General features: G+C 32.1%; 2 protein-coding genes, 1 long non-coding RNA gene and 2 other non-coding genes across 5 annotated transcripts; 1 reads left to right on the forward strand and 4 right to left on the reverse strand.

Annotated features, from left to right (window-relative positions):
• Window positions 1-15,367: 15,367 nt before the first annotated feature.
• TRNAA-UGC lies at window positions 15,368-15,440 on the forward strand. The gene has a single exon. It is a non-coding gene; the product is annotated as a tRNA-Ala (tRNA).
• A 2,553-nt stretch (window positions 15,441-17,993) lies between these two features.
• TRNAA-UGC lies at window positions 17,994-18,066 on the reverse strand. The gene has a single exon. It is a non-coding gene; the product is annotated as a tRNA-Ala (tRNA).
• Window positions 18,067-23,190: 5,124 nt separating this feature from the next.
• Window positions 23,191-23,761, reverse strand: LOC123898956. Its single transcript, XR_006805464.1, has 2 exons — window positions 23,342-23,761; window positions 23,191-23,240 (listed from the first exon to the last, which is right to left on the reverse strand). It is a non-coding gene; the product is annotated as an uncharacterized LOC123898956 (long non-coding RNA).
• A 26,712-nt stretch (window positions 23,762-50,473) lies between these two features.
• On the reverse strand, window positions 50,474-53,108 carry LOC123896070. The gene is made up of 2 exons (XM_045946514.1): window positions 52,892-53,108; window positions 50,474-51,718 (listed from the first exon to the last, which is right to left on the reverse strand). The coding sequence occupies exons 1-2, from the start codon at window positions 52,982-52,984 to the stop codon at window positions 50,474-50,476; spliced, it is 1,338 nt and encodes a 445-aa protein (XP_045802470.1). The 5' UTR covers window positions 52,985-53,108.
• On the reverse strand, window positions 52,984-53,696 carry LOC123896071. Its single transcript, XM_045946515.1, has 2 exons — window positions 53,276-53,696; window positions 52,984-52,988 (listed from the first exon to the last, which is right to left on the reverse strand). The coding sequence occupies exons 1-2, from the start codon at window positions 53,694-53,696 to the stop codon at window positions 52,984-52,986; spliced, it is 426 nt and encodes a 141-aa protein (XP_045802471.1).
• Window positions 53,697-72,089: the final 18,393 nt, after the last annotated feature.

The raw sequence follows: 72,089 nt of genomic DNA on the forward strand, positions 1-72,089 counted from the left end.
TACAAACTGCTTATTATCTTAAAAGATTTTATGACTATATTAGAAATAAAAGAATTAATGTCTATTTCTTCACTTGGTTTGAAGAATATTGTATAGAACAAAAAATAATTAATCCTTTCATACAAACAAATTATTTGAATGTTACTACAAAAACTGCTAAAAAATGGACAACATTAACCAATAAAACTGTTGAATCTGTTCATCCTCCATTAGAAGCCATTAAGATAGAAAGTCATAATGTACCCTTAGAAGCTTATCCCTTTAAATCACCAGAAAATGCTGATATAGGAAAAGTTCAGTCTCAGCTGAATTTTTCAAATACCATATTAAGCACCATAGCAGATCAGTTAGATAGAGTAGAGACTCAGATGTCTCATACTCCTCTTACAAATAATAAAATAGAGTCTTACAAGGATTTTCCTTTAGATCCGCAAAGACCTATATACAAATTGATTAATGTCCCTGAGAAGGATTTAAGCGAAGTCAAATTAGGGCCTAGAAAAGATGAATTAGTAGATAATCTTATGAAGAAATTATCTGATTTAACTATTAATGGGAAAGCAAAAGCACAAGTAAACATATTAGAGAAGAATGAGGATAATTCTGAAATTAATAGAATTAGAAAACACATGGGTTACCAAGGAAAAACGAGAAACTATTATCCTAGACCTAGTTTTCCGGATCTTCAATTTGAAGAAGCTAGAGACATGGTTGCCAGCTCTTACAGCGGTAATTCAATTATAGAATGGAACATAGATGGGCATAGTGAACAAAATATATTAAATACCATTCAAGAGATGACCATGGCAGCTACAGCTTTTAAATCAATAGGTGAAAATTCAGATAAAAAAGCTGCTATATTAATAATTACTGGTTTTACTGGACAATTAAAAGGATGGTGGGATAATATAATTAGTCCTAAAGAAAAACATGCTATCTTAGAAGCTAAAAAATTAAATCCAACAACAGACGTCTTAGGAGATGAAGATGCTGTAAATACTTTATTATATACAATTACCAAACACTTTGTAGGAGATCCAACTCAAATACAGGATAGAGTTGCAGATCAATTAGCAAACCTTTATTGTCCTACAATGAGTGATTATCGTTGGTATAAAGATATGTTTTTATCAAAATTATGTAATAGACCTGATGGTGGTGCTGATTATTGGAAAGAACGATTTATAGCAGGATTACCTAGATTACTAGCAGAAAAGGTTAGAATGGCCATTAAAGCTAAGAGTAATGGAGTTATTCCTTACTCTATATTAACTTTTGGACAAATATTTAGCCAAATTATAGAAACTGGAATAGGAATTTGTACAGATTTTAAAATTCAGAATAAAATTAAATCTGAGGTAACTCAAAGTAAAAAAGAATTAGGGTCATTTTGTGAACAATTTGGAATAGAGCCCATTAGAGCCCCTAGTAAAAAGGCTAGAAAAAATTACACAAAAACCTCTAGCAATTATAAACCTTATAAAAAACGGAAAAATCATTACAGAAAAAATAAAGAACCCTCTGGGGACAAATCTTATAAATCTAAAGGAAAGAAGAAAACATTTCAGAATGATAAATCTGATATTAAATGTTTTAAGTGTGGGCGTTTTGGTCATTATGCAAACACTTGCCGTGTTAAACAAAAAATTAACGAAATACATAAATTAGACATCAGTGATCAGTTAAAAGAAAATCTTATTAATGTATTAAGGGATATTATGTTAAATGATACTTCATCTATTAGCTCTGAAGAATCTTCTTATGAAGAAGATGACCTTAACCAAATATTAACTAGTTCCGAGTCAGAAATTAGTTCTGAAGAAGATTGTTGTTTAGGAGCTGAATTATGTACTTGCGATAAATGTATTAAAGGTATAAATGTAATTACTAGTGATCAAGCTACTACCTTAATAAGTATATTAAGAGATATGCCTAAATCTTCACAAAAGGAAGAATTTATGTTACAAATTAAAAACATGATAGATCAGGAAGAAAAGAACAAAAATACCGTTCAAAAAATAGAATTTAAAGAAATCATGAATAGATTTAAACCTATTATTACTCCCCCAATAACTATTAAAGATTTACAAAATGAAATCTCTCTCATGAAACAAGAAATAGATTTATTAAAGGTAAAAGATTTAGAGCTAGAAGTTAAATACTTAGAATTAAAGGGAAAACAAATTATAAATAACGAAGTTGGAACTTCAAATATGAAACAAGATATGGATAATCCCCCCTATATTGCCACTCTAAATAGAATGATTACACATAAATGGCTTTGTCCAATTACTTTGCTTGTTAAAGATTAACGATTCGATCTAGTAGCATTAATAGATTCTGGTGCAGACATGAACTGTATCCAAGAAGGATTAATACCTACAAAATTTTATGAAAAAACTTTGCAAGGATTAAGTGGTGCAGGAGGCCATAAATTACAAGTTCAGTATAAATTAACAGATGCTAAGATCTGTATAGATCATGTTTGTTATAAAACTCATTTTTTATTAGTAAAAAATATACATCAACATATTATTTTAGGAACACCGTTTCTTTCATTATTATACCCTTTTACAGTTTCTCATGAAGCTATCACTTCAAACGCCCTGGGAAGGGAAGTTATATTTAGATTTTTTGAAGCACCCAGAATTAAAGATTTAAATACTGTTCAAAACCTTTCTACATCCACAATTAATTTAATTTCTCAAAAGAAAAAACATATTAATATGCTAAATAAAGAAATTCAATATAAAAGGATAGAAAGCCAATTAGAATCTAAAAATATAAAAGACAAAATTATTCTATTACAGCAACGTTTTGAAAAAGAAATATGTTCCGAACATCCCAATGCCTTTTCGGATAGGAAGAAGCATATTGTATCATTACCTTATGAACCAAGCTTTAATGAAAGGTCTATACCCACAAAGGCAAGACCAATTCAAATGAATCAGCAATATTTAGAATATTGTAAAAAGGAAATTAAAGATTATTTAGATAAAAAATTAATTCGACCCAGTAAATCTCCTTGGAGTTGTACAAGATTTTATGTCAATAATCCGGGAGAATTAGAGAGAGGTGCTCCCAGATTAGTTATTAATTATAAACCCTTAAATAAAGTGCTTCAATGGATTAGATATCCCATTCCTAATAAAAAGGATTTAATAGGAGAAAAGAATTCATTACCAGATTTTCTTACCAGAGAATTTTTACAGGGAAAATGAGTAAAAATGACAGTTATGGCCCTCCTCTTGAGGAGTCTAAAAAGGTTATTACCGCAAAGCAAGTATTACAGAATTCATCTGCTTCTGCTTCATTATCAACTCAAAATAAATTCACCCCATTAACCCCTTTGGCCTTACCAGCCTTCTATCCCTCTTCATCGCCTAGAGGTATTAGGCCATCATTAAATACAAAATTAGTTTCGCCATTAACTTTTGCTTTAAACACTCCATCCTCATTAAATACCCCTTCAAGAATCCCAGATAAATTACCTTTCTACACCCCCCAGATTCATTATCTTGTCCTTTCATGGAAAAAGACTACAAGAAGATTCTTTTTCTATTAGAACCAGAATTTAATTTCGATGGATCGTTACTACAAATTACTTCTAAATTTTTCCCTCAAGGTTTTCATTACTTACCCTCTCACCCAGAAAAGTCCAGATTATTTTATGAGTTTATTTTAGTGGATACTGAGTCCATTGATATAACTCATACTTTTGATAAGAATGATAAAAATAAAATTATTTTCTCAAAATTTAAAATTTTAAAAATATTATCACCTTCTGATTGGAAGGCTCATCCTTCTCATACCAGAAGTTTCACTAGGCGCTTTACTCCCCAGCATTACTCATATTATGACTACATAGAAGCCTGGTCCAATATGTTATATTATCAACCATTTGATCATTCTTGGTTCATCTGGTTTAAGAAAGACTTCCCCCTTGAGTTCCCATTATGGTTTATTAAATGGTTCCATGAATGGGGCCCAGAAATCAATATTTATCCAGATTATGCAGCTATAGCTTTTGAATTGTTTAGCTCAAGAATTAATGTGTCAGATTATTTAAAAGTATTAGCTTTTCATGCTACTTTCGGAATTTCGTGGATTACTTCATGGACTTTCAAAAAAGAATTATCAGTTCCAAATGCTAACATCTTCTGGATCGTTCGGAGCATAAGGATTAAATGGTGGAACAAATTTAACCCAGACTTAATTAAATCTCAAGTATTACAAGATTGGTTCAATAAAAACCCCAAGTGTTTCGTTACCAAAGAAGCCACAGAGAAGGAAGGAGAATTCTTAGCCGAAAAATCAAAATTTTTGGCCAATTTATCTTCTTCGACCAGCAAAAAAGAATTACTAAAGAAATTACAAGCAGCAATTTCAGAGTCAGACATCAACAACGATGAGGACTCGGGAGATTCGTCTCAAAGCTTAACCCGGGATAATGGAGACGATTGTTATGGGATTATAGATCTACAAGATTAAAAGTATTATTGGTTCAAACGGCATTATTGTCATTATGGCCGACATAATTATGGGGAATCTTTGCTTTTCAAAAAGATAGATTCCTGGCAGACATCATTATTATTACTTTTGACTATTTTGTAAAAGTTATTTGTTTGTATTAGAAATAATTGTCATGTAATTATTGTGTTTTAACTGACAGTTGTCAGTATAGGTTCTTCCTTCCCCTCTATAAAAGGAAGTTTAGTTTTCATTATGAAGCATCGAAAAATTCTCTGAGTACAACAATCTGAAGAATTCTCGAGATCTTTTGTAAGTGTTATCCAGTATAAATAAAATGTTTTCTCAATATAATCTCTTCTTTCATATACTAACTTTTCAAGTTATATTTTTATCAAATTCTGAATTAGATTTATTTCATGATACCTTTCTATTATTCTCTCATCATATTTTATGTTTTGTTTTTATCATCAATTACAACGATCCAGCTTATTTTGGTAGGCTCTGATACCATAATAAGCTGGATCGTTGTAATTGATGATAAAAACAAAACATAAAATATGATGAGAGGATAATAGAAAGGTATCAAGAAATAAATCTAATTCAGAATTTGATAAAAATATAACTTGAAAAGTTAGTATATGAAAGAAGAGATTATATTGAGAAAACATTTTATTCATACTGGATAACACTTACAAAAGATCTCGAGAATTCTTCAGATTGTTGTACTCAGAGAATTTTTCGATGCTTCATAATGAAAACTAAACTTCCTTTTATAGAGGGGAAGGAAGAACCTATACTGACAACTGTCAGTTAAAACACAATAATTACATGACAATTATTTCTAATACAAACAAATAAAAATAGTCAAAAGTAATAATAATGATGTCTGCCAGGAATTATGTCGGCCATAATGACAATAATGCTGTTTGAACCAATAATACTTTTAATCTTGTAGATCTATAATCCCATAACAATCGTCTCCATTATCCCGGGTTAAGCTTTGAGACGAATCTCCCGAGTCCTCATCGTTGTTGATGTCTGACTCTGAAATTGCTGCTTGTAATTTCTTTAGTAATTCTTTTTTGCTGGTCGAAGAAGATAAATCGGCCAAAAATTTTGATTTTTCGGCTAAGAATTCTCCTTCTTTCTCTGTGGCTTCTTTGGTAACGAAACACTTGGGGTTTTTATTGAACCAATCTTGTAATACTTGAGATTTAATTAAGTCTGGGTTAAATTTGTTCCACCATTTAATCCTTTTGCTCCGAACGATCCAGAAGATGTTAGCATTTGGAACTGATAATTCTTTTTTGAAAGTCCATGAAGTAATCCACGAAATTCCGAAAGTAGCATGAAAAGCTAATACTTTTAAATAATCTGACACATTAATTCTTGAGCTAAACCATTCAAAAGCTATAGCTGCATAATCTGGATAAATATTGATTTATGGGCCCCATTCATGGAACCATTTAATAAACCATAATGGGAACTCAAGGGGGAGTCTTTCTTAAACCAGATGAACCAAGAATGATCAAATGGTTGATAATATAACATATTGGACCAGGCTTCCATGTAGTCATAATATGAGTAATGCTGGGGAGTAAAGCGCCTAGTGAAACTTCTGGTATGAGAAGGATGAGCCTTCCAATCAGAAGGTGATAATATTTTTAAAATTTTAAATTTTGAGAAAATAATTTTATTTTTATCATTCTTATCAAAAGTATGAGTTATATCAATGGACTCAGTATCCACTAAAATAAACTCATAAAATAATCTGGACTTTTCTGGGTGAGAGGGTAAGTAATGAAAACCTTGAGGGAAAAATTTAGAAGTAATTTGTAGTAACGATCCATCGAAATTAAATTCTGGTTCTAATAGAAAAAGAATCTTCTTGTAGTCTTTTTTCATGAAAGGACAAGATAATGAATCTGGGGGGTGTAGAAAGGTAATTTATCTGGGATTCTTGAAGGGGTATTTAATGAGGATGGAGTGTTTAAAGCAAAAGTTAATGGCGAAACTAATTTTGTATTTAATGATGGCCTAATACCTCTAGGCGATGAAGAGGGATAGAAGGCTGGTAAGGCCAAAGGGGTTAATGGGGTGAATTTATTTTGAGTTGATAATGAAGTAGAAGCAGATGAATTCTGTAATACTTGCTTTGCGGTAATAACCTTTTTAGACTCCTCAAGAGGAGGGCCATAACTGTCATTTTTACTCATTTTCCCTGTAAAAATTCTCTGGTAAGAAAATCTGGTAATGAATTCTTTTCTCCTTTAATATGTTCTATATCAAAATCAAAACACGATAATAAGGCTTGCCATCTGGCAAAAATATGTTTGGAAACTAAATTCTTAACATCTTTTTGTAAAACTTCTTTTGCAGCCTTACAATCAGATCTTAATAAAAATTTCTTTGAAAATAGATCATCTTGAAATTTAGTAATACATAAAACAATGGCTAAAACTTCTTTTTTAATAGTACTGTAATTTAGTTGTGCCGGATTCCAGGTTCCAGAATAATATCTAACCACTTGTTCTAGGGACGACTCGGGTAATCTTTGTTTTAATATTCCTCCAAATCCTAAATCAGAGGAATCAGTTTCTACAATAAGAAAAGCTTGGGGATCTGGGATTCCTAAGCAGGGTAGTCTTTTAATTAGTTGCTTAATTTGTCTAATACTTTGACTCATGGTATCATCCCATGGGGGAGGATTCTTCTTAAGTCTTTTGTACAAAGGTAAACAAATGATCCTAATGTTGGGAATAAAGTCAGCCACATAATTTACACATCCTAAAAATCTTTGTAATTGAGTTTTATCTTTTAATTCATCTGGGAATTTATCTCCAAATTCTATAGCTCTACTAATGGGAGTAATAGTTCCTTGATATATGTTGAATCCTAAAAATCTCACATTAACTTGGAATAATTTCATTTTTCTGGCTGATAAAACTAATCCATTGTTTTTAATGATTTCAAAGAATTTCTCTAAGTGGTCAAAATGTTCATTTAGAGATTTGGAAAATACTAATATGTCATCTAAATAGACAATAGAAAACTCTTGATAATCATTTAATATATCATTCATAATGTGCTGGAATTCACTAGGAGCATTTTTTAGTCCTAGGGGCATTACATTCCATTCATAATGACCGAAGGGGACTACAAAAGCAGTTTTATATTTATCCTTTTCTTCTAATTGAATTTGATAATATCCTGACTTTAAATCAAATTTAGAAAATATGATTGAATTAGATAATCGTCCTATTAAATCCTTTTTATTAGGAATGGGATATCTAATCCATTGAAGCACTTTATTTAAGGGTTTATAATTAATAACTAATCTGGGAGCACCTCTCTCTAATTCTCCCGGATTATTGACATAAAATCTTGTACAACTCCAAGGAGATTTACTGGGTCGAATTAATTTTTTATCTAAATAATCTTTAATTTCCTTTTTACAATATTCTAAATATTGCTGATTCATTTGAATTGGTCTTGCCTTTGTGGGTATAGACCTTTCATTAAAGCTTGGTTCATAAGGTAATGATACAATATGCTTCTTCCTATCCGAAAAGGCATTGGGATGTTCGGAACATATTTCTTTTTCAAAACGTTGCTGTAATAGAATAATTTTGTCTTTTATATTTGGCTTAACTACACATTTGGTCCCTTACGTTTATTTTAGGTTTCAATTTGGTCCCTTACGTTTAAAAAGTATCAATTTGGTCCCTTACGTTTATTTTAAGTTTCAAGTTAGTCCTTTCCGTTAGTTTTGCCACTAACACCGTTTGAACAGTACACGTGTCAGCGTGTCCAAGTGCCACGTGTCAGTCCACGTATGCAAATTGACTGCCACATGTGACAAAATTGACGGAAAGGACGAACTTGAAACCTAAAATAAACGTAAGGGACCAAATTGATACTTTTTAAACGTAAGGGACCAAATTGAAACCTAAAATAAACGTAAGGGACCAAATGTATAGTTAAGCCTTTATATTTTTAGATTCTAATTGGCTTTCTATCCTTTTATATTGAATTTCTTTATTTAGCATATTAATATGTTTTTTCTTTTGAGAAATTAAATTAATTGTGGATGTAGAAAGGTTTTGAACAGTATTTAAATCTTTAATTCTGGGTGCTTCAAAAAATCTAAATATAACTTCCCTTCCCAGGGCGTTTGAAGTGATAGCTTCATGAGAAACTGTAAAAGGGTATAATAATGAAAGAAACGGTGTTCCTAAAATAATATGTTGATGTATATTTTTTACTAATAAAAAATGAGTTTTATAACAAACATGATCTATACAGATCTTAGCATCTGTTAATTTATACTGAACTTGTAATTTATGGCCTCCTGCACCACTTAATCCTTGCAAAGTTTTTTCATAAAATTTTGTAGGTATTAATCCTTCTTGGATACAGTTCATGTCTGCACCAGAATCTATTAATGCTACTAGATCGAATCGTTGATCTTTAACAAGCAAAGTAATTGGACAAAGCCATTTATGTGTATCATTCTATTTAGAGTGGCAATATAGGGGGGATTATCCATATCTTGTTTCATATTTGAAGTTCCAACTTCGTTATTTATAATTTGTTTTCCCTTTAATTCTAAGTATTTAACTTCTAGCTCTAAATCTTTTACCTTTAATAAATCTATTTCTTGTTTCATGAGAGAGATTTCATTTTGTAAATCTTTAATAGTTATTGGGGGAGTAATAATAGGTTTAAATCTATTCATGATTTCTTTAAATTCTATTTTTTGAACGGTATTTTTGTTCTTTTCTTCCTGATCTATCATGTTTTTAATTTGTAACATAAATTCTTCCTTTTGTGAAGATTCAGGCATATCTCTTAATATACTTATTAAGGTAGTAGCTTGATCACTAGTAATTACATTTATACCTTTAATACATTTATCGCAAGTACATAATTCAGCTCCTAAACAACAATCTTCTTCAGAACTAATTTCTGACTCGGAACTAGTTAATATTTGGTTAAGGTCATCTTCTTCATAAGAAGATTCTTCAGAGCTAATAGATGAAGTATCATTTAACATAATATCCCTTAATACATTAATAAGATTTTCTTTTAACTGATCACTGATGTCTAATTTATGTATTTCGTTAATTTTTTGTTTAACACGGCAAGTGTTTGCATAATGACCAAAACGCCCACACTTAAAACATTTAATATCAGATTTATCATTCTGAAATGTTTTCTTCTTTCCTTTAGATTTATAAGATTTGTCCCCAGAGGGTTCTTTATTTTTTCTGTAATGATTTTTCCGTTTTTTATAAGGTTTATAATTGCTAGAGGTTTTTGTGTAATTTTTTCTAGCCTTTTTACTAGGGGCTCTAATGGGCTCTATTCCAAATTGTTCACAAAATGACCCTAATTCTTTTTTACTTTGAGTTACCTCAGATTTAATTTTATTCTGAATTTTAAAATCTGTACAAATTCCTATTCCAGTTTCTATAATTTGGCTAGATATTTGTCCAAAAGTTAATATAGAGTAAGGAATAACTCCATTACTCTTAGCTTTAATGGCCATTCTAACCTTTTCTGCTAGTAATCTAGGTAATCCTGCTATAAATCGTTCTTTCCAATAATCAGCACCACCATCAGGTCTATTACATAATTTTGATAAAAACATATCTTTATACCAACGATAATCACTCATTGTAGGACAATAAAGGTTTGCTAATTGATCTGCAGCTCTATCCTGTATTTGAGCTGGATCTCCTACAAAGTGTTTGGTAATTGTATATAATAAAGTATTTACAGCATCTTCATCTCCTAAGACGCCTGTTGTTGGATTTAATTTTTTAGCTTCTAAGATAGCATGTTTTTCTTCAGGACTAATTATATTATCCCACCATCCTTTTAATTGTCCAGTAAAACCAGTAATTATTAATATAGCAGCTTTTTTATCTGAATTTTCACCTATTGATTTAAAAGCTGTAGCTGCCATGGTCATCTCTTGAATGGTATTTAATATATTTTGTTCACTATGTCCATCTATGTTCCATTCTATAATTGAATTACCGCTGTAAGAGCTGGCAACCATGTCTCTAGCTTCTTCAAATTGAAGATCCGGAAAACTAGGTCTAGGATAATAGTTTCTCGTTTTTCCTTGGTAACCCATGTGTTTTCTAATTCTATTAATTTCAGAATTATCCTCATTCTTCTAATATGTTTACTTGTGCTTTTGCTTTCCCATTAATAGATAAATCAGATAATTTCTTCATAAGATTATCTACTAATTCATCTTTTCTAGGCCCTAATTTGACTTCGCTTAAATCCTTCTCAGGGACATTAATCAATTTGTATATAGGTCTTTGCGGATCTAAAGGAAAATCCTTGTAAGACTCTATTTTATTATTTGTAAGAGGAGTATGAGACATCTGAGTCTCTACTCTATCTAACTGATCTGCTATGGTGCTTAATATGGTATTTGAAAAATTCAGCTGAGACTGAACTTTTCCTATATCAGCATTTTCTGGTGATTTATAGGGATAAGCTTCTAAGGGTACATTATGACTTTCTATCTTAATGGCTTCTAATGGAGGATGAACAGATTCAACAGTTTTATTGGTTAATGTTGTCCATTTTTTAGCAGTTTTTGTAGTAACATTCAAATAATTTGTTTGTATGAAAGGATTAATTATTTTTTGTTCTATACAATATTCTTCAAACCAAGTGAAGAAATAGACATTAATTCTTTTATTTCTAATATAGTCATAAAATCTTTTAAGATAATAAGCAGTTTGTATTTTCTCAAAAGTACCAAAGTACCAATCTCTTTTTTCTTTATTATAATCCGCTTCAAAGTCTTCTCTAATCCAAGCTTTATTTATTTCAAACTCTTCTTCTAATTCTATAACATTAAGAATTTGTGAGGCAGTAGGAGACATAGGAGGAGAATCATTTCTTCCCTCAGTCTCATATATAGGTTGGGGAATATTAGGAGTAAAATCAACTCCTGCTAAATTAATATTAATGGTAGAATCTATAGATCTTCTAGAGCTTGTACTAGCTCTACTACTAATAGGTTCTTCAATCCTCATGGATTGACTTCTATTCATTCTGATCCTAATGCTACCATCATTTTCTAATATATATTGTCTAGGTTGTCTTGATTCTAATTTTGGGGGAGGCATTATATCCTGTAATATCCATTCTTCTGGTAATTTTTGTCTTAAGTCAGAAGCCTTTAATCTTTTTGGTGTAGTAATATCTGATCGTCTTAAATTAACTTCAACAATAATGGTTTCGTTCTTCGGCGAACTTCTAATTGCTTTGAAATTGTAATTAATATTTGAAACTTTATATTTAATTCTATGACATACATCTATATTGGCAACTCCTTCATTAAATAAGCCATCCATACATTGAATATTAATTACTAATGATGTAGGTGTGAAACTATCTGTTAAGTTCATAGAGTAATTAGGATAACAGTTAAAATAAACTGGTCCATCATTTAAATTTGATTCAAGAATAGCTATTATAGATTCAGGAAACGTTTTAATTCTGCTGTCCCTTAATACCAGTAATATTGGAGTATTTAATCCTAATTTATGTAGAGGTTTTACCGCAACTTGAATTAATCCTAAATGAATATACCGAAAGCCTTGTTTTATATGTTCTTCTAGTAATTTTTCATTTAATAGATTAATAGTTTCCCGTTGATGAGTTATAGATTTTGATGATTCTATAGTTTGAGTAATACTATGTGCTCTAAAGTTGTCAAACATACTTGATTTATAAATCTTTTTATAACTGATTTCAGGTAGTTTCCAATTCTGTAATTTGTTTTCAATTTCAGCTATTTCTAATTCATGGTTTTGATATCTATCTTGGTCACTTCTAGCTTCTAATTCTTGGGGTGATAATCCAGAAGTAACTATGGCACGATCTCTCCTAGAAGATCCTAGTTCACTTAAAGTTCTAAGTATTCTAGACATACTTCTTGTTTTCTTTATTTTTATTTTCCTTTCTTAACGGGAACACCAACGGACTCAAAAGGTTGCAGGAACACCACTTAACTCCTCTCCTGGGATTTTAACGGGCTTACCAACACAACTATCCGGGCTTACCAACGCTAGAAAATAGAAAAAACAAATAAGAAAATAAGGAGCAAATCTTAGTTTACGAAAAACCTTGAAATAAACTTAAATTTCTAAGAGACCTCGAAGTGACCAAGATAGATAGTCCTTTAATTATTAGAGCTTTATAATTCTTGGTGTGATAATAGTCCTTTAATTTTAAAGATCGCTTCAGATAATTTAATTACAGGACAATGTCCAGCTTTATTCTTAATAAAATTCCAAATTCCATGGATTTGGAGGTGGTCTTTGAAGATTTCAAAAGATCGGTTTAATATTCCGATCCTAGAAATAAACTTTTTCTTTAAATGGTGGAATAAAATGTCCCCAGAAGATGTTCAAAATATTGTTAGCAGTATTAATAGTTCAATTCAGGAAGATAAATCCTAGAAAGGTCAAGATGCTACTCAATTCTCTCTAGATCAAATGAAGAGCTATTTCCAAAAGAAATATCCCAATGAATCTGAAGACGAGATTATGACCAGGACTCTTGATCATATGAAATCCCAGTTTTTGAAAACATTTCCTTCATGCAAAGAAGATACAATGTCGACATCTTCTCAGGGCTCAATGGACATCCTAGCAGGAGAATCTCAATCTCCCACTCCAGAAGATTTCTGGGACAGTCTCATAGAAGCAGTGGCTCAAGGGAAGAGGACACGTGGTTAATTTTCTCCCGTTAAGAAAAATTTATTTCAAAGAAGCAAATGATGCTGCCGACAAATTACACTACTTTATAAAAAGTTGTTTGTTTTATGTTATAATTTTCTTTTTCTGTTTCAAAGTTAATAATTGTGTCGATGGGGCCCTCAGTGTACCCGGCATTATTAACTTTTGTCGTTTGTTTGTATTATTAATTTTGTCGTTTTTATTTACTGGTTGCTTTAGGTAAGAAGCACCTTTTACCGGAACAAATAGTGTTCCATATTTCCCTATAAAAAGGGAATTTGTTTAGAGAAGGAGGCACCACTTTGTAAAATAACTCTTTCGTTATATTAGAGAAATAAAACCATTTCCTACTGTATACACCGCTGCGACGCACTGTAGCACTTTTGTCTTATTCTAAATATATACTTGCTACATACATTGAATATATATATATATATATATATATATATATATATATATATATATATATATATATATATATATATATATATATATATATATATATATTTTCGTTAATCAATTTAATTCATAAAAATTATTAACAAAATAGACATTAAAGACATGTTTACAAATTATGAAAAGGTTGAAAGCATCTCACTAAAATATTTGTTTGCTCTAATAATAATAGGAAGAAAAAAAAAAAGCAACACTCACATTCTCAATTGTTTGCAAGTGCTAATTGTATATCTGATACTCCTTGTACTCCTTAGTCAGACGTCTAGGATCCTTCGTCCACAATAACCTCGACCATCCTCCTCCTCCTTGTTGTTCTTCCTCTTTCTTTTTCTGGTTTTGCTCAACTGAGCTATCTAAATGAAAGAATTGAAAAAGAATGGTAACGGTATACTACAATTGTAGTAAGCTAATTAAGCTATATTGACTATATATGTTGTAGTTAATATGTCTAGTGTATGTTTTTGTGATTTTCTTGGGTCTATGTCTATTTGCTATATATATTGATATGGAAATTGGACCGTTGCCAATGAGGTGACAAAATGATTATATGATTTATGAGTAACGGGAAGGAATAGTTTTTTCTTGACTAAAAGGCTAGGGAAGGAATAGTTGTATAGCCGTTGGGATGTAAAAGGGCATAATCATTTTACAATATATAGCCCCATTTGGATTTTAATTTTATAATACTGTTATGGATTTTATATAAGACTACTGTATAACGTTACCGTTTGGATATAATTATAATTATTTTAGAATTTATGGCTCCGTTTGAATTTCTATTTTCTCAATTGAAAAGTATATATATGACGACACAACATTACTATTCATGACTCTTTGAACTATTTTCAAAAGGTCTATCGCTTTTGGTGCTAGAAAGCCAAAAGTGTTAAATGCCAACGGTATAAAAAACGTGTCGATTGTCAGAACACATTTTATCATATTTGACCATTTTGCTTGAAGCTGCTTTGAGAGCTGCCCGTGCCATAGTAAAATCCCCAACTCTCAGTCCCACAATTGGGGAAACTTCAATCAAATCTACACAAACATGTTTTCCTCCCACCATCCATACAGCAGAACATCTGCAGGGCGAAGTGCATATATAATTTAACCCCTAAATTTCACAATTCCTAATTTATATTCCACCAAATCTAAAATTCCTATTGATTCAAGCCGAAAAATAGAGATAATGGGCGGTGATTCTATGTGTACAACAATGGCAGAGAGTGTCTGACAACATGCGTGAGAGCGTGACAGTGGCGTGGCGAAGGCAACGACGACGATAGTGATGGCGATTTTTTGTGGGAACAGAGAAGGTAAAATGGAAAGAATATGAAAGTGAAACAAGTTAATAGGAAAATGAAAGTTTTTTAATTTTCTTTTTCAAATATATCGAATTGGTTCTTGCCTACTTGGACATGAGTTGTTGTCACACCCACATCATACATTTTCAATACACGTACTTTTTTTTTTTACCAAAAAAAAAAATTATGAGTGAAAATTTAGAAACAATTTTGCTCATTTCCTCAAAAATAAGCACAAAACCACAAGGTGAATATAAATATAACACTTCAGTGGAGTGGTCGAATGTAAGAAAGACATTACCAGAAAATGCCATTGATGGACATGTATTATATACTTTTAAATATATTTTGATTTCGTAAGGGGATGTAGCTCACATGGTAGAGCGCTCGCTTTGCATGCGAGAGGTACGGGGTTCGATACCCCGCATCTCCATTTTTGATAATTGTTTTGGACTAATTTTTTTAAGTGCTTAATTGTATGAGATTTTATACATACATTTCTAACTTGAGCCTCTAATGTGATGCGATAGGTTGCTTCAGAAGCTCTATATGCACAACAAGTTAGTTGCTCACACGAATTTAAAGCAGATTCTGAGATTGAAACTTGAAAGAACATTAAAAATCCTAAGAAGATTTCCAAAGGGAACATCCATCCCCTAATAAAGGACACTATTGAAGATATGCTTGAAGAAGAGGAGATAGAAAAGAGCTTGTTAAAGAAGCATAGCAGAATCAAGCAGAGCAGGAAGGAGTCATGTGATGTGGCCATTGCCAATGATAGGGAAGAAGATACTATGTTGTTTTTGAACCAAATACTGCACAACTTAAATTTAAGCATATATATGATGTTTTAAATTAGGTAAACTCATTGGAACCTAATTCCATTGCTACATGAAATGAGTTAAACTCATTGGAACCTAATTCCATTGCTACATGAAATGAGTTAATAGAGAATTTTTGGCTAAGTATTTCCATCCCGTCAAAGAATGCAAAGATGATTAACGAAATCACATCATTTAGGCAAAGAGAGGACGAATCATCGTTTGATCCTTGTAAAAGATTTATGAAATTGACAAGTCATACACGTAGGGTTTTGCACTAATTGAGAGCATCACTGCATCCAACATATTTCTTGATGAGGGTGTTAAAGTTAACCCTCATGGATATGATCTCTTTCTTATCACTTGTTACTTACGACTGTGTGTACTTGCACTGTGGCTAATACCCAAGGCATAGAAGAAGCATTTTCTACGGGCTCCCGAAACCACCAGCCACCCTGAACTAATTCATAATGAGCCCACCAACTTCCTGGCATGATGCCCACGGTTAAAAACCACCGATATGTCAAGTACTAGGAATCAAATTCAGGTTCTTCTAAACGATTCGTCTTAAGAGAATTTCATCAACCGTTAAGTCGAATTTTAAATAGATACTGATAGCTTGTCCAAGAATTTATTTATTTTTTATTTGGAACAAATTTCTTTATTTCTATGGATTAGACAAGTTCAAGACTTGACCACTAAACAATCCTCGCATCAAAGACCAACTCACAACAAGTTTTAGACTCATTTACATACATTTATACTAAAAAAAAAAAACATTTTTTTTTTTTACAATTAAGCTTATTCGTCTTTGAAAGCATAATTTATTGTCATATTAATCTTTGAATATATTGAAATTACAAACACATTCCTAATTTTTTTTTCTAATTTTAGACTACATTGACTAAGGAAAAAACCAATCGTTAGTTGGTTCAGTGGTGATTGGCGTTAAACTTGGTAGGGAGGACCTCGGTTTGATCCCCGCAACTGCGATCGGGAGAGGGCTGAAACCACTTGATGCCAGAACTTAGCCCCGAACCAGATTCAACTAGTGGTGAAAAACAAAAAAAAATTGACTAAGGAAAAATACATTTGAAGAGGATTAAATTGACTAATTTGAGGAACAAAGTGACCGATAAAAGATACATTTATATAAATATGGCTAATACTACGATGACCACCTTCACAACGAGTTATACTTTAGGGATAAAAATAATGTTTGTCCTAAAAGATATTTAGAAGTTAGGACGCATGACATGAAGGTTGGCTTGGTGTAGGTTGTGTTATAAGTTGGGATTAGGACAAGTCTAGTGAAACTGAAAATAGTGAATAGTACACAAAATCAAAAACAGCCACACTTGTGAGGTGAGCAACAAAACAAACACACTTTCCTTCCACCATTTCATTTACAAAGTAACTAACTCATCACAAACAAATTCAACTAACTTCAATTCCATTTCTTCATCCAATCAATCAATGGTTTCTTCTGTTTCTGCTTCTCACCTCTGTATTTCAACAATCATACTACAAAGAATCACCTTTGTATTCCAAAAATCTTATTGTTGACTAAAATAAAAACCACAAGCTATGTTCAAATCATACTACAAAGAATCAAACTTAAAGCACAATACAGACCCTCAAAAAGAAAGATAGAGGCACTACTACCAAGAGCTACTAGAGAAAACAAAACCATTTCACAACACAGTAGATTACATACAACAAATAGAACCTCCTACACCCAAACAATCCATATACTCTATATAAATAAAAAAATTTAAGTTGTTTAGTATTTGGTTCAAAAACAATATAGTATCTTCTTCCATATCATTGGCAATGGCCACATGAGTCCTTCCTGCTCTGCTTGATTCTTGCTATATATGCTTCTTTAACAAGTTCTTTTCTATCTCCTCTTCTTCAAGCATATCTTCAATAGTGTCCTTTAGGAATGGATGTTCCCTTGGAAAGCTTCTTAGGATTTTTAATGTTCTTTCAAGTTTCAATCTCAGAATCTGCTTTAAATTCGTGTGAGCAACTAACTTGTTGTGCATATAGAGCTTCTGAAGCAACCTATCGCATCACCACTATAGATTAGAGGCTCAAGTTAGAAATGTAAAATCTCATACAATTAAACACTTAAAAAAATTAATCCAAAAATATATCAAAAATGGAGATGCGGGGTATCGAACCCCATACCTCTCGCATGCAAAGCGAGCGCTCTACCATGTGAGCTACATCCCCTTACAAAATTAAAATATATTTAAACGTATATGATACATGGTAATGTCTTTCTTACATTCGACCACTCTACTGAAGTGTTTAATTTTCTTTAAAGAGAGTGCACGACTTGCAGCGATATATACAAACTAGCAGGACACCCGTGCGTCCGCACGGGAGTCGCGGCGTTGCCGCTCCTCACTTGGTAAGATGAAAGGATATAATATTTGTGTTCTGGACTGGGCCAATGGCTAACCCAATCCCTTCTGCCCGACATTTTGGGCAGAACCCAATAAGGGGAGACTTCCCCGACACGTCAGCCAATGACGAGTCCTGCTCGACTTAACAGATTAGCACCACGTTAACCACGTGCCCATACATCCGCGCATATTGATCCGTTTCACCGTAGCTTAACAGCTAAGCAGCACGTTTAGCACGTGCTCCTTTATCCAACCACATCCGTCACGGAGCCTATCCTTTACCCGCGAATAGCGGAACGGCTCCAACCAAGATAGAGGCAAATAACGGCCTTCCCCTACGATACAGGGACTATCTTGGCAGTTGAGTCTATTGGGCCGGTTATCCCGGCCCAACAGACCAACCTTTGGCCCAGCGCTGGGGGCACTATATAAGCTCTCATAGACAGGAGAGCCAGGTATTCTGAATCATTCTATACCTTACTTTCTCTCTCTTCTCTTGTATCTCCCTTGTTCTCTTTGCTGACTTAAGCATCGGAGCACCTGCAGGTACAAACCCCCCCTTCGGTGTGGAAGCTTGCTCAACGGACCGGCCTCAACCTTTCTGATCAACAGGTTAGATCAATTTGGTAAAAAAAAATAGAAAAAGAACAATGGTAAAACCATCACAAAAAAACTTCAGGTCTCCGTATTAATTTAGGAATATAAATATAGATAATGTAGAAATTATGAAGAAAAAAATAGGCTACCTTATTAATATATTAGTAAAAACATAGGTGTTGAAAAATCACAAAAAAAAACTTATGTCCATGTATTAATATATGAGTATAAATATAGTCCCGTAAAAATTATTAAAAAATAGGCAATCATATTAAAATGTTAGTGAAAATATAGGATAGGTCTCGCAACAGTCATCAAAATAATTAGGTCATCGTATTAAATATGAGTATAACCAGAAAAATTGTAAAAAAAAATAGACAACTTAATTTTTATTTTATTTTTGTTTCAAACAACTTAATTAATATATAATTAAAAGTATAAGTCCCGTAGAAACCACACAAACAAAAAAGTTTCCATATTAATATATGAGTTTAAATATAGGTCCCGCAGATGTTATAAAAGAATGAGCAAACTTATTAATATGAGTAAAACACATAGGTTCCCATGTACCAAAAAAAAAACACATAGGTCCCCAGAAATCACACAAAAGATTAGGATCTCGTATTAATATATAATTACAAATATAGGTCTAAAAAAATAGTAAAAAATTGAAAACTTCACTTAATAACATAAAATAGTAATTTATTGGGAAGTAGATTAAAAGATTAAAAAAATAGAAAGATATAATATTTGGTAAAAAAAATAGAAAAAGAACAATGGTAAAACTATCACAAAAAAACCTTATGTCTCCGTATTAATATTTGAATATAAATGATAATGTAGAAATTATGGAAAAATAGGTTACCTTATTAATATATTAGTAAAAACATAGGCCTTGTAAAAACCACCAAAAAATTAGGTCCCTGTATTAAATATATGAGTATAAATATATCCTTTTAAAATTATTAAAAAATAGGTAACCTTGTTAATATGTTAGTGAAAATATAGGTCTCACAAAAATCATCAAAATAATTAGGTCACCGTATTAAATATGAGTATAACCCGTAAAATTGTAAAACAAAATAGGCAACTTAATTAATATATAAATAAAAGTATAAGCTCCGTAGAAATCACAAAAAAAAAGTTTCCATATTAATATATGAGTATTTTATAGGTTTCGTATATGTTATAAAAGAACGGACAAACGTATTAATCATATTAATATGAGTAAAAAACATAGGTCCCGCATAAATCACACAGAAGATCAGGTTATCGTATATTAATATATGAGTATAAATATAAGTTCACAAAAAATAGTTAAAAACTGTAAATTTTATTAATAAGAGTAAAAGCATAGGCCCTGCGTACGTGTATGATATAAACTGTTGTTGTTTTGTTTGGCACACCTTGTGCCAATCAGGACTCATTATTAATAATAAAATTCATTTTAGTTTGTTAAAAAAAAAACACAGGCACCGCAGAAATCACACAAAGGATTATATCCTTCTGTTAATGCATGAGTATAAATATATGTCAAGAATGAGCAACCTTATTAATATATTAATAAAAAAAATATATGGCTCGTAAAAATGAACAAAATAATTAGGTTCTTGTATTAATATTTGATCTAGTATAACCCGTAAAATTATAAAAAAATAAACAACTTTATTAATATATGATTAAAATTATAAGTCTCGTACAAATAAAAAAAAAAAAGTTATCTTATTAATTGATGAGTATAAATATATATAATCCTACATAAATTATTAAAGAACATGAAATCTTATTAATAAGAGGAAAAACATATGCCACTTTTTGCTTTTTCATAGCCGCCCCACAACAACAACATAGTAAACCCTACTTTTTGCTTTTTATTCTTGTTCATCTTTCAAAGAGGGGTGATTTTGGATCAATTTTGATCTAAAATCACCCCTTTTTGATTGTTTTATATATTTTTTTATTTAAAGGCTTTAATGCAGTTTTGGTCCCCCTATTTTCAATTTCTTGAAGTTTTGATCCCCTATTTTAAAAACCAACTTTTTGGTCCCCCTATTTTAATTTTTCTTGAGTTTTGATCCCCGCTCCATTTTAGGGTCAATTTTGATGACATGTCAAGGTCATTAATGACATGACATTGCACATTTGGCAAAAACATTATCCATGTCATCAATTTGGTATTTATCTTGTTTTATGGATTAATGTTTGTTCTTCATTTATTTTCTGCAACTCAATATTAAAAATATGATCTTCCACTCTTTGGGTTTTAGGGTTTGTTGTTGTGGATGAAACTTATTTTGAAGGAAGGGTTAATAGTAATGGAGTGAATGATGGTGGTGATAGAAACATATGACGAAGGATGGCGATGGCGTTGAAGATATGATTAAAGAGAGGGATAAAAAATATCAATCACTAATTAATATATTTAACTTTTTTTTATAGATTCTTTTAATTTTCTTAATATTTAAAATATATTTATTGAAATGGAAGAAAAAGTTTAATGACATGAATATTGTTTTGGCCAAGTATGTCATGTCATTAATAATCTTGACATGTCATCAAAATTGACCATAAAATGGAGTGGGGGACCAAAACTCAAGAAAAATTAAAATAGGGGGACAAAAAAGTTGGTTTTTAAAATGGAAAATGCTAAACAATGCCAAATATAGTAATATCACATTGAAGTTTGTGCAGTCAACGCCTCGAAAGTGTAAACATTGTTATTTTAAATTTTAAAATTTCCTTTTTTGGTTTCCTTAACCAGTGCCCCGGGGGCACCGGTTAGCATCACCCTTTTAAAATAGGGGGATCAAAACTTCAAAAAATTGAAAATAGGGGGACCAAAACTCCATTTAAGCCTTATTTAAATAAATGATTTTTCACACATTCTTATGTTTCATTTGAGTTTTCTTTTGTTGTTCTTGTATGATGTTGTTTTAATCCCGTCTTAGTGCAGAGTTTTTTTGTCTTGAGTTCGCGTCTTGGTACGGTGTCCGGTTTAATTCCGTTGTAGTACAATGTTTGTTTTGTTCAGATTTGCTCCGATTCAGATTCAGTGCAGATTCACACGTACTCTACTTACTTGAATAAATGAATATTGTTTGTTGTTAGTCTAAAAAAAAAGAAAAACATAGGTCCCGTAGAATTCACACGAAAGATTATGTCCCCATATTAATATATGACTATAACTCGTAAAATTATAAAAAAAAAATAAACAACTTTACTAATATATGAGTAAAAATATAAGACCCGTAGATATATCCATAAAAATTAGGTTCCCGTATTAATTTGAATATAACCCGCAAAATTATTTTAAAAAAATAGGCAACATAATATTTTAGTCCTTTTTTTTCTCCATTAATTTTCTTCCGCATAGAAAAATCTCATAAGAACGAAAGTCATATCTTTCTTATTATATCTTTCTTGTGTGATTTGTTTATGGTTTTGTTTCTCTGACTCTTTGTAAACTTTTGTAGTCTACCTCGGTACGTCTTGTGTTGGGGAGGTTTTCTATGTTACTATATCTCATTTTGGTTTGTTAAAAAAAATATTAGTCCTTATATCAAAAACAAAAAATCTTAAAAAAAAAAAAAACTTCTAAAAAATGTCATTTATTTTTCAACTATTTTCAACTTTGTATTTAATTTTTACTGTTTTTTTTAAACTAAATGTATCATTCACGCGCAACTGTAGAGAATAATCCTCTTGAGGTAACTGACAATTTTTATTGTTTTTGTCTCACCTTTTTTTTACGGGAGTTTTTCAGTTTTTCTCCCACCATATTCTTGTATTAAATTAATTAAATTTATTTAGTTGAACTACAAATTGAAAATTAACTTAATTAAATATTGGATTGAAGTCCATAAATCAAGTTGAGTGAATCTAAAATAACGAAACATAAACAATAAATGATAAAATTACACTAAAGAAAGGGTTGGACTCAAATAAAATATCATAAATAAATGGAAACAACACCATGTACCTCTATATCTACTATATAAGAAAAGAAGGTACATATGAAATCCCTAATTTGCCCCTTTTTTATTTTTTGACACATAATCAATTCAGGGTTATTTTGTGTCTTTATTAAAAAAAGTTAGTAGAAAAATGCTAAAAAATTTCTTAGTAGGAATCGAACCCTTAACCTTTTAGTTACACTTCTTATTAGATTTACCACTAAGCCATATGCTAAAAAATATAACAAATTAATTCATATGTACCTTCTTTTCTTATATAGTAGATTAGAGACCATATATATTCACCTTGTGGTTTTGTGCTTATTTTTGAGGAAATGAGCAAAATTGTTTGTAATTTTTTTTTTTTGGTAAAAAAAAAAAAAGTATGTGTATTGAAAATGAGAGCGGCTTTGCTCCTTTTCTATTAGCTCCTTTTAGTCCTTTTCTTCTTATGGATGTGTGACATGTGGCAAACTTTAATCTAAAGGCTGGTATTAAAAACTTAAAATTAAATAGAAGAAACAAAATTGAAACGGCGTTTCCATCTACCTCCCTCGGTTTTTCTCATCGCCGTCAATGTTGCACCGTCGCCGCCTCTCACCGTTTGTCACAGTGGCAACGCACTTCAAGGGGAATTTGATTTTCTGTGATTCAGAATATTGCAACAAAGGGGAATTTGATTTCTTCTTTCAATGTTAGTAACAATAATTCTTCTATAAGATTCTTAAATTATTCTTCCAGTGACGTTGACATGAGATTTGCTCCGGCGGCGAGGCGATGGAGATGTAGAAGTATGTTTCGAACGGGGCTAGAATGGTGAGCGTCGCTGCTGGGACAGATGGAGCAAAGCAGCGGCGAGAGCTATAGAAGTTAGGAGAAGAAGAGGCAGCGCGATGCTAGGAGAAGGTGAAAAACATTTCAAATCTTTTTTTTACTGAACAATAATATAATACACAAATAATATAGTATAGCCTTATAATCTCAACCGTTCCTTTCCTTTTTCCCACATGTCATCCATCTGATCAATAAAAGGAATAAATGGAGCTAATAGAAAAGGAGCAAAGTTGCTCTCATTGAAAATGGAGTTAGGATCCTCTCCATTTCCAATTCTTTCCATTTCCTCCATTATTATATAGTTTTGAGAATATAAATGCAAAAATGCAAAAAAGTACGTGTATTGAAAATGGAGTTAGGATCCTCTCCATTTCCAATTCTTTTCTTATATAGTAGATTAGAGACCATATATATTCACCTTGTGGTTTTGTGCTTATTTTTGAGGAAATGAGCAAAATTGTTTCTAATTTTTTTTTTTTTTGGTAAAAAAAAAAAGTACGTGTATTGAAAATGGAGTTAGGATTCTCTCTATTTCCAATTCTTTCCATTTCCTCCATTATTATATACTTTTTTTAATGTATGATGTGGGTGTGACAACAACTCATGTCCAAGTAGGCAAGAACCAATTCGATATATTTGAAAAAGAAAAATAAAAAACTTTCGTTTTCCTATTAACTTGTTTCACTTTCATATTCTTTCCATTTTACCTTCTCTATTCCTGCCAAAAATCTCCATCACTATCGTGGTCGCTGCCTTCGCCACGCCACTGTCACCAGGGACGGAACCAGAAAAAATCATTGGGGGTGGCGGAAATATTTTTAATATATACGAGTAGGTTAGGATGAATCGAATCATCGGCTTCCCTCTTCTTATTTTTTTTGGTCAAGTAAGCTTCTCTCCTTAAAGAACGATGAAAAATATTTTCGAGTTACCATACTTCAACGGCAATTATTTTTAAAACACAATTCTAGTTCATGGCGAGAATACATTATAAAATATTATTTTTTGTTTATTGCATAAAGTAATGTAGTCAACTGAATTTTTTTAAAATAATGTAGACTAATTTGAGGACTAACAATATCACTTTTTGTTTGTCAAAAAAAACACAATATCACTTTTTGTTAAAAAAAAAAAAATCAAAATTGAGTCTATTCTTATAAACTACAGTACAATATTATATAGAGAACCAAAATTATCATTAAAATTTAATATGGATTAAATTTGAAAGAACATAATTTTTGAAAGGCTAAAAACATATTTAGCCTTTTTTTTCTTTTACTAAAATAAATTAGCCTTTCTCTATTATTACTTCCAAATATGGACAGGTACTCCGTATTTAATTAAGTTAAATGCTTGATATTTTACTAAAAGAAACTAGACTCTAAGTGAATATGACAAGACTTGATGAACAAGTGGGTTTTTTTTTTTTTTTTGACAGTAAAAAGTTTATAGCATTTCATTATTTAGAATGTTAACAATACAAGTGGGTATATCAATGAAAAGGTGGAAACTAGCTATAGAAGTGGCCACCCTTGCTAGAGCATGAGCAACCTCATTGGCTTGTCTCCTAATAAACTCAACACTAGAGTTTCTAAAATAAGTTTTGTGCAAACGAACACAATCTCTAATAACATCACCAAGCTCAGACACATTATTGTGCTTAGTATGAAAGCTTGTAACAACATTCTTGGAGTCTAGTTCAAAGTCCACATTTTCTAGCTGCAAATCATGAACCCATTTCAGAGCGCTAAGCAAACCAAGAGCTTCACCAATATCAGTATCTGTGATGGGTGACATCCATTCAGTTTTGGCTAGAACAAATTGTCATTGATCATCTCGTATACACATTCCTATTCCAACTTTATTCTGCCGAACAGAGAACGAAGCATCTATGTTACACTTGTACCGCCCTGTATGCGGCTTTTGCCAACGAGTTTCAGTTACTTGTTGTTGCTGCATACAGTTCCGTTGCTTGTATTGTTGCGCATTACTCCAGTCCAATAATAAGTTGGTGGTTCTGTCACAAACTACATGAGTTGGTTCAATTTTATTCCTCCACACCCTATTGTTTCTTTGTTGCCAAATGCTCCATAACAACGTTGAATGCTCTGAGTTAAAGACCTGCAAAAGAGAAAAGATGATATCTGCTATATGATTGTTAGCCTGCAAGTGTTGTTGAATAACATCTCTCCATCCAAGCTTTTGCCATATATTCTTTGCATTATTGCATAAGAAAAATAGATGAATATTATCTTCAAGCTCATCATCACAATGAACACAATTACCAGGACAATTAACACCCTTTTGGTTCAGTCGAAATTTAGTCGGAATGCAATTACTTGTTGATGAACAAGTGGGTTAGTGAGTGGATAGTACGACTAATATACCCCTCCTTTAAAAATCCAAAAGTATACACTAATATAAGTGGACCGAATGGTGCAAGGAGCAGGGTGGCAGACTATGATTTTCATTTTCAATGCAGGGGTGGCAGACTATATGTGTATATAGGGATAGTATAGGATACATATATTTGATGGGGTGGCGGCCGCCCCTTTTCAAGTGCACCTGGTTCCGTCCCTGACTGTCACGCTCTCACGCATGTTGTCACGCACTCTCTGCCATTGTTGTACACATAGAATCGCTGCCCATTATCTCTATTTTTGGGCTTGAATCAATAGGGATTTTAGATTTGGTGGAATATAAATTAAGAATTGTGAAAATTAGGGTTTAAATTAGGCACTTCGGCCTGCAGATGTTCTGCTGTATGGATGGTGGGAGAAAAACATGTTTGTGTAAATTTGACTGTTGTTTCTCCACTTGTGAGACTAAGAGTTGGGAATTTTACTATGGGACGGGCAGCTTCAAGCAAAATAGTTAAATATGATAAAATGTGCTCTGACAATCAACACGTTTTTTATACTGTTGGCATTTAACATTTTTGGCTTTCTGACACCAGAGGCAGGGGCGGACCTAGACACAAATAACTTATGGGGATACAAAAATTTAGGCACTACTTGAAAAAAAATTCATTGATAATTCAGTTGAACAACAAACAATATATGAGATTTACTAATACAACAAGTATATCCAAAAAAAGAACAACAAATCAACGAACTATAAAATTTCTTTTTTTAAAAAAAAAAACAAACATAAAAAAAACCACAAAATTTCTATTCGAATAAGAAAAAGACTATAATTGTTAAGTCATGCATATCACTATTGTTAGAGTCTTCACAAGATTCTACCTTAGACCAAAATATATAGAACACAAAATTATACTAGCATATAATTTATTTTGATAAACTAATTCAATTAGTTTATAACTTATTAATTTTTATATCAATTTTACTCGTATTATCTTACTTCAAAAAATAAAATATTATAATTATGTGATTTCATATTTATATTCCACTTGAATTGGTAATTTTACCCAATACTACAAACTCAATTACTTATTTACATTTTTTTGCCAAACAAAGTTAAAGTTAATTGTTATAAAATTAAACTATATATAGCTTAAAATAATACTTTACCTATAATGAAAGACTTGAAATCATCAATAATAGACTAGAAACTAATATTTGCACTAATACTTAAACTAATATATGTACAAGGGACTTACAGTTATCAATAATAAACTCTAAACTAATATTTACATTAATATTTGTACGAATATATATACAAAATGACTTAAAATTATTTATAAAATATTTATTTATTTATTTTAGGAAAAAATCGGGCTGGGCTGGTGTGGCTATACCTTGAAGAGGTCCGCCCCTGACCAAAGGCGGTAGACCTTTTGAAAATAGTTCAAAGGAGTCATGCATAGTAATGTTGTGTCGCTATATATATATATATATATACTTTTCAATTGAGAAAATAGAAATTCAAACGGAGCCATAAATTCTAAAATAATTATAATTATATCCAAACGGTAACGTTATACAGTAGTCTTATATAAAATCCATAACAGTATTATAAAATTAAAATCCAAATGGGGCTATATATTGTAAAATGATTATGCCCTTTTACATCCCAACGGCTATACAACTATTCCTTCCCTAGCCTTTTAGTCAAGAAAAAACTATTCCTTCCCGTTACTCATAAATCATATAATCATTTTGTCACCTCATTGGCAACGGTCCAATTTCCATATCAATATATATAGCAAATAGACATAGACCCAAGAAAATCACAAAAACATACACTAGACATATTAACTACAACATATATAGTCAATATAGCTTAATTAGCTTACTACAATTGTAGTATACCGTTACCATTCTTTTTCAATTCTTTCATTTAGATAGCTCAGTTGAGCAATACCAGAAAAAGAAAGAGGAAGAACAACAAGGAGGAGGAGGATGGTCGAGGTTATTGTGGACGAAGGATCCTAGACGTCTGACTAAGGAGTACAAGGAGTATCAGATATACAATTAGCACTTGCAAACAATTGAGAATGTGAGTGTTGCTTTTTTTTTCTTCCTATTATTATTAGAGCAAACAAATATTTTAGTGAGATGCTTTCAACCTTTTCATAATTTGTAAACATGTCTTTAATGTCTATTTTGTTAATAATTTTTATGAATTAAATTGATTAACGAAAATATATATATATATATATATATATATATATATATATATATATATATATATATAAACTTAATTCAGAGATGTCTCGGTTACTGAATAGGGCTTGGAGCAGTGTTAGTGGTAGAAGTAGTAGGTCTAACAGAACTTTAGTCCCGCCTACTTCCTCAGGTACTGAAACAACATTAAACCAAGATACTTTTCAAAATCAAGAATTAGAAGTACAAGAAATGGAAAATAAACTAATTAATTGGAATATGCCAGAGATTAAGTTAAATGAAGTTTATAAGATTAGTACCTTCGATTTTAAAAGTCAAAAAATTATACATACTCTAGAACAAGCTAGAAATGTAAAGAATAAACAAGAAACTTTTACGTTATTAGATAAAAAACTATTAGACCAACATTATAAAGATGGATTCAGATACATCCACTTGGGACTAGTTCAAGTGGCAGTAAAACCCTTACATAAACTAGGATTAAATTCACCCATATTACTAATTTTACGAGATTCTAGAATTAGAGACTTTCATGACTCTGTTATAGCCATGTTAGAATCTAATCTTAATGATGGTCCTGTTTATTTTAATTGTTACCCAAATTACTCGATGAGTTTAAATGATGAGATTACAAGTTCATCTTTAGTCATCTGCGTCCAACATCAAAATGATAACTTTACAGAAGGAATATCTAATGTAGATATTATTACTAGAATAACCTATAAGGTTACCAATGTTAACTACAATTATAAATCTTTAAGATCTACACCTAGAAATGAAACCTGTATTATAGAAGCTAATCTAAAGAAATCCTGTATAATTACCCCGAAAATATTAACCATTTCAGAATTAAAGGAGAAAATTCCAGAAGAGTGGATAATAGAAAATACTACGCAACCGGAAAAACTAGAATCAAGATCTATTAGAGATATTATTACTGATCAAGATGGAAACATTAGAATTAGAATGAATAGAAGTCAATCGTTTAGATACAATCAGTCGCCAAGCATAGGATCTTCCTCTGCTAGACGTTCTGTAGACTCCACAATTAGATTAAACTTAGCAGGAGTAAATTTTGCTCCAACAATACCACAACCCATTTATCAGGAGAGAATCAGTAGATCTCCTTCACCTACTGAATCTCAAATATTAGGGATGATTAAAGCAGAAGAACCTTTTGAAATTGATAAAGCTTGGATTAGAGAAGAATTTTTAGCTGATTATAATAAAGAAAAACGTAAATGGTATTTTGATACCTTTCCGGAAGAAGAAAGAAGTTTATATTTAAAATTATTTTATCAATTCTTAGAACATCATGAAGTGAATATTTACTTCTTTACATGGTTTGAATTATACTGTTTAGATAATAACATACTAAATCCTTATGCTAAAAAATTATTTTTAAATACTAAAACTAGACTAAGTATTAAATGGAAAACGTCAAGGAAAGAGATAGTTGAAGCTATTCATCCTCCTCTTGAAGCCATTAAAATTACGCCACCTAAAGAAAACATCGAAATAGAAGCCTCGCCTTTTAAAGTTATAATTAACTCTACAGAACAAAAGAAAGATATAAATAATATTCATAGTCAGCTAAATTACACTAATCAAATACTACACACCATGACGCAACAATTAGATAGAGTAGAACAATTTTTACCAGAAACTTTAGAAACTAAAGTATCTGACCCTACTAGGCCAATCTATCATTATAATATACCTACAGATAAAGAAATTAAAGATTTGACTCTAGGCTTTAATCCAGAACAGAAATTAGATGAATTAGTAGATAGATTAAAAGTCTTAAATATAGGATCGACATCAGAAGTTAAAATTAACACTCTATCGTTTGGAAATGAAGAAGAGAATATTATTTCTCGTTTAGACAAAGCCCCTCGGCCTAAAACTCGAAATTATTATCCTAGGCCTTCCTTTGCTGATGTTCAGTTTGAGGAAAGAAATAGTTTCATCGGAGATAGTTACTCCGGAGACTGTATTATAGAGTGGAACATAGATGGTGCATCTGAACAACACATATTAAATATTATTCAAAACATGACCATGGCAGCTACTGCCTTCAAGATTAAAAAGAATTCAGATAGAAAAACAAAAGATATGCTAGTAATGAGATTTACAGGTCAATTAAAAGGTTGGTGGGATAATATCCTCAGTGAGGAAGATAAGTTAAAAATTGATTCAGCTGTTAAATTAGAAACAAATGAAGAAATTTGTGTTACAACCCTATTATATGCGATAACTAAGTTTTTTATAGGAGAACCTTTAAAATTACAACAAAGAGCATCTGATCAATTATTAAATCTTTATTGCCCAACCATGTCAGATTACCGTTGGTATAAAGATATGTTTCTTTCTAAGTTATGTCTGCGTCCTGATGGAGCGGCCATTTATTGGAAAGAGAGATTTATTAGTGGATTACCTAGATTATTTGCAGAAAAAGTTAAAAGTAATATTAGACAAAACTACAACAGAGAGATACCTTTTAACTCATTAACTATGGGAGAAATATCAAATTATATTGTTGAAACTGGATTACAAATCTGTACTGATTATAAGATACAAAATAAGATTAAAAATGAGAAAGCAAATAATAAAAGAGAAATGGGATCGTTCTGCGAACAATACGGTGCTACCCCCATAAGAGCTCCTAGTAATCCTAAGAGTAAAAAGAAAGCTTTTAATAAAAATAAGAAAAATCTTAAAAAATATTATAAGAAAGATAATTACCAAAAAGAAAATTATCAAGAAAAAAGAAAGTTTTATAAGAATTTAAGAAAAAAGAAAGGTAGAAACTCTTACCAGAAAAATAGTAACAAAAATAAAGACATTAAGTGTTATAAATGTGGTCGATTTGGTCATTACGCCAATGACTGCAAAGTTAAAGAAAAAATTCAACAAATTAGTGATTTAAATATATCAGAAGAATTAAAAAACAATTTAATTCGTACTTTAGAAAATATAATGCTATTATCAGATGACGATTTCTCTTTGTCTAGTGAATCTGAAGTTGAAGAGATTAACAATTTAATTGAAAGTAGTGAATCTAGCGAAGAAGAAACAGAAGATTGCTTAGGTATAGATTTTTGTAACTGTAATAATTGCATTAAAAGCATTAATGTTTTAACTAATCACCAAGCTAATACCTTAATAGGAATTTTAGACAAAATGGAAGAATCTGAAAGTAAACAAGCTTTTATGAGGCAGATTAAAGACATAATCGACGATAATGAGATAGAAAAGAAAGAATTACATAAATTAGAATTTAAAGATGTTATGGAACTCTTTAAGAAACCCTCTCAGAATCCCATAACCTTAAAAGATTTACAAGAGGAAATTAAAATCCTTAAAAAAGAAATTCAATCATTAAAAAATAGAGATGATGAATTGGAAGTTAAAATTCTAGAGTTACAAGGAACTTTAATTATTCAAGAACAGAATAGGCTACGAACTATTATTCCTCTTCCTTCTTCTAGTAAGAACGAAGAAGAAGAAATCTATATTAATAAAATAGAGAAAATGATTTCTCACAAATGGTATACAAAGATTAATTTAATAATCAAAGATACGGCTTATGGATTTACTGCATTAGTAGATTCTGGAGCAGATTTAAACTGCATACAAGAAGGATTAATACCTACCCAATTCTACGAAAAAACTAAAGAATCATTACGAGGAGCCAATGGTAATAGATTACAAGTTTCGTATAAGTTATCTAACGCTAAAGTTTGTAAAGATAAAATATGTTACATAACCTCCTTTCTATTAGTTAGAAATATTACAGAAGAAATTATATTAGGAACACCTTTCTTAACTTTACTTTACCCTTTTAAAGTAAATGAGAATGGTATAACTACTTCAATATTAGGTAGAGAAATTAATTTTGAATTTTTAGATAAACCAAAAATTAGAGATTTAAACTCTGTCAAAGGAAAAGCTATATCTCGAATTAATTTAATAAATAAAAAGAAAAAGCAAATTAATTTTATTAATAAAGAAATACATTTTAAGCGAATAGAAGAACAGTTAGAAACCCCAGTTATTAAAGAAAAGATTGGTCATGTATTAGAAAAATTTAAAAAGGATCTTTGTTCAGAACAACCCAATGCGTTCTGGAAAAGAAAAGTACACACTGTTTCTTTACCTTATGAACAAGATTTTAAAGAAGTTAATATACCAACTAAGGCTCGCCCAATACAAATGAATCAAGAACACCTTAACTACTGTAAAAAGGAAATACAAGAATATTTAGATAAATGTTTAATCAGGCCAAGTAAATCTCCTTGGAGTTGCTCGGCATTTTATGTGTTTAATGCTTCAGAATTAGAACGAGGAAGTCCTCGGTTAGTAATAAATTATAAACCTTTAAACAAAGCATTAAAATGGATTAGGTATCCTATACCTAATAAAAAAGATTTAATTAATAGATTACATAATAAAAGTATTTACTCAAAATTTGATTTAAAATCAGGATATTATCAAATCCAATTAGAGGAAAAGGATAAATATAAAACGGCATTTGTAGTACCGTTTGGTCATTATGAATGGAACGTCATGCCTTTAGGACTAAAGAATGCTCCCTCAGAATTTCAAAACATAATGAACACTATATTTAATAAATACTCAGACTTTACTATAGTATACTTAGACGATATATTGGTCTTTTCAGAATCTATTAATCAACATTTTCACCATATAGAATTATTTTATCAAATCATTAAAAATAATGGATTAGTATTATCTGAGAAAAAATTAAAAATATATCAGTCAAAAATTAGATTTTTAGGTTTCGACATAACAAAAGGGATGTACACCTCGATTAGTAGGTCATTAGAATTTGTTAGTAAATTTCCTAATGAATTAAAAGATAAAACTCAATTACAGAGATTTCTAGGATGTGTTAATTATGTGTCAGATTTTATCCCTAACCTTAGAACTATATGTATCCCCTTGTTTAAAAGACTTAGGAAAAATCCACCTCCTTGGGATGATACCATGACTCGGAGTATATTACAATTAAAGGAAATAGTGAAAAAATTACCCTGTTTAGGAATACCAGATCCTATAGCTAAACTAATAGTAGAAACTGATGCCTCTGATCTTGGATTCGGAGGAATTTTAAAACAAATACTACCGGGCATGGATAAGGAACAAGTAGTCAGATATTATTCTGGGACTTGGAACCCAGCCCAATTAAACTATAGTACAATTAAAAAAGAAATTCTATCAATTGTTTTATGCATTACAAAATTTCAAGATGATTTGTTTTCTAAGAAATTTTTATTAAAAACTGATTGTAAGGCTGCAACCAGTGTTTTACAAAAAGATGTAAAAAATTTAGTTTCAAAACATATTTTTGCTAGATGGCAATCATTACTCTCCTGTTTTGATTTCGAAATTGAGCATATACAGGGAATTAAGAATTCCTTGCCAGACTTTTTAACAAGAGAATTTCTGCAGGGAAAACATGAGTAAAGAAAAATCAGATCCTCGAGATAATTATGGACCCCCGAAGGTAACTAATAAAGAATTAGTTTTAGGATCTTCATCACCCTCTTACTTGAATAAAATTATGTCTAGTCCCCAATCCATTACATCAAAAATTAGTCCTCAACCAGGAATTAGACCTTGTCTAATATCCCCATTACACTTTTCTGCCCAACTTGCTAGTCCTTCTCCTCAAAAACTTCGACCATCTAAATTAGCTTATTATTCGCCCCCTGAAACTACTCCAAAATCCTCTTTCATTACCAAAAAACAGATTACACCAATTCTACCACTAGAACCTTCTTATTGCCCAGCAAGTTCTTCATTACTTCAAATAGTGTCAAAAATATTACCTCCTGGATTCTTCTATTTACCAGAAGATTCAAATCTTTTCAAAACAAGAAAATATTTCGAATTTATTCTAGTAGATACAGACTCTATAACTCTAACCCATCATTACGACCCAAAAGACTCAAATAAAATTACCTTCTCTAAATTCAAGATTAATAAAGTTTTGTCTCCAGCCGACTGGAGTCAGCCTCCTCACAAAGAGAAAGCATTAAGCAGGACTTTTGTCCCACAATGTTACAATTATTTTGATTATATGAAAGCTTGGTATCATTTTTTGGATATTGAACCCTTTAATCATACTTGGTTTATATGGTTCAACAAAAATATATCAATTAGTTTCCCAAACTGGTTCGTAGAATGGTTTTACACCATTGGACCGATTGTGGAAAATTTACCAGATTTTGCTCAGGAAGCCTTTAATGTTTTTAAGGAAGTTACTACCTGCCCACAATACAAAGCTCTGCTTTGTTTTTGTGCAGTTTTTGGAATTACATGGATCACTTCATGGACCTTGTCCACAGCACCATTATGGGAAGAACCCATGCCACAACAATTAATTAAAAAGTACTCAGTTAAATGGTGGAGTAAGTTCAATCCGGAATTAATCTCTCCAGCTAGATTAAACGCTTGGTTTTCAGCTAATCCTAGTCTTTGCAAAGAATCTCAAGCATCATTACCTGGTCCCGTTGAGTTTTCAGCATTACAACCACCGTTATTGGATTCATTAAAAAACATTACCAATCCTCAGGAGTTTATGGAAAAATTAAAGGAAGCAATGTCAGTCTTGTCAGATAACGATAGCACTAGCATTACGAGCATCACAGATAATCAAAATGAAGACGACTGCTACGGAGTAATGGATCTCTAAAGATTTTTGGAATTATTGCTTGAATTATTAAAAAATCTGCTTTTAGGAAATTATTGAAGGAATCTACTTTCGGTGGATAGGCCCCCTCTGGGAATAGTAGTCTGCCACCTTTTTCTTTGTCATTTTCGAATTATTGTTGTTAAAATTATTAGTTTACTTTACAGCTGTTATAGAATTATTGTATGTAATTTATTAAATGTTGAAGTCCGAACTCATCCTTCTCCTATAAAAGGATGTTTAGTTCGCTTAAGAAGGCATGCAAACATTTTCGGAAGTCAGAAACTTAAGAAGTTTGCTTGCCTCTAGAATTGTAAGAATACTTTATGAATAAAATGTTTTTAAATAATTTCTTCTTTTATCTTTACGTTATTAAATTTATTGTATTAATTATTGATGACTTTACTATATTTATTAATCTTTTGCCTATATTTTCATCATGCAATACTTTTGGTTGGATTTTCTTTTCATTCACGCAATTATTTATGGCTCTGATACCATAAATAATTGCGTGAATGAAAAGAAAATCCAACCAAAAGTATTGCATGATGAAAATATAGGCAAAAGATTAATAAATATAGTAAAGTCATCAATAATTAATACAATAAATTTAATAACGTAAAGATAAAAGAAGAAATTATTTAAAAACATTTTATTCATAAAGTATTCTTACAATTCTAGAGGCAAGCAAACTTCTTAAGTTTCTGACTTCCGAAAATGTTTGCATGCCTTCTTAAGCGAACTAAACATCCTTTTATAGGAGAAGGATGAGTTCGGACTTCAACATTTAATAAATTACATACAATAATTCTATAACAGCTATAAAGTAAACTAATAATTTTAACAACAATAATTCGAAAATGACAAAGAAAAAGGTGGCAGACTACTATTCCCAGAGGGGGCCTATCCACCGAAAGTAGATTCCTTCAATAATTTCCTAAAAGCAGATTTTTTAATAATTCAAGCAATAATTCCAAAAATCTTTAGAGATCCATTACTCCGTAGCAGTCGTCTTCATTTTGATTATCTGTGATGCTCGTAATGCTAGTGCTATCGTTATCTGACAAGACTGACATTGCTTCCTTTAATTTTTCCATAAACTCCTGAGGATTGGTAATGTTTTTTAATGAATCCAATAACTGTGGTTGTAATGCTGAAAACTCAACGGGACCAGGTAATGATGCTTGAGATTCTTTGCAAAGACTAGGATTAGCTGAAAACCAAGCGTTTAATCTAGCTGGAGAGATTAATTCCGGATTGAACTTACTCCACCATTTAACTGAGTACTTTTTAATTAATTGTTGTGGCATGGGTTCTTCCCATAATGGTGCTGTGGACAAGGTCCATGAAGTGATCCATGTAATTCCAAAAACTGCACAAAAACAAAGCAGAGCTTTGTATTGTGGGCAGGTAGTAACTTCCTTAAAAACATTAAAGGCTTCCTGAGCAAAATCTGGTAAAATTTCCACAATCGGTCCAATGGTGTAAAACCATTCTACGAACCAGTTTGGGAAACTAATTGATATATTTTTGTTGAACCATATAAACCAAGTATGATTAAAGGGTTCAATATCCAAAAAATGATACCAAGCTTTCATATAATCAAAATAATTGTAACATTGTGGGACAAAAGTCCTGCTTAATGCTTTCTCTTTGTGAGGAGGCTGACTCCAGTCGGCTGGAGACAAAACTTTATTAATCTTGAATTTAGAGAAGGTAATTTTATTTGAGTCTTTTGGGTCGTAATGATGGGTTAGAGTTATAGAGTCTGTATCTACTAGAATAAATTCGAAATATTTTCTTGTTTTGAAAAGATTTGAATCTTCTGGTAAATAGAAGAATCCAGGAGGTAATATTTTTGACACTATTTGAAGTAATGAAGAACTTGCTGGGCAATAAGAAGGTTCTAGTGGTAGAATTGGTGTAATCTGTTTTTTGGTAATGAAAGAGGATTTTGGAGTAGTTTCAGGGGGCGAATAATAAGCTAATTTAGATGGTCGAAGTTTTTGAGGAGAAGGACTAGCAAGTTGGGCAGAAAAGTGTAATGGGGATATTAGACAAGGTCTAATTCCTGGTTGAGGACTAATTTTTGATGTAATGGATTGGGGACTAGACATAATTTTATTCAAGTAAGAGGGTGATCCTAAGGTTAAAGTTTTATTAGACGAGGATGATGAAGATCCTAAAACTAATTCTTTATTAGTTACCTTCGGGGGTCCATAATTATCTCGAGGATCTGATTTTTCTTTACTCATGTTTTCCCTGCAGAAATTCTCTTGTTAAAAAGTCTGGCAAGGAATTCTTAATTCCCTGTATATGCTCAATTTCGAAATCAAAACAGGAGAGTAATGATTGCCATCTAGCAAAAATATGTTTTGAAACTAAATTTTTTACATCTTTTTGTAAAACACTGGTTGCAGCCTTACAATCAGTTTTTAATAAAAATTTCTTAGAAAACAAATCATCTTGAAATTTTGTAATGCATAAAACAATTGATAGAATTTCTTTTTTAATTGTACTATAGTTTAATTGGGCTGGGTTCCAAGTCCCAGAATAATATCTGACTACTTGTTCCTTATCCATGCCCGGTAGTATTTGTTTTAAAATTCCTCCGAATCCAAGATCAGAGGCATCAGTTTCTACTATTAGTTTAGCTGTAGGATCTGGTATTCCTAAACAGGGTAATTTTTTCACTATTTCCTTTAATTGTAATATACTCCGAGTCATGGTATCATCCCAAGGAGGTGGATTTTTCCTAAGTCTTTTAAACAAGGGGATACATATAGTTCTAAGGTTAGGGATAAAATCTGACACATAATTAACACATCCTAGAAATCTCTGTAATTGAGTTTTATCTTTTAATTCATTAGGAAATTTACTAACAAATTCTAATGACCTACTAATCGGGGTGTACATCCCTTTTGTTATGTCGAAACCTAAAAATCTAATTTTTGACTGATATATTTTTAATTTTTTCTCAGATAATACTAATCCATTATTTTTAATGATTTGATAAAATAATTCTATATGGTGAAAATGTTGATTAATAGATTCTGAAAAGACCAATATATCGTCTAAGTATACTATAGTAAAGTCTGAGTATTTATTAAATATAGTGTTCATTATGTTTTGAAATTCTGAGGGAGCATTCTTTAGTCCTAAAGGCATGACGTTCCATTCATAATGACCAAACGGTACTACAAATGCCGTTTTATATTTATCCTTTTCCTCTAATTGGATTTGATAATATCCTGATTTTAAATCAAATTTTGAGTAAATACTTTTATTATGTAATCTATTAATTAAATCTTTTTTATTAGGTATAGGATACCTAATCCATTTTAATGCTTTGTTTAAAGGTTTATAATTTATTACTAACCGAGGACTTCCTCGTTCTAATTCTGAAGCATTAAACACATAAAATGCCGAGCAACTCCAAGGAGATTTACTTGGCCTGATTAAACCTTTATCTAAATATTCTTGTATTTCCTTTTTACAGTAGTTAAGGTGTTCTTGATTCATTTGTATTGGGCGAGCCTTAGTTGGTATATTAACTTCTTTAAAATCTTGTTCATAAGGTAAAGAAACAGTGTGTACTTTTCTTTTCCAGAACGCATTGGGTTGTTCTGAACAAAGATCCTTTTTAAATTTTTCTAATACATGACCAATCTTTTCTTTAATAACTGGGGTTTCTAACTGTTCTTCTATTCGCTTAAAATGTATTTCTTTATTAATAAAATTAATTTGCTTTTTCTTTTTATTTATTAAATTAATTCGAGATATAGCTTTTCCTTTGACAGAGTTTAAATCTCTAATTTTTGGTTTATCTAAAAATTCAAAATTAATTTCTCTACCTAATATTGAAGTAGTTATACCATTCTCATTTACTTTAAAAGGGTAAAGTAAAGTTAAGAAAGGTGTTCCTAATATAATTTCTTCTGTAATATTTCTAACTAATAGAAAGGAGGTTATGTAACATATTTTATCTTTACAAACTTTAGCGTTAGATAACTTATACGAAACTTGTAATCTATTACCATTGGCTCCTCGTAATGATTCTTTAGTTTTTTCGTAGAATTGGGTAGGTATTAATCCTTCTTGTATGCAGTTTAAATCTGCTCCAGAATCTACTAATGCAGTAAATTCATAAGCCGTATCTTTGATTATTAAATTAATCTTTGTATACCATTTGTGAGAAATCATTTTCTCTATTTTATTAATATAGATTTCTTCTTCTTCGTTCTTACTAGAAGAAGGAAGAGGAATAATAGTTCGTAGCCTATTCTGTTCTTGAATAATTAAAGTTCCTTGTAACTCTAGAATTTTAACTTCCAATTCATCATCTCTATTTTTTAATGATTGAATTTCTTTTTTAAGGATTTTAATTTCCTCTTGTAAATCTTTTAAGGTTATGGGATTCTGAGAGGGTTTCTTAAAGAGTTCCATAACATCTTTAAATTCTACTTTATGTAATTCTTTCTTTTCTATCTCATTATCGTCGATTATGTCTTTAATCTGCCTCATAAAAGCTTGTTTACTTTCAGATTCTTCCATTTTTTCTAAAATTCCTATTAAGGTATTAGCTTGGTGATTAGTTAAAACATTAATGCTTTTAATGCAATTATTACAGTTACAAAAATCTATACCTAAGCAATCTTCTGTTTCTTCTTCGCTAGATTCACTACTTTCAATTAAATTGTTAATCTCTTCAACTTCAGATTCACTAGACGAAGAGAAATCGTCATCTGATAATAGCATTATATTTTCTAAAGTACGAATTAAATTGTTTTTTAATTCTTCTGATATATTTAAATCACTAATTTGTTGAATTTTTTCTTTAACTTTGCAGTCATTGGCGTAATGACCAAATCGACCACATTTATAACACTTAATGTCTTTATTTTTGTTACTATTTTTCTGGTAAGAGTTTCTACCTTTCTTTTTTCTTAAATTCTTATAAAACTTTCTTTTTTCTTGATAATTTTCTTTTTGGTAATTATCTTTCTTATAATATTTTTTAAGATTTTTCTTATTTTTATTAAAAGCTTTCTTTTTACTCTTAGGATTACTAGGAGCTCTTATGGGGGTAGCACCGTATTGTTCGCAGAACGATCCCATTTCTCTTTTATTATTTGCTTTCTCATTTTTAATCTTATTTTGTATCTTATAATCAGTACAGATTTGTAATCCAGTTTCAACAATATAATTTGATATTTCTCCCATAGTTAATGAGTTAAAAGGTATCTCTCCGTTGTAGTTTTGTCTAATATTACTTTTAACTTTTTCTGCAAATAATCTAGGTAATCCACTAATAAATCTCTCTTTCCAATAAATGGCCGCTCCATCAGGACGCAGACATAACTTAGAAAGAAACATATCTTTATACCAACGGTAATCTGACATGGTTGGGCAATAAAGATTTAATAATTGATCAGATGCTCTTTGTTGTAATTTTAAAGGTTCTCCTATAAAAAACTTAGTTATCGCATATAATAGGGTTGTAACACAAATTTCTTCATTTGTTTCTAATTTAACAGCTGAATCAATTTTTAACTTATCTTCCTCACTGAGGATATTATCCCACCAACCTTTTAATTGACCTGTAAATCCCATTACTAGCATATCTTTTGTTTTTCTATCTGAATTCTTTTTAATCTTGAAGGCAGTAGCTGCCATGGTCATGTTTTGAATAATATTTAATATGTGTTGTTCAGATGCACCATCTATGTTCCACTCTATAATACAGTCTCCGGAGTAACTATCTCCGATGAAACTATTTCTTTCCTCAAACTGAACATCAGCAAAGGAAGGCCTAGGATAATAATTTCGAGTTTTAGGCCGAGGGGCTTTGTCTAAACGAGAAATAATATTCTCTTCTTCATTTCCAAACGATAGAGTGTTAATTTTAACTTCTGATGTCGATCCTATATTTAAGACTTTTAATCTATCTACTAATTCATCTAATTTCTGTTCTGGATTAAAGCCTAGAGTCAAATCTTTAATTTCTTTATCTGTAGGTATATTATAATGATAGATTGGCCTAGTAGGGTCAGATACTTTAGTTTCTAAAGTTTCTGGTAAAAATTGTTCTACTCTATCTAATTGTTGCGCCATGGTGTGTAGTATTTGATTAGTGTAATTTAGCTGACTATGAATATTATTTATATCTTTCTTTTGTTCTGTAGAGTTAATTATAACTTTAAAAGGCGAGACTTCTATTTCGATGTTTTCTTTAGGTGGCGTAATTTTAATGGCTTCAAGAGGAGGATGAATAGCTTCAACTATCTCTTTCCTTGACGTTTTCCATTTAATACTTAGTCTAGTTTTAGTATTTAAAAATAATTTTTTAGCATAAGGATTTAGTATGTTATTATCTAAACAGTATAATTCAAACCATGTAAAGAAGTAAATATTCACTTCATGATGTTCTAAGAATTGATAAAATAATTTTAAATATAAACTTCTTTCTTCTTCCGGAAAGGTATCAAAATACCATTTACGTTTTTCTTTATTATAATCAGCTAAAAATTCTTCTCTAATCCAAGCTTTATCAATTTCAAAAGGTTCTTCTGCTTTAATCATCCCTAATATTTGAGATTCAGTAGGTGAAGGAGATCTACTGATTCTCTCCTGATAAATGGGTTGTGGTATTGTTGGAGCAAAATTTACTCCTGCTAAGTTTAATCTAATTGTGGAGTCTACAGAACGTCTAGCAGAGGAAGATCCTATGCTTGGCGACTGATTGTATCTAAACGATTGACTTCTATTCATTCTAATTCTAATGTTCCCATCTTGATCAGTAATAATATCTCTAATAGATCTTGATTCTAGTTTTTCTGGTTGCGTAGTATTTTCTATTATCCACTCTTCTGGAATTTTCTCCTTTAATTCTGAAATGGTTAATATTTTCGGGGTAATTATACTGGATTTCTTTAGATTAGCTTCTATAATACAGGTTTCATTTCTAGGTGTAGATCTTAAAGATTTATAATTGTAGTTAACATTGGTAACCTTATAGGTTATTCTAGTAATAATATCTACATTAGATATTCCTTCTGTAAAGTTATCATTTTGATGTTGGACGCAGATGACTAAAGATGAACTTGTAATCTCATCATTTAAACTCATCGAGTAATTTGGGTAACAATTAAAATAAACAGGACCATCATTAAGATTAGATTCTAACATGGCTATAACAGAGTCATGAAAGTCTCTAATTCTAGAATCTCGTAAAATTAGTAATATGGGTGAATTTAATCCTAGTTTATGTAAGGGTTTTACTGCCACTTGAACTAGTCCCAAGTGGATGTATCTGAATCCATCTTTATAATGTTGGTCTAATAGTTTTTTATCTAATAACGTAAAAGTTTCTTGTTTATTCTTTACATTTCTAGCTTGTTCTAGAGTATGTATAATTTTTTGACTTTTAAAATCGAAGGTACTAATCTTATATATATATATATATATATATATATATATATATATATATATATGGGGTTTTCTAACTTAGACCCTAGTTAGGTCTAAGTTAGCAAGGTGCACCTTTTCAATTGGAACCAAAATACCCATTCTTTTTAATTAATTAACCAAAATACCCATTAATAGACGCGGATCCAGTGTCGCGCGCGTACCGAAGGACCATGGTTACAGACCGTTGATTTCCATCAGACAGCCAAGATCTGATCTCATCAAGACTGTCTGATCAATCCGACAGCCCAGATCATCCTGATCCATCAGATTCCAGCGCGTGCGCCACACTGGATTACACCCTGGAGAGAGAAAAATTTGCTTTTTAAAAGTAGGACACGTGTCACACAATGGTTGGCTGGACTTGATTTTTGTTCATTTAATACTTTGAACTCAATTATTTCGTTGTAAATTAATTTTTTATTTTTATTTTTTTTATACCAAAATTCATAATTTTTTTTTCCTACAAATAGAGACTTGGTTCGTTTGATTTGGACACCGAAAAAAAAATGCAATTTTTCACTACCTTAATCTCATTTTTTGTCTACTAAATATGTTACTTGTGTGTTGTAATTTAACACGCACCACTCAACCAACTCACTGAAACCATTATACCAGGAAAATAGTAGATAATATTCTGGAACTTTTGATATATTTTATGAAATTTTTGGAGACCTGAAACTATTTTTAGTTAATTAAATGAGATAAAACGGTAATTAAAAACTAATGTTTGCTTTTGAAACCATTTTACTGGTAGAATGGTTGCACATAGTTGTATTCTGAAACCATTTTACTGGTAGAATGGTTTCAATGAGTAATTTATTAATTGTGTTTGCTTCTGAAACCATTTATCTGGTACAATGGTTTCAGAGAGTTGTAATCTGAAACCATTTTGCTGGTAGAATGGTTTCAGTAAGTTGATTATTAGTTATTTGCTTCTGAAACCATTTAGCTTGTAGAATGGTTGCACATAGTTGTACTCTGAATAGCTCTTTAAGGAAGTAGGAGAATTATATACTCCGTGGTGTGAGAATAGCTCTTTAATATCAAACCACGGAGTATATAATTCTCCTACTTCCTTAGGTAAGATTTCTAAAGAAGGACCAAATTTGATCCACCAATTAAAAAACCAATTTGGTATGGGTTTATCCACAATCTCTGGATTTATCGAGAAAAACCAAGAATGTTTGTTTTTCGGATTTTGATAATAAAAAGCTTGGGTAAAAGCCTGGATATAATCCCAATAATTAAAGTAGATGTATTTATCCTCAGCAATTTTTATTGCTTTTTCTCCGTTTGGATTTAGACCCCATTCTCTTGGTAATAATATTTTATTTATGTGACATTTACTAAAGTTTATAAAACTTTCTGGGTTATTATTCTGGTAATAATGTGTTATAGTTACTGATTCAGTAACTGTTAGCAAAATTTCTAAATTTGGCCTTGATTTGCCAAAAAGTCCAGCATATCCTCTGGATTCTAGATATCTTGTTTTGATTGACCATCCGTCATTACGGGTTAATGACAAATCTTCTTCATCAATGTGAATTATTTTTTCAGTGACAGGATTCTCAAAATATTCGGATGCCTGTTCCTTGGATTCATTAACTATTATATCTTTGTAAGATATTATCGTTTTTGAAGATGAAGACGGTTGGTCTTCCTTCTTAGGTGGGGCAGGCAATTGCCTGAGTTTTCCCACTGTGGTCCAATCCCCTATTAGGGAAATATTAGATTCTTGGTAAGGCAACATATTGTTACCTCCTCTTCCACTACCAATACCACGGCCAAATCCGCGGCCTCGGCCTCTTCCCCTATAAGGGGTTGTCATCACCCTGCAAAAATTCACGGGTTAAGTAGTCAGCAAGAGAATTATTTTCTCCTTTAATATATTGAATATCAAATTCAAAAGCAGATAATTGAGCCTGCCAACTAGCAAAAATATGTTTTGCTACAAGGGTTTTTACATCCTTTTCTATAATTGATTTAGCAGAGCTACAATCAATTCTTAAAAGAAATTTTTGATTTAATAAATCACTTTGAAATTTAGAAATACATTTAATAATAGAAAGCATTTCTTTTTTAATAGTCGAATATTTCGACTGAGTTTGGTTCCATTTACCAGAAGTAAATCTAACCAAAACTTCTTTATTAGTATCAGGACTAACTTGTTTTAGTATTCCTCCATAACCAATATTAGAAGCATCAGTTTCTACAATTTTAAAGAACTTAGGATTTGCCAGAGACAAGCATGGAAGACATTTAACCCTGGTTTTAATTCTCTGGACTGCTCTAGTATGAGCATCTGTCCATGGATCAGGCTTATTTTTAAGCCTATTATAAAGAATGGCAGTATCACTGGATAAATTTTTATAATAGTCTGAAACATAATTCAAACTTCCTAAAAATCTCTGTAATTGAGTTTTGTCTAGCATGATATCAGGAAATTTTGAAGCAAATTTAATACTTCTTTCTATAGGAATAATAGTTCCTTGATCAATCATATGACCAAGAAATCTAACTTTAGTTTGAAATATTTTCATTTTAGTAGCTGATAAAACTAAACCATTGTATTTAACAACATTTTTAAATATCTTTAAATGTTTTATGTGTTGATCAACTGTTTTAGAAAATACTAAAACATCATCAATATAAACTATTATAAATTCAGAATATGGATTAAAAATATCATTCATAATTTTCTGAAATTCAGAAGGAGCATTTTTCAATCCAAAAGGAAGGACATTCCATTCGAACTGTCCAAAAGGTACAGTAAAAGCTGTTTTGTACTTATCATTTTCAGATATCTGGATTTGCCAGTACCCTGATTTCATATCAAATTTTGAAAAAATTAAAGCATCATTTAACCTATCTGATAAATCTTTTTTATTAGGAATTGGATACCTAATCCATTTTAAAACCTTATTAAGGGGTTTGTAATTAATTACCAATCTAGGAACGCCTCGTTCCTTCTCAGCAGCCTTATTAACATAAAAAGCAGTACAACTCCAAGGAGACTTAGAGTTTCTAACTAAACCTTTGTCTAAAAGAGATTGTATTTCTTTTTTACATAAATTTAAGTAATCATTGTTCATCTGAGCTGGCCTAGCTTTAGTAGGAATCTGACTTTCATTAAAGTCGTCTATATACGGCAGAGAAACATGTTTCTTCCTATCCCAAAAAGCATTTGGGAGATCATTACAGATTTCCGTAGTAAAATCTTGTTCTAAAGACTTAATTTTCTTTTTAATATCATAATTTTCAAGTTGTTCATTAATATTAAGCACACTAATTTCTTCTTTTAAAAAACATAATTGTTTTTCTTTTTTCAAAAGAATATCTTTTACTTCATTTAGCATCCTAGTTTGTGGATCTGTTATGAATTCAAAAATAATTTTTTGATCCTTTATAAAAGTAGTAATACCCTTTTGATCAATATTAACAATAGGCATAATATTATGCAAAAAAGGAGTACCTAATATAATCCTATGAGTTAAATTCTTTACTAAGATAAAATGGGTTGGTAAGCAGATATTTTTGTTACAAATATAGGCATTAGATAGTTTATAGTTAACTTGGAGTTTGTCTCCTCCTGCCTGAGTCAGAGATTGGGTAGTTTTAACAAAATATTTTGTTGGAATTATTCCTTCCTAATTGCAGTTAAGATCTGCACCACTATCTACAAGGGCAACCTCGTCTTTAAGGATAAAATTTTTGTTAATAACAAGAGTTATCTTAACAAACCATTTTTGTGATGTAACCCTTTCAAGGAGGCTAAGATAGCTATTTCTAGGTGATGGATTGTTATCATCAGAAACAATATTTTCTATTTTATTAAAATTTTCTAATAAACTAATTCTTCTGGCTAAAACATCGTTGTTATTCTTAATATAAGAAATTTCAGATTTTAAAAGATTTATTTCTCTTTTTAAATCATTTATAGAAACAGGAGTTTCACGTTCATTAGATTGACGAAACTTAGATAAGACTTCGCTAAGCTGATAAGGGGCTTCTTTAATTAAAGGAGCTTTTCCTCTAAGATTATCCCTTATTAAAGTTTCTATTAATTTTCTTCTCAAATTATCATCTGAGATAGATTCTAAAGCTTTTAAGGCTTCATCCTGTTCACTGGTTAAAACATTTAGACCATTCATCTCCACTATGGATTTCCAATAGCTTAGTTCATTACATTTACAACTATTGTTATCAGATGTATCTGAAGAAGAGCTATAGCTAACCTCATCTTCAGAGGATTCTACTTCAGACTCAGAATTAATAAGAAGAACCTTTTCTAATTGATTTCTAAGTTCTTCATCCTCAATATCATTTAGGGCTTTTTTAGTCCTACATTGGTTGGCATAATGGCCAACCTTTCCACATTTGTGGCAAGTTATGTCAAGCTTTTTAGCTTTTCTTTTCCTGCTAAAGTTAGGAGTATAATCCTTATGTTTTGGTTTAGAATAATTTTTCCTACGTTTTTTCTTATACGAATACTTATAAGTATCTGATGGATCTTTTCTTCTACTTTTATAAGGTCTTAACTTATCTATTTTACCCTTCTTCCTGCTCTCAGGAGGGTTTTCTAGATCAAAAGCGAATTGCTCGCAAAATTCACCTATTTGGTGTTTTTCAGTTAATTTTTGTTTTTTAAGTTGATTTTTAAGTTTTATGTCATTACATAAAGATAAACCTTCATTAATACATGTACTAATAATTTGGCCATAAGTTAAATCAGAATAATTAATATTTATTCCATCATTATTATTTCTAAGAGTTTGTCTTATTCTTTCAGCAAAAAGATGAGGCAAACCATCTACAAATTTTGATTTCCAATGCATAGAATTGGGATTTTTTAATTGAAAAACTCTAGATAAAAAGGTATCTTTATACCATCTAAAATGAGTTAAAGATGGACATCTAAGATTTTGCAATAATGTTTGCAATTTCTCAGCAATGGGTATATTAGTTCCTACAAAATGTTGTAGAATAGAAAGACATAGTGTATAAACTGCATCTTCTTCTTCAGTAGTAGTGATAGTAGTATTACTACTTGACGTTTCAGTTTTTATAAGCTTTTTATGAGAGAGAATTTCTCTCTTCTGAGCATCAGTGAGATAATGATCCCACCAACCTCTCAGTTGGCCAACAAATCCAGTTGTTATAAACGACGCTATAGAGCTATCAGAATTATCCTGTTGTTTACAAATAGATGAATACATAATTATTCTGTGTATCATATCAATAATTTGCTTATCATTTAAGCCATCAATATTCCATTCATAAATGGCCTTTCCAGAATAAGAATTCTGAAAGGGTTCAGCTTCTTCAAAGAGTAAATCTTGAGGCGAAGGCCTCTTATAATAATATTTTTCTACGGGCTTAGGAGCATAAATAGGATTTATTTGAGCAATCTGATCATTTATCTCATGATTAGCAAATATTTCTGCTAATTGGTCAATATCCTCTATATCAGAGGTGTCGGACATATTTTTCTGAGATAAGACATTTAAGCGAAGTTGTTTAAGCTTTTCCTCCAAAACATGAATAAATTCATCGTTATTAGATTTTAATTTAAATCCTTCTACCGCTATAGGTGGTTGAATAATAGGGACATCTTTATTAATAACAATCTCTGAGGATTCAGTATCAATTTTATTCTTTTCTAACTGATTTAGAATTAGATTCTGTTTAGTTAATTGTTCTTCCAAAAGTCTTTTTAAATCAGTAATATCTTTTTCTAGGGACATAAATTGGTCACCTAAACAAATAAGGAAAGAATTAGTGTAATTTTGAGATTTAACTATTGCATTTAGTTCTTTGAGAGTAATATAATCATTCTCAACTTTCTGATTCTGGAGGTTTAAATAAGCTGTAGCTTCAACATTCTTTCCTAAACTTATAGTCTGTTCAGGGGGAAAAGGAGAAATTATAACCTCTCCACTATGGGTATTCCAATTCTTATTTTGTAAAACCATAATTTCACTTTTAACTTTGTTATGAAAATACTTAACAAACCATTTTACAAAAGGAACATAACTTTGTATTTGAGATAAATAATCATAATAATTATCTTTCAATTCTTTTAATTCAAAATCTTTGAATTTTTTGAAATACCAATTTCTGAAATCTTTATATCTATCTTGGTTGAACTCATCATTGATGAGTTGCCTCCAACTACTTCCTGGGGAAAGATCCATCATAAATGAAAACTCATTTCAGATTGGGTAGGCGATTCCCTACTCTGAGAAATATTTTTTTGATATATTCCTTGAGGAATTTTATTTTCACTTATGCGAATATTTTCAACGGATTCAATATCCTCTCTTATTTGAGAAGTAGAGGCTCTAGAAAGCTCTAAAGGGGCAGTGTGGAACTCACTAGTAGAATACCTGGATGACATGGTTCTAGGAATTTTTATACTCCTCTGAGGAGTAAATCTTATTTCAATATCTCCTTCAGTAGTTTGGGAAATTTGGTCTGTATCCGTATTTATTATAGGATCAGGATCAACTTCTTGAGGTAATGTCCAGGTTTCAGGAAAATTTATTTCATTCCATTTTATTAACCTATTTGCTGCAACATTAGAAGTTAATAAATTAGTTTGGACTAAGGTTGTGGTTCCAGGAAACAATATTTGTTTCGCTTTGGGATTAAGAGTATTTAAGACTCTGTAATAAACCCTATAGCATATTGCTATTATTTCACTACCAGTTTTATAATTATAACCATTGGTATGAACTGTCAATTGCATAGCATCATTTAGGTGCTTATCAGTTAAAGATAAACTTAAATTAGGTGAAACATCAAAATATACTGGTCCATGACACAGACTTGTTTCGATTAAAGCAGCTGGAGAAGGTTTAAAATCTTTACACCTACCATCTCTAACATAAGCCATTATACTAGAATTTAACCCTAACATAGTTAAAGGTTTAAAGGCTATTTGGATTAATCCAATATGAATAAAATTATATCCCTTAAAAGGAAGTAAATCTGCTTTACTTAATAATTTTATAGTCTTGGTATTACCAGTAACTTGAATTGTTCGCTCAACTGTTTTAACAGCATAACGAGATAATATATCAAAGGTTCCAAATTTATAAATTTGTTTAGAAGGGACAGAAGGAATAGTCCATCTGTTTAATTTTTCCAAATTTTTTGGATATTCTATTGAATCTTCATTCTTTATTAAATTATTCTGATTATCATCATATTCTTCAGAGTCGTTCATAAAATAAAACAAGGGTTGTTATGACTGGCAGGATAGTAAATTTGTCTGATGAAACTAAAAATAAAATTTTCTCAACATCTTCAGTCTTCTGAGCAAACGCAAATAGCGTTTAACTATCAACCCGAAGGGATAGACAGACCAAGTCTCAAAACTCAGAAGTTACATAGTTCTTAGGAAAAACAGGCAAAAGATCAACCAACCCCTCACCTGGGGAAAACGGGATCAAGCCTTACACTAAGAAATATGTCAAGTTCAAAAGAACAAAGAAAATCGGTAAACTAAATTTTACTAATTTTTTCATCAGATCTATTTACTAAGCTGTCAAGTCATAACAAGAGTTTAGCAACTAATTGTCATTACAATTAGTAAATTAAAAGATTGGGTTATACCTGGATCGTTAGCAAGTATGCAGCAAGTGTATGTATTTTTAGAATAAGACGAAAGTGCTACAGTGCGTCGCAGCGGGGTATATAGTATGAAATGGTTTTAAGAAGAAAGTATAAGGTTTTATTTCTCTGATAAGTTATATTACAAATGAGGCAAAGGCCTCTATATATAGGAAAATAAGGGATCACTATTTGATCCAGTAAAAGGTAACACTAACCTACAGCTGTCCAAACAAAGGATAGTGGGATAATGCCGGGTGCTCAATGGGCCCCATCGTCACATCTGTCTCACTATTATACAATAAAGCATCAATAAAGCATAAAATTACAATTCACAAACGGACAACTGACATATTAAACTTTAATAAAGTTGATAAAGACCTATTTGTCTTCTTTGGCCGACAACAAGGTTCAGCTAAATTATGATTAACCTTTTGACCAGTTAATTTATTTTTACTAGCTCTTGTCTTTCTTGGTTTTTATTGACTGAATCATGGCATCCCAGAAATCTTCCTGGGTAGGTTCATCATCTGGCTGAGATTCTCCAGCTAAACCTTCAAACATATTTTGACCAACGGATCCTTGGGAAGAGGTAGACATATCATCTCCTTTTACTGTTGAGGGAAAAGTATTGAAAAACTGGGTTTTCATATGATCCAAAATTCTGACCATGACTTCTTCTTCTGATTCTTTAGGATATTTCCTTTGAAAATAATCTTTTAAATCAGCCATAGAGTACTGGTGGCTATGATCTTTTGTGCCTGTGGCTTTATCCTCATTGATAACAATTTTTACCCTGGATATTAAATCCTGAATATCTTCAGAACTCTTCTTGGTCCACCATTTGTAAAAGAAATTTCTTTCTAAAATGGGGATATTAAATATATCTTTGGATATGGTTACTGTCCATCTCCATATCCATGGAATTTGAAATTTAATGAAGAATAAACAGGGACATTGTCCTGTAATAAGTTTATTGGAAGCTATTTTTGATATTAAAGAGCTATTCTCACACCACGGAGTATATAATTCTCCTACTTCCTTAGGTAAGATTTCTAAAGAAGGACCAAATTTGATCCACCAATTAAAAAACCAATTTGGTATGGGTTTATCCACAATCTCTGGATTTATCGAGAAAAACCAAGAATGTTTGTTTTTCGGATTTTGATAATAAAAAGCTTGGGTAAAAGCCTGGATATAATCCCAATAATTAAAGTAGATGTATTTATCCTCAGCAATTTTTATTGCTTTTTCTCCGTTTGGATTTAGACCCCATTCTCTTGGTAATAATATTTTATTTATGTGACATTTACTAAAGTTTATAAAACTTTCTGGGTTATTATTCTGGTAATAATGTGTTATAGTTACTGATTCAGTAACTGTTAGCAAAATTTCTAAATTTGGCCTTGATTTGCCAAAAAGTCCAGCATATCCTCTGGATTCTAGATATCTTGTTTTGATTGACCATCCGTCATTACGGGTTAATGACAAATCTTCTTCATCAATGTGAATTATTTTTTCAGTGACAGGATTCTCAAAATATTCGGATGCCTGTTCCTTGGATTCATTAACTATTATATCTTTGTAAGATATTATCTTTTTTGAAGATGAAGACGGTTGGTCTTCCTTCTTAGGTGGGGCAGGCAATTGCCTGAGTTTTCCCACTGTGGTCCAATCCCCTATTAGGGAAATATTAGATTCTTGGTGATCAGTGCATTTTGGCACATATTTTCTAGTATTATAATTTAGCATATTAGTAGTCTGTCTACAATAATATCGAGTTTTTATTATGTTTCTAAGTTTTGGGTCACAATTGAGCCTTAATGAATTTATTTGACCAATTTTCGTATTTAATGACATATTGACACCTTCTCATTGCGCAGACCATAACTTGAGCTACGGATATCGGATTGAGCCGCGGGAAGATGTGTTGGAAAGCTAAGATAAAGAGCTACAACTTTCATGTTGATGTTGAAATCCAGTTCAGAGCGAAAAGGAGTCGTTTATTCACATTTATTTTCCAGACTTAGTAATAATAATGTAATTTCGGGTTAAACTTCTAATTTTCGGCCCGATACTTTTAGAGCCCGTTTCCCATGTATTATAAAAGCCAAAAAAACGCAGCCTAGGGTTCATTATTCTGAATTCACGCAAAAATAGAGGCTGCTACATTCTCATGGAAAACTAGCAACCATAGGTTGATCCATTGGTATACGGGAACATCGTTCATGACATCTTGAGGTTCAATTCTTAATAGTAATTCAGTTTATTTATTTATTTATTGTCTTCTCTTATCAATTCATGCTCTTTATTTATTTATGAAACTCGAATATAGTGATGCTTAATCTCTATTTTGAGTTATATATTGTGAGACTTTTCGGATTGATTCATCGCTTGTATGACTAGTTCGAATAGGAATTGATATAGGTTTTTTCGCGCTTAGCAAAAAAGGGTTGGTCGAAATCTGTCATGATACAAACCGTGTTCTAAGTGACGCTTGTTCACTACTCATGGTTAGTTGAACACATTCTTTGCTTAATCGAATGAATTCGTATAAACTGTTTATCGCTTGTATAATCGGTCTTATAAACCAACCAAGGCATGAATATATAAACAATATTTTATGTGAACCGAGGATAGAATCATAACGAAGTTTTCCTAAAACCAATGGATTGATCGTCTTTTTATCAATTGAATTTCTAATACTCTTTCGATCTAAACAAACCCAAAACCCCATATTTAATTGTGTTATTCATTGTTCTTATTTTTACTAATTATTAAATTAGAGGTCCTTGTGAGACGACCAAGGTTAACTACCTTGTTACTACTTTTCTTAATTAAAACTTATTTTGATCACGAAACGACAACGATCACTTGGTAAGGCAACATATTGTTACCTCCTCTTCCACTACCAATACCACGGCCAAATCCGCGGCCTCGGCCTCTTCCCCTATAAGGGGTTGTCATCACCCTGCAAAAATTCACGGGTTAAGTAGTCAGCAAGAGAATTATTTTCTCCTTTAATATATTGAATATCAAATTCAAAAGCAGATAATTGAGCCTGCCAACTAGCAAAAATATGTTTTGCTACAAGGGTTTTTACATCCTTTTCTATAATTGATTTAGCAGAGCTACAATCAATTCTTAAAAGAAATTTTTGATTTAATAAATCACTTTGAAATTTAGAAATACATTTAATAATAGAAAGCATTTCTTTTTTAATAGTCGAATATTTCGACTGAGTTTGGTTCCATTTACCAGAAGTAAATCTAACCAAAACTTCTTTATTATTATCAGGACTAACTTGTTTTAGTATTCCTCCATAACCAATATTAGAAGCATCAGTTTCTACAATTTTAAAGAACTTAGGATTTTCCAGAGACAAGCATGGAAGACATTTAACCCTGGTTTTAATTCTCTGGACTGCTCTAGTATGAGCATCTGTCCATGGATCAGGCTTATTTTTAAGCCTATTATAAAGAATGGCAGTATCACTGGATAAATTTTTATAATAGTCTGAAACATAATTCAAACTTCCTAAAAATCTCTGTAATTGAGTTTTGTCTAGCATGATATCAGGAAATTTTGAAGCAAATTCAATACTTCTTTCTATAGGAATAATAGTTCCTTGATCAATCATATGACCAAGAAATCTAACTTTAGTTTGAAATATTTTCATTTTAGTAGCTGATAAAACTAAACCATTGTATTTAACAACATTTTTAAATATCTTTAAATGTTTTATGTGTTGATCAACTGTTTTAGAAAATACTAAAACATCATCAATATAAACTATTATAAATTCAGAATATGGATTAAAAATATCATTCATAATTTTCTGAAATTCAGAAGGAGCATTTTTCAATCCAAAAGGAAGGACATTCCATTCGAACTGTCCAAAAGGTACAGTAAAAGCTGTAACACCCTAACCCATACTACCCTTAAAAACGTAATTTTAAAAACTTTTCAACAAGTGTAAAGGCAGAGTGCCACGCGGTAATTAAAACACAAGCATACACACAGAGCGTCATGAAGTTTAACATGAAAAGCAACAGCGGATTCAAACATACCAAGCATGCATATATATACATATATATATACATAAGCCAAATTCATCCCTAAGGATGTCACTTATACAAGAACTAGCATATAAAAAGGTAACACCGATATACGATGAAATCCAAGCGTAAACCCCGACTCGATGTTACATTACCAGAGCATTCACTATTTACAAACTCTAGTCAAAAGCTAGTACTAAGAGGAGTAATCTATTCTAAGTCTCCTCACCAAAAGGTATCTTCAACACCACGCTATAACCGCAGTCTAAACGTCGGCACAGTCCTCAGCCTGAATATCTGAACCCCCAAAGGTCCAGCAAATAACACAAAGCAGAGAGTTAGAAAACATAATCGCATATCATACGAGCATAAGAAAGACCTTACACTTTCGAACTACATCATACATATTCTAACTCACGTCAAAACATCGCACTAAACAATTATCAATTAATAAGGTTCAACACAATTCAACCAGATAATGTCACATACCATTTATCAAATATATGCGCATTTACCCTAAGGTATCTAATGCCAATTAATTCACTGTCATGCCATCCCTAGACATGACTAAATGCATGTGGTACCAAGATGTCTCACCAACGGTGGACCAAGAACAGTTTTATATCATGCTGGATATGTCGGAACTTACCGAACCATCTTATCTCCCTTGGATAAGCCAAAACAGTTTTATATCCTGTTGGATAGCAACTCCGGACTCATGGATTCATCTAATCCGATCCTCGGCTTCATTATGGACACATAATCCATTTTCGTTATTGGAACCCAAGTTTCCAATGTTCACATACAATCATGAATGCATGATTACTTTTAAACACATCAAATACATGACGCTATCTAGCTCGAAGCTATTCATTCACTGATGCGGAAACACAATTCCAACATCTAACACATTAGGATAACACAATATCCTATCACTCAATTCATAATTATTCACATGATAATTATCTGCATACTCATTTTTATACACACAAGGTTTCATTTACACTTATGTCATAAAACATACATCATTCTCTTATCATTGCAAATTAATGCTAAAACATATACATTGCTCACATTAAACTACAACTTATTGCATACACGTTTATCATTCATATAACGATTAACAATAAGCATTAACAGTATCAACATGTATCAACAATCATGTAAGGATACTCTTAAACCATGATACAAGTGCCTAATCACACTTATAAACAATAACAAAAGTTGCAGGTTCAGTACTGTTCGCTAAGCGAATCCGTAGCGAACAGGTAGCGAACTCATTCGCTAAGCGAATCTCCTTTCGCTGTAGCGAACTACATCAGAGGATTACAGGTACATGGCGAACAGGTAGCGAACTTGTAGCGAGCTTATTCGCTGTAGCGAGCTACTGTTCGCTAAGCGAACTACACCAGAAAGAAAATCTGTTCTTGAGTTATCTAAGGCGGTTTAACCTCAAATCAACTCAAAAATTCATCTAAACATGTTATAAATTCATATAAACAGTCATTCCAAACATATATGGTATCAAGGAACATTAATCATCCCTTCTAAACATCCAAATACCTCTAATAATCAAAATCATGCCAATTTCTTGGGTTTTAAGTAACTTTCATAAACTTTCCAAAAATGATCCAAACACATACATATTTATCATGAAATCAAGCTAGTGATTAACACATACAAAGTGATGATGAAGAACATCACACTCACATACAAAAGCTTATCAAAAGTCTAAAAGAAATTGAGTGGGAGAGTTCGGGAACGGAGACATAGACAATCTCCCCCCTCCTTGTCACTCAAGAATCATGAATTCTAATCTCTTACCTTAAGCAAAGATGATGATCCAAGCCTTCTCTTGCTCAAGCTTTCTCTTAGCCAAAACCCTAGCTCTTGCTCTATCTTGCTTCTACTCACTCAAACTCAAAGAAAATGAATTTATGATACTATTCATAAGTTGGACTTGCTACTTATACTACTTCTCAAGTGTCATGAACCAAGCCCAAATGGCTTAGGCCCATGCCTCTCACGCCCCTTTAAGCCCAAAACAAGGTTCTCGCGCCTAATAACTTACGATCGGCTAAATAATTAATCGTCGCTCACTAAAATAATAAAAGCCAATTAATAAATAAAATACATTTAATAAAATATACGAATACGAAAAACGGGTCGTTACAATCCTACCCCCCTTAAAAGAATTTCGCCCTCGAAATTACCTAGAAACAGATCGGGATAAGAATCTCTCATCTTGCTTTCCAACTCCCACGTCGCATTCTCACCAGCCGGTCCTCCCCACACGACTTTCACGGATGCAATCTCTTTGTTTCTCAACCTCTTCACTTCTCTCCCTTCGATTCTCAAAGGCACAGTCTCGATGGTCAAGTCATCCCTCACTTGAACATCGTCCGATTCAATCACGTGTGTCGGATCAGACACATACTTGCGCAACTGTGATACATGAAAAACATCGTGCAAATTCGCCAATGATGGCGGTAATGCAATCCTATACGCAACTTTCCCAACTCGCTTCAAAATCTCAAACGGTCCAATAAACCTCGATGTCAACTTCCTTGACTTCAACGCACGTCCTACTCCAGTAGTCGATTTAACTCGTAGGAATACATGATCCCCCTCTTGGAATTCAATATCCTTCCTCCTCTTATCATGATAACTCTTCTGTCGACTCTGAGACGCTTTCATCTTCTCACGAATCATCCGAATCTTCTCTGTTGTTTCTTGTACAATCTCTGGTCCAAGAATTGCACCTTCTCCAGTTTCATACCAACACAGAGGTGTCCTACACCTTCTCCCATACAAAGCCTCAAACGGTGCCATTCCGATACTAGAATGGTAACTGTTGTTGTATGTAAACTCTACCAACGGCAAACAAGAATCCCAATTCACGTTTTGCTCCAAAACACACGCCCTCAACAAATCCTCTAAGGATTGTATCGTCCTCTCCGACTGACCATCTGTCTGAGGATGATAAGCTGAACTCAACCTCAACTTCGTTCCTAAAGCTTCTTGCAAGCTTTCCCAAAATCTAGAAGTAAATCTCGGATCTCTATCCGAAATAATACTTGTTGGAATACCATGTAGCTTCACAATCTGCTCCACATAAATCTCGGCCAACTTAGGCACCAAAGTACCTTTCCTGATAGCAATGAAGTGAGCACACTTCGTCAAACGCTCTACTACTACCCAAATCACCTCGTTACTTTTCTTGGTCTTCGGTAAACCTCCCACAAAATCCATTGCAATGCTATCCCATTTCCATTCGGGTATAAACATTGGTTGCAACAAACCAAACGGCTTCTGATGTTCAATCTTCGATTTCTGACAAGTTAAGCATGAATAAACAAATTCAGAAATTTGCCTCTTCATTCCCGGCCACCAAAACAACTTCCTCAAATCCTGATACATCTTGGTTACTCCAGGATGAATACTCAAACCACTTCTGTGACCTTCTTCCATGATCATTCTTTTCAATTCGGGTACATCCGGTACACAAACTCTTCCGTGAAATCTCATGACTCCACTCTCGTCAATCTTGATATTGGTCTCCTTGCCTTCATTGATGAGTACCATCTTCTCCATCAACCTCTTATCCGATTTCTGACGTTCTTTAATATCTTCAAGAAAAGGATTCGTCAATCTTAACATTCCAAGCTTCACACTTGTAGAAGTAACCTCGCACACAAGACTCAAGTCTCGGAATTCTTCAATCAACTCCAACTCTCTCACCATCAATGATGACATATGCAAAGTTTTCCTACTTAATGCATCGGCCACCACATTGGCTTTTCCGGGGTGATAACTCAATTCAAAATCATAGTCCTTTAAGAATTCGAGCCATCTTCGTTGCCTCATATTCAACTCCTTCTGGTCGAATAAGTATCTCAGACTCTTGTGATCACTAAACACTTCGAACCTCGATCCATACAAGTAGTGTCTCCACACTTTCAAAGCAAACACCACTGCGGCTAACTCCAAATCATGCGTTGGATAGTTCCTCTCGTGAACCTTCAGTTGCCTTGAAGCATATGCTACCACATTACCCCCTTGCATAAGCACTCCACCAAGTCCTAACTTCGAAGCATCGCAATACACGACGAACGACTCTTTGGCATCGGGTAAAATCAACACGGGTGCAGTAGTCAATCTTCTCTTGAGCTCTTGGAAACTCTTCTCACAATTACCATCCCAAACAAACGCTTGATCTTTCCTCGTCAACTTGGTTAACGGCAAAGCCAACTTCGAAAAACCTTCGATGAATCTTCTATAATAACCGGCTAAACCAAGGAAACTTCTAATCTCTGAAACAGATTCCGGCGTTCCCCACTGTGACACAGCTTCAACCTTCGCAGGATCTACCGCGATTCCTCCACTTGAAATTATATGCCCTAAGAAACTCACCTCTTTCATCCAAAATTCACACTTTGACAACTTGGCATACAACTTCTTCTCCTTCAAGACTTGCAAAACAATCCTCAAGTGCTCTTCGTGCTCTTCCTCGGACTTTGAGTAAATCAAAATGTCGTCAATGAACACCACCACGAATCTATCCAAAAATGAATGGAAAATTCGGTTCATATACTCCATGAAAACTCCAGGTGCATTGGTCACACCAAACGGCATAACTGAATACTCGTAGTGCCCATACCTCGTCCTAAATGCAGTCTTAGGTATGTCTTCCGTCTTCACTCTAATCTGATGGTATCCAGATCTCAAATCGATCTTACTAAACACACAAGCTCCAACTAGTTGATCCATCAAATCATCTATCCTCGGAAGTGGATATTTATTCTTGATCGTCACTTTGTTCAACTGACGATAGTCTATACATAATCTCATGCTTCCATCTTTCTTCTTCACAAGCAACACCGGCGCTCCCCATGGCGAAACACTCGGTCGAACAAACCTCTTCTCAAGCAGCTCTTCAAGTTGCTTCTTCAATTCATTCAACTCTGACGCTGACATTCGATACGGCGCCATCGATATCGGACTAGTTCCAGGTACTAGGTCGATAGAAAACTCTACCTCTCGCTTTGGAGGCACGTCAGATATATCATCCGGAAACACATCTGGGAATTCACAAACGATCGGTAACTCTTCTATCTTAACTCCTCCTTCGAGTTTCAACGATGCAAACATCATAAACATCTCGGCATGTTCTTTCAACGCTTCTGATACTTCCTTCCCGCTCATCAAATGCAAGTTCTCCTCCGGCTTCGGAAAAACAACGGCCTTCTCACGACAGTTGATATGAATTCGGTTGAAGATTAACCAATTCATACCAAAAATTACATCCATACTACTAAGTGGAATACACACTAAATCCATACCAAAATGCCTACCAAAAATGGTTACGGGGCAGTTACGACATACTTGTCGGGTAATCACTGAACCATTAGCAGGAGTTTCTATTTCCATCCTACCCATCATATCCGTTAAAGGAATACTAAGACGCTTCGCACAATCCAAAGAAATAAAAGAATGCGTCGCTCCCGTATCTATAATCGCAATTAAAGGAGTGTCATAGATGAAACACGTACCTCTAATGAGATTGTCCTCAAGGCTAGCATCCTCTCCACTTAAAGCAAACACCTTGCCCATCACCTTCTTGGGCTTCTTACAAGTCGGACTCTTGTGGCCTTCTTCACCACAATTGAAACACACTACCTTTGTCCTACACACTTCGGTCTTGTGGCCCAGCTTTCCACAATTCTTACACCTATCTCCTTTCTTCGGGCAATCATAAGACATATGACCCCGTTCTCCACAGTTATAACAACTTCCATTCATCGGTTTCTTACTTCCACTTGTATTACCCCTACCGCGGTTATCATAAGGTTTTCCGCGCTCTTGCCCTTTTCCTTTTCGGTCGTTCACAGCCTTGTAGTAGTTCACCTTAGCTCTACCATCTTCATCACAAATCCTACTCTTGTTCACAAGGGTCGCAAAATCCCTTATCTGTGAAAATCCAATCATATGCTTAATGTCTGGACGTAGACCACTTTCAAACTTCACACACTTGTCGTTCTCCGCTTCCAAAGTGTTGTAATGCGGACTAAACGCACACAAAGTCTCAAACTTGACGGCATAGTCAGCTACCGTCATATTTCCCTGTTTCAACTCCATGAATTCCACCACTTTCTTATTCTTCACATCCACAGGAAAATACTTAACCAAAAATTCTCTTTTAAACATTGCCCATGGTATAGCCATACCACCGGGTCCTAGCCTCAACTTGGCATTCCTCCACCACACATTCGCTTCCTCACGCAACACATATGTTCCAAGGGTTGTCTTCCCTTCCTCGGAACAATCCATTGCTTCAAAAATTATCTCAAGTTCCTCCAGCCACTTGTGAGCTCCATCCGGGTTGTAACCTCCGGTAAATGTTGGCGGTTTCTGCTTCATGAACCTTTCCAACCTCATCTCTACCTCTCTTCCAGGTTGATGATCTCTAACCACAATGTTGGTGAGTGCGGCCAAAGCCTCCGCAATCTGAGCATTCGTCCTCGCAGCAGCCATGATTCCTGAACGAATCACAACTAGACGTTAGAAAGTACTAACAGTGTTCCCTACACATGCTCATACGGGGAAAAGAAAAGTCCTAATTGGTTCACACGAACCGACCTGCTCTGATACCACTATTGTAACACCCTAACCCATACTACCCTTAAAAACGTAATTTTAAAAACTTTTCAACAAGTGTAAAGGCAGAGTGCCACGCGGTAATTAAAACACAAGCATACACACAGAGCGTCATGAAGTTTAACATGAAAAGCAACAGCGGATTCAAACATACCAAGCATGCATATATATACATATATATATACATAAGCCAAATTCATCCCTAAGGATGTCACTTATACAAGAACTAGCATATAAAAAGGTAACACCGATATACGATGAAATCCAAGCGTAAACCCCGACTCGATGTTACATTACCAGAGCATTCACTATTTACAAACTCTAGTCAAAAGCTAGTACTAAGAGGAGTAATCTATTCTAAGTCTCCTCACCAAAAGGTATCTTCAACACCACGCTATAACCGCAGTCTAAACGTCGGCACAGTCCTCAGCCTGAATATCTGAACCCCCAAAGGTCCAGCAAATAACACAAAGCAGAGAGTTAGAAAACATAATCGCATATCATACGAGCATAAGAAAGACCTTACACTTTCGAACTACATCATACATATTCTAACTCACGTCAAAACATCGCACTAAACAATTATCAATTAATAAGGTTCAACACAATTCAACCAGATAATGTCACATACCATTTATCAAATATATGCGCATTTACCCTAAGGTATCTAATGCCAATTAATTCACTGTCATGCCATCCCTAGACATGACTAAATGCATGTGGTACCAAGATGTCTCACCAACGGTGGACCAAGAACAGTTTTATATCATGCTGGATATGTCGGAACTTACCGAACCATCTTATCTCCCTTGGATAAGCCAAAACAGTTTTATATCCTGTTGGATAGGAACTCCGGACTCATGGATTCATCTAATCCGATCCTCGGCTTCATTATGGACACATAATCCATTTTCGTTATTGGAACCCAAGTTTCCAATGTTCACATACAATCATGAATGCATGATTACTTTTAAACACATCAAATACATGACGCTATCTAGCTCGAAGCTATTCATTCACTGATGCGGAAACACAATTCCAACATCTAACACATTAGGATAACACAATATCCTATCACTCAATTCATAATTATTCACATGATAATTATCTGCATACTCATTTTTATACACACAAGGTTTCATTTACACTTATGTCATAAAACATACATCATTCTCTTATCATTGCAAATTAATGCTAAAACATATACATTGCTCACATTAAACTACAACTTATTGCATACACGTTTATCATTCATATAACGATTAACAATAAGCATTAACAGTATCAACATGTATCAACAATCATGTAAGGATACTCTTAAACCATGATACAAGTGCCTAATCACACTTATAAACAATAACAAAAGTTGCAGGTTCAGTACTGTTCGCTAAGCGAATCCGTAGCGAACAGGTAGCGAACTCATTCGCTAAGCGAATCTCCTTTCGCTGTAGCGAACTACATCAGAGGATTACAGGTACATGGCGAACAGGTAGCGAACTTGTAGCGAGCTTATTCGCTGTAGCGAGCTACTGTTCGCTAAGCGAACTACACCAGAAAGAAAATCTGTTCTTGAGTTATCTAAGGCGGTTTAACCTCAAATCAACTCAAAAATTCATCTAAACATGTTATAAATTCATATAAACAGTCATTCCAAACATATATGGTATCAAGGAACATTAATCATCCCTTCTAAACATCCAAATACCTCTAATAATCAAAATCATGCCAATTTCTTGGGTTTTAAGTAACTTTCATAAACTTTCCAAAAATGATCCAAACACATACATATTTATCATGAAATCAAGCTAGTGATTAACACATACAAAGTGATGATGAAGAACATCACACTCACATACAAAAGCTTATCAAAAGTCTAAAAGAAATTGAGTGGGAGAGTTCGGGAACGGAGACATAGACAATCTCCCCCCTCCTTGTCACTCAAGAATCATGAATTCTAATCTCTTACCTTAAGCAAAGATGATGATCCAAGCCTTCTCTTGCTCAAGCTTTCTCTTAGCCAAAACCCTAGCTCTTGCTCTATCTTGCTTCTACTCACTCAAACTCAAAGAAAATGAATTTATGATACTATTCATAAGTTGGACTTGCTACTTATACTACTTCTCAAGTGTCATGAACCAAGCCCAAATGGCTTAGGCCCATGCCTCTCACGCCCCTTTAAGCCCAAAACAAGGTTCTCGCGCCTAATAACTTACGATCGGCTAAATAATTAATCGTCGCTCACTAAAATAATAAAAGCCAATTAATAAATAAAATACATTTAATAAAATATACGAATACGAAAAACGGGTCGTTACAAAAGCTGTTTTGTACTTATCATTTTCAGATATCTGGATTTGCCAGTACCCTGATTTCATATCAAATTTTGAAAAAATTAAAGCATCATTTAACCTATCTAATAAATCTTTTTTATTAGGAATTGGATACCTAATCCATTTTAAAACCTTATTAAGGGGTTTGTAATTAATTACCAATCTAGGAACGCCTCGTTCCTTCTCAGCAGCCTTATTAACATAAAAAGCAGTACAACTCCAAGGAGACTTAGAGTTTCTAACTAAACCTTTGTCTAAAAGAGATTGTATTTCTTTTTTACATAAATTTAAGTAATCATTGTTCATCTGAGCTGGCCTAGCTTTAGTAGGAATCTGACTTTCATTAAAGTCGTCTATATACGGCAGAGAAACATGTTTCTTCCTATCCCAAAAAGCATTTGGGAGATCATTACAGATTTCCGTAGTAAAATCTTGTTCTAAAGACTTAATTTTCTTTTTAATATCATAATTTTCAAGTTGTTCATTAATATTAAGCACACTAATTTCTTCTTTTAAAAAACATAATTGTTTTTCTTTTTTCAAAAGAATATCTTTTACTTCATTTAGCATCCTAGTTTGTGGATCTGTTATGAATTCAAAAAGAATTTTTTGATCCTTTATAAAAGTAGTAATACCCTTTTGATCAATATTAACAATAGGCATAATATTATGCAAAAAAGGAGTACCTAATATAATCCTATGAGTTAAATTCTTTACTAAGATAAAATGGGTTGGTAAGCAGATATTTTTGTTACAAATATAGGCATTAGATAGTTATAGTTAACTTGGAGTTTGTCTCCTCCTGCCTGAGTCAGAGATTGGGTAGTTTTAACAAAATATTTTGTTGGAATTATTCCTTCCTAAATGCAGTTAAGATCTGCACCACTATCTACAAGGGCAACCTCGTCTTTAAGGATAAAATTTTTGTTAATAACAAGAGTTATCTTAACAAACCATTTTTGTGATGTAACCCTTTCAAGGAGGCTAAGATATCTATTGCTAGGTGATGGATTGTTATCATCAGAAACAATATTTTCTATTTTATTAAAATTTTCTAATAAACTAATTCTTCTGGCTAAAACATCGTTGTTATTCTTAATATAAGAAATTTCAGATTTTAAAAGATTTATTTCTCTTTTTAAATCATTTATAGAAACAGGAGTTTCACGTTCATTAGATTGACGAAACCTAGATAAGACTTCGCTAAGCTGATAAGGGGCTTCTTTAATTAAAGGAGCTTTTCCTCTAAGATTATCCCTTATTAAAGTTTCTATTAATTTTCTTCTCAAATTATCATCTGAGATAGATTCTAAAGCTTTTAAGGCTTCATCCTGTTCACTGGTTAAAACATTTAGACCATTCATCTCCACTATGGATTTCCAATAGCTTAGTTCATTACATTTACAACTATTGTTATCAGATGTATCTGAAGAAGAGCTATAGCTAACCTCATCTTCAGAGGATTCTACTTCAGACTCAGAATTAATAAGAAGAACCTTTTCTAATTGATTTCTAAGTTCTTCATCCTCAATATCATTTAGGGCTTTTTTAGTCCTACATTGGTTGGCATAATGGCCAACCTTTCCACATTTGTGGCAAGTTATGTCAAGCTTTTTAGCTTTTCTTTTCCTGCTAAAGTTAGGAGTATAATCCTTATGTTTTGGTTTAGAATAATTTTTCCTACGTTTTTTCTTATACGAATACTTATAAGTATCTGATGGATCTTTTCTTCTACTTTTATAAGGTCTTAACTTATCTATTTTACCCTTCTTCCTGCTCTCAGGAGGGTTTTCTAGATCAAAAGCGAATTGCTCGCAAAATTCACCTATTTGGTGTTTTTCAGTTAATTTTTGTTTTTTAAGTTGATTTTTAAGTTTTATGTCATTACATAAAGATAAACCTTCATTAATACATGTACTAATAATTTGGCCATAAGTTAAATCAGAATAATTAATATTTATTCCATCATTATTATTTCTAAGAGTTTGTCTTATTCTTTCAGCAAAAAGATGAGGCAAACCATCTACAAATTTTGATTTCCAATGCATAGAATTGGGATTTTTTAATTGAAAAACTCTAGATAAAAAGGTATCTTTATACCATCTAAAATGAGTTAAAGATGGACATCTAAGATTTTGCAATAATGTTTGCAATTTCTCAGCAATGGGTATATTAGTTCCTACAAAATGTTGTAGAATAGAAAGACATAGTGTATAAACTGCATCTTCTTCTTCAGTAGTAGTGATAGTAGTATTACTACTTGACGTTTCAGTTTTTATAAGCTTTTTATGAGAGAGAATTTCTCTCTTCTGAGCATCAGTGAGATAATGATCCCACCAACCTCTCAGTTGGCCAACAAATCCAGTTGTTATAAACGACGCTATAGAGCTATCAGAATTATCCTGTTGTTTACAAATAGATGAATACATAATTATTCTGTGTATCATATCAATAATTTGCTTATCATTTAAGCCATCAATATTCCATTCATAAATGGCCTTTCCAGAATAAGAATTCTGAAAGGGTTCAGCTTCTTCAAAGAGTAAATCTTGAGGCAAAGGCCTCTTATAATAATATTTTTCTACGGGCTTAGGAGCATAAATAGGATTTATTTGAGCAATCTGATCATTTATCTCATGATTAGCAAATATTTCTGCTAATTGGTCAATATCCTCTATATCAGAGGTGTCGGACATATTTTTCTGAGATAAGACATTTAAGCGAAGTTGTTTAAGCTTTTCCTCCAAAACATGAATAAATTCATCGTTATTAGATTTTAATTTAAATCCTTCTACCGCTATAGGTGGTTGAATAATAGGGACATCTTTATTAATAACAATCTCTGAGGATTCAGTATCAATTTTATTCTTTTCTAACTGATTTAGAATTAGATTCTGTTTAGTTAATTGTTCTTCCAAAAGTCTTTTTAAATCAGTAATATCTTTTTCTAGGGACATAAATTGGTCACCTAAACAAATAAGGAAAGAATTAGTGTAATTTTGAGATTTAACTATTGCATTTAGTTCTTTGAGAGTAATATAATCATTCTCAACTTTCTGATTTTGGAGGTTTAAATAAGCTGTAGCTTCAACTATGGGTATTCCACTATGGGTATTCCAATTCTTATTTTGTAAAACCATAATTTCACTTTTAACTTTGTTATGAAAATACTTAACAAACCATTTTACAAAAGGAACATAACTTTGTATTTGAGATAAATAATCATAATAATTATCTTTCAATTCTTTTAATTCAAAATCTTTGAATTTTTTGAAATACCAATTTCTGAAATCTTTATATCTATCTTGGTTGAACTCATCATTGATGAGTTGCCTCCAACTACTTCCTGGGGAAAGATCCATCATAAATGAAAACTCATTTAAGATTGGGTAGGCGATTCCCTACTCTGAGAAATATTTTTTTGATATATTCCTTGAGGAATTTTATTTTCACTTATGCGAATATTTTCAACGGATTCAATATCCTCTCTTATTTGAGAAGTAGAGGCTCTAGAAAGCTCTAAAGGGGCAGTGTGGAACTCGCTAGTAGAATACCTGGATGACATGGTTCTAGGAATTTTTATACTCCTCTGAGGAGTAAATCTTATTTCAATATCTCCTTCAGTAGTTTGGGAAATTTGGTCTGTATCCGTATTTATTATAGGATCAGGATCAACTTCTTGAGGTAATGTCCAGGTTTCAGGAAAATTTATTTCATTCCATTTTATTAACCTATTTGCTGCAACATTAGAAGTTAATAAATTAGTTTGGACTAAGGTTGTGGTTCCAGGAAACGATATTTGTTTCGCTTTGGGATTAAGAGTATTTAAGACTCTGTAATAAACCCTATAGCATATTGCTATTATTTCACTACCAGTTTTATAATTATAACCATTGGTATGAACTGTCAATTGCATAGCATCATTTAGGTGCTTATCAGTTAAAGATAAACTTAAATTAGGTGAAACATCAAAATATACTGGTCCATGACACAGACTTGTTTCGATTAAAGCAGCTAGAGAAGGTTTAAAATCTTTACACCTACCATCTCTAACATAAGCCATTATACTAGAATTTAACCCTAACATAGTTAAAGGTTTAAAGGCTATTTGGATTAATCCAATATGAATAAAATTATATCCCTTAAAAGGAAGTAAATCTGCTTTACTTAATAATTTTATAGTCTTGGTATTACCAGTAACTTGAATTGTTCGCTCAACTGTTTTAACAGCATAACGAGATAATATATCAAAGGTTCCAAATTTATAAATTTGTTTAGAAGGGATAGAAGGAATAGTCCATCTGTTTAATTTTTCCAAATTTTTTGGATATTCTATTGAATCTTCATTCTTTATTAAATTATTCTGATTATCATCATATTCTTCAGAGTCGTTCATAAAATAAAACAAGGGTTGTTATGACTGGCAGGATAGTAAATTTGTCTGATGAAACTAAAAATAAAATTTTCTCAACAAATCTTCAGTCTTCTGAGCAAACGCAAATAGCGTTTAACTATCAACCCGAAGGGATAGACAGACCAAGTCTCAAAACTCAGAAGTTACATAGTTCTTAGGAAAAACAGGCAAAAGATCAACCAACCCCTCACCTGGGGAAAACGGGATCAAGCCTTACACTAAGAAATATGTCAAGTTCAAAAGAACAAAGAAAATCGGTAAACTAAATTTTACTAATTTTTTCATCAGATCTATTTACTAAGCTGTCAAGTCATAACAAGAGTTTAGCAACTAATTGTCATTACAATTAGTAAATTAAAAGATTGGGTTATACCTGGATCGTTCAGTATGGAAAAGGCGATATATATATATATATATTCAATGTATGTAGCAAGTATATATTTAGAATAAGACAAAAGTGCTACAGTGCGTCGCAGCGGTGTATACAGTAGGAAATGGTTTTATTTCTCTAATATAACGAAAGAGTTATTTTACAAAGTGGTGCCTCCTTCTCTAAACAAATTCCCTTTTTATAGGGAAATATGGAACACTATTTGTTCCGGTTAAAGGTGCTTCTTACCTAAAGCAACCAGTAAATAAAAATGACAAAATTAAAAATACAAGCAAACGACAAAAGTTAATAATGCCGGGTACACTGAGGGCCCCATCGACGCAATTATTAACTTTGAAACAGAAAAAGAAAATTATAACATAAAACAAACAACTTTTTATAAAGTAGTGTAATTTGTCGGCAGCATCATTTGCTTTTTTGAAATAAATTTTTCTTAACGGGAGAAAATTAACCACATGTCCTCTTCCCTTGAGCCACTCCTTCTATGAGACTGTCCCAGAAATCTTCTGGAGTGGGAGATTGAGATTCTCCTGCTAGGAAGTCCATTGAGCCCTGAGAAGATGTTGACATTGTATCTTCTTTGCATGAAGGAAATGTTTTCAAAAACTGGGATTTCATATGATCAAGAGTCCTGATCATAATCTCGTCTTCAGATTCATTGGGATATTTCTTTTGGAAATAGCTCTTCATTTGATCTAGAGAGAATTGAGTAGCATCTTGACCTTTCTTGGATTTATCTTCATGAATTGAACTATTAATACTGCTAACAATATTTTGAACATCTTCTGGGGACATTTTATTCCACCATTTAAAGAAAAAGTTTCTTTCTAGGATCGGAATATTAATCCGATCTTTTGAAATCTTCAAAGACCACCTCCAAATCCATGGAATTTGGAATTTTATTAAGAATAAAGTTGGACATTGTCCTGTAATTAAATTATCTGAAGCGATCTTTAAAATTAAAGGACTATTATCACACCAAGAATTATAAAGCTCTAATAATTCCTTTGGTAAAATTTCTAGAGAAGGACCAAATTTGATCCACCACTCAAAAAACCAATTTGGTATTTCAGAAGCCAAAATATTTGGATTGATTGAGAAAAACCAATAATGTTTATTCTTTGGATTTTGGTAATAGAATACCTGTGTAAAGGCTTGGACATAGTCCCAATAATTAAAATATATATATTTTCCTTCGGCTAATTTAATAGCTTTTTCTCCATTTGGGTTAAATCCCCATTCTCTTGGGAGTAAGATTTTATTAATATGGCATTTTGAAAAATTTATAAAATTTTCTGGGTTATTACCTTGATAATAATGAGTTATAGTTACAAATTCTGTAATATTTAATAGAATTTCTAAATTCGGTCTTGATTTTCCATAAAGACCTGGATATCCTCTTGAATCTAGATACTTTGTTTTTACTGACCAACCATTATTATTGGCTTGGGTTATGTCATCATGTTCAACATGCATAATTTTCTCTGTGACAGGATTTTCAAAATATTCTGAAACCTGTTCTGGATTATTAATCACAGTATCCTTATAAGTTATTAACTTATTTTGTTCATTTGAATTTGAAGAAGATGCTTCTTCTTTTCTGGGTATTTGCTTATTTTTATTATAAGCAATTGTGGTCCAATCTCCTATTAGAGGAATGTTAGATTCTTGCAAAGGCACTATACTAGTCTCTCTGCCTCTGCCATGTCTCCCTCGGCCACGACCTCTTCCCCCGTAGGGGCCTGACATCTTAGTCGCCCTGCAAAAATTCACGTGTAAGGTAATCAGCTAGAGAATTATTTTCTCCTTTAATGTATTGAATATCAAAATCAAAAGCAGATAATTGGGCTTGCCATCCTGCAAAAATTTGTTTTGCAACTAGATTTTTAACATCTTTTTCAATTATTGACTTAGCTGAACTACAATCAATCCTGAGTAAAAACTTTTGATTTAAAAGGTCACTTTGGAATTTAGAAATGCATTTTATAATGGATAGCATTTCTTATTTTATAGTTGAATATCTTTTCTGAGTGTCATTCCATTTTCCAGAGGTAAATCTAACAAGGACTTCTTTCGAAGTTTCGGGTATAACCTGTTTCAGGATACCTCCATATCCTAAATTGGAGGCATCAGTCTCAACAATCTTAAAATATTTAGGATTAGCTAAGGATAAGCAAGGCAAACATTTAACTTTAGCTTTTATGCTTTTAACTGCCTGGGTATGATTCTCAGTCCAAGGGCCAGGTTTATCTTTAAGCCTGTTATAAAGAATAGCGGTATCCTCTGCTAGATTTTTATAATAGTCTGAAATATAATTCAAACTTCCCAAAAATCTTTGTAATTGGGTTTTATCAGTGATAACGTCGGGAAATTTAGAAGCAAATGCAATACTTCTACTAATAGGAACTATTGTTCCTTGATTAATTTCATGTCCTAAAAATCTGACTTTTATTTGAAAAAGTTTCATTTTGGGTGCAGATAAAACAAGACCATTATGTATAATAATGTTTTTAAATATTTTTAAATGTTTAAAATGCTGATCTAGGGATTTAGAAAAGACTAACACATCATCAATATAAATAATAATAAAATCTGAATAAGGGTTAAAAATATCATTCATTATATTCTGGAATTCAGAAGGGGCATTCTTTAATCCAAAAGGAAGGACATTCCATTCATAATGTCCAAAAGGAACGGCAAAAGCTGTTTTATATCTATCAGTTTCATTAATCTGAATTTGCCAATATCCAGACTTCATGTCAAATTTTGAAAATATTAATGAGTCATTTAACCTATCTAATAAGTCTTTCTTATTAGGAATAGGATATCTAATCCATTTTAAAACCTTATTAAGGGGTTTATAATTGATAACAAGTCTAGGAACACCTCGTTCCTTTTCAGCTGCCTTATTCACATAAAAACCAGTACAACTCCAAGGGGATTTTGAAGTCCTAATTAATTTTTTGTTAAGTAATGATTCTATTTCATTTTTACATAAACCAAGATATTCTTGATTCATTTGGGCTGGTCTAGCCTTAGTAGGAATCTGACTTTCTTTAAAGTCATCCTCATAGGGTAAAGAAACAACATGTTGTTTTCTATTCCAAAAAGCATTAGGAAGGTCATTACAAACTTCAGTTTGAAATTGACTTTCCAATTTCCTAATTTGAATTTTAATCTTCTCATCATCAAGTTGATTTTTAATATTGAAAATATTAATTTCTTCTTTAAGGAAACATATTTGTTTCTCTTTTTTCTTTAAAAGTAAATCTCTTACCTCATTAAGCATTCTAGTTTGAGGGTCAGAAATAAAATCAAAAGTAATTTTCCGGTTTTCCAAAATAGTTGTAATACCCTTTTGATCAATCTTAATTATAGGCATTATCATATGTAAAAAAGGAGTACCCAAAATAATCCTATGAGTTAAATCTTTTACCAAAATAAATGGAGTTGGCAAACAAATATTATCTTTACAAATATAAGTATTATTAAGTTTGAAATTAACTTAAAGTTTACTTCCACCAGCCTGGGTAAGTCTTTGGGTAGTTTTGACAAAATATTTTGTAGGGATAATACCCTCCTGAATACAATTAAGATCTGCTCCACTATCAATAAGGGCTATTTCATCTTTTAAAACAAAGATTTTATTAACTATCAAAGTAATTTTAGTAAATCATTTTTGAGAAGTAACTCTTTGAATAATATTCAAATAGCCTTCAGAGTGATAAGAGGGATTTTTTATTAAATCACTATTATTTGTTAGAATATTATTATTTTCTAAAATACTAACCTTATGATTAAGGATATCATTATTATTTTTTATCTGAATAATCTCGGATTTTAACTGATTAACTTCCCTTTTTAAATCTGTTATTGAAACCGGAGTTTCTTTGATATTAACCTGTTGAAATCTAGATAAGACTTCACTGAGTTGGTAGGGAGCTTCATTAATCATAGGAGATTTTTCCCTGGAATTTTCTTTAATCAGAAATTCAATCATTTTCCTTTTCAGATTATTATCTGAAATAGACTCTAAGACTTTTAAAGCTAGATCTTGTTCTGAGGTAAGAACATTTAATCCATTCATGTTAACAATGGATTTCCAGTAATGTAACTCATTACATTGACAATTCTTATTGTCTGAATCACTATCTCCAGTGCTTAATTCCTCATTTTCTTCTGACATATAATCAGATTCCTCATTAATCTCTGACATATAATC

Source organism: Trifolium pratense, linkage group LG7, assembly GCF_020283565.1.
Source record: "Trifolium pratense cultivar HEN17-A07 linkage group LG7, ARS_RC_1.1, whole genome shotgun sequence".
NCBI classification, from domain to species: domain Eukaryota; kingdom Viridiplantae; phylum Streptophyta; class Magnoliopsida; order Fabales; family Fabaceae; genus Trifolium; species Trifolium pratense.

What these genes read in the sequence shown, in the direction of transcription:
- LOC123896070 (XM_045946514.1), bottom strand. Translation starts at nt 52,984, where the DNA reads ATGACAACCCCTTATAGGGGAAGAGGCCGAGGCCGCGGATTTGGCCGT. An exon ending in ACAATATGTTGCCTTACCAA is followed by an intron (nt 51,719 to 52,891) that starts GTGATCGTTGTC and finishes ACTGATCACCAA; the next exon opens with GAATCTAATATTTCCCTAAT.
- LOC123896071 (XM_045946515.1), bottom strand. Translation starts at nt 53,696, where the DNA reads ATGAAAATATTTCAAACTAAAGTTAGATTTCTTGGTCATATGATTGAT.